We start from the raw sequence: 72,089 nt of genomic DNA, 5'->3' as shown, positions 1-72,089 counted from the left end.
TTCAAATAACAATTTGGCTCTTCCATGTAGCTTACTTATAGGGGGAGAGTGTATTGTTCAGAGTATGCAAGTGTTTGGCCCTTATGGTTAGTAATCTATTTTTTGCTTAAATAAATTGTATTGCTCAGGAATACATCGATGTTGTATGAGCTCAGTCAGCGAGGATCAGTGGATCAGTATCTATTGCTCCAATTGCTCTGGGCACACACAAGGTCAAAATTCTGAGACTCCAAGGGAAAGTGTCTAGAACAAATTCAATGCCAGATAATCTCTCCAGATAGTGTCCAATTTTGAGCACTTAACTTGTTCTACTTAATATTTTATGTCTATGAGTAGAGAAAAATAGGTATTTACCTCTTAATCAAGTTCCATAAAGTGAAGTAGAGTTGCGAAGATAGTCTGGAAGTATAATAGTACTACTGAGAGGAAGTGAGAAGCAAAGAGAAGAGAAAATTTGCTAAAATTCAATCTGTACCCTGAGGTAACTTTATCAGTTACCTTTATCAGTCGATAAAACACTAAGTCCATTTGTTTTGCATTTCACACTGTACAAAGTAGGATATTCGCATTCCATGAAGGACATCCCTAAAAATGTTGCTTAGCAAGGATGACAAAAGGGAAGAGAAAGGTTTCAGTGGAGCAATTCATGGCTCTGAATATGATGCTTTTGATACTGACTAAAATTAAAATGCTTTGGATATATTAAAAACAGATCTTTGTCATATTTAATCTCTGCAAATATCCTCTATATAAAGCACACTCTTGTTGATTTACATCACAAGCCCTGGTGCAAGTGGTGAAGATACACATTACATGAAATATCTAGACGTCACTCATACTCCCTTACAATAGCAACATAATGGACAATGACTGGACACTTGTTGGCCAGCTGCCTGTGAAGTTTCCTTTTCTTCCTCACCCTTTTCAACAGCTCCCAGTTTTCTTTTGGGGGGATTCATGTGCTTCTGGGGAAGCTATATATACCCACCGCCATTGCTATAGGGGTGGAACTAATGATGGAGAATTAACGAAGCAGTACATTTTTCTCATTACTCCTGCTACAGTGATTAATTCAGGGGTGGATATGTGATTGAATTCAATTAAATTGGAGTGAATATACAAAGTTTTGCTTAGAACTGTGAGACACGGGCACATGACTGTCATCCAAATGATGCAGGGCACAGATGGGAGGCCTAGGAGTAGAGCAGCCAATTTTAACACCACCAACAAAGAGAAAGGAAGAACCAAGAGAATTAGGAAGACAGAGACAAAGCCCATAGGACATCATAGTCCTAAAGATGAATCTGTGTCTAATGATGGATTTATATTTGCACATCTCAGTTATATAAACTAATACATTCTCATTTATTGATTAGGTGAGGTGAACTGAATTTGTTTGCAACATAAAGTTTCCATGTGAATACAGAAACATATTGTACTCAATAGGACATTATTATGACTGGATACTTATTTTCTCTAATTTTTAAATAAAAAACAGAGTTATATAGAAATTTATAAACCTACATCAATTTTATCTTTTTAGGAAAGATTCTAACAGTGTGAACAATCTTCTAATAACCCAAGTGCTTACTTATCTGTGCCATCAAATCAATTTAATCTTGGCACTAAAATTTCAGTTTCACAGTTTAATCTTAAACCACTGTGAAGAGCACCTGAAAGTAATAACAGAATGTTTTGGGGCACAAATAGATTTCTTAAACGTACAAAGTTGAGAAGTAAGCTCTCAAAAAAAAAAAAATTAAAGAAAGAAAGAAAAAAAAAAGAAATAAAGGAAAAGAAAAACTCAAAAACTCAATTCATCAAGGAAAATAGGATGAGAGAAAGCCTAACAGCCTTTCGTCTCACAATCAAACTGGCTATGCCCTCTCACTTCCCACGTAGATCTAACATTTCAAATCTTCAAGAATGAAGGTGGCACACTGAAACTTTTCATGTAAGGATGGAAGTGTTCATGAAAACATGATTGCTTCCTAAGATGCTACGTGAGCTTTTGTACTCTATAACACCAGTTATGCCACACTTTCATTATTCACAAATTTAATTCTGAATGTTCAACTTTGGAGGACTGGGTCAAATATACACCCTTAGAATTTTGGTTATTTCCTGTTCTATAAGATTTAGAATCATGGTATCAGTATTAGGGATTTATTTATTTATTTATTTATTTATTTATTTATTTTTGTCACAACAGAAATTCATTCTAACCTGAGCAAAAGGTATTTGTAAAAAAGGGTATTACAGTTAGCGTGTGTGTGTGTGTGTGTGTGTGTGTGTGTGTAATCCCAGGTGTGAAGTCTCACAGAATTGATACAAGGCTAACGTAGCAGGCCTGGAAGCAGGAAACAGCAAAGAGAATAACAAAAGGACACATACATGAATACAACTGGAAACAGGCAGCACCATAACCATCTCTAAACAGCTCTTAACAGCTTGGCCAGGAATCCAGTCCCCCTACAAGAGGGATGAAATACCGTCAACCTTCCCTTTCATTTGGTCAAGATGCAAATTCCCAGGAGACATGGATCATATGGTCAAATAGAGGCAACATTCAAGGAAACAGAGGTTCTGGTCTCTTTGGCTTGCCCTTCTGCAATGAGAAGTGAACCCCTGGAGTTCCTCTCCCCAAAAGAAATTGGGGTACTATTAGGAAGAGACCTGGGCTCTATTCAGACAAACTGATACAACTGGCAACTGCAGGATCTCCAGAACAGGGATCCAAAGAGATTCTTAGCTCCTCAGATAGCCAGGATACCGAAGGAGTAAACAGCATGATTGCTGGCATTTTGTTTTGTCATTTTAGCTAGTCAGAAATTTGACATGTTTCTAGAAATATATGTCTTTTTTTAAAGATTTTATTCATTTATTTGACAGACAGAGATCACAAGTAGGCAGAGAGGCAGGCAGAGGAGGAAGCAGGCTCCCTGCTGAGCAGGGAGCCCAATGCGGGGCTCGATCCCAGGACCCTGGGATCATGACCTGAGCCAAGGGAAGGCAGAGGCTTTAACCCACTGAGCCACCCAGGTGCCCCTCTAGAAATATACATCTTAAAGGTAAAATGCTACTCCTCTGGTAGGACAATTTTGAGGAGAGAATTACATAGAGATCATGCTGTGTGACTCTTTGAAATATAGAATGAGGAAAAGCTTGAGATTGTAAGCCTGCAAGCTATGCTCTGCCTCCTAAGGAGATTGGTCCCTTTTAAGTCCCATGCCAGTCATAAAGAGCACTCTACTGAAGAGAAAGGGCTGGTTTCTCAAATACACCTTTAAGGAGAGAAGAGCAGATGAAGTCAGTTAATTCATGAAAATGTCTTTACAAGTATCCCTCTTTTCTGAAAGACCTGCACTAGGTGGTGTGACTTTGTAAAGGCAAAAATCCCATTGTTTCTCTTGGTTAGAGAAAACGGGTACTAACGTAGGACTCTCAGAAAAGCAAAGCAGCCCAACATGAACCTTCACACTTTCAGAAAGTGGAGGACACGGGTCCTTTGCAGAAGGTTTCAAGGAATGCTCTAACTTTCATAGGATGGCAAGGGTGGGAGGTGAGGGAGGGGGGCTGTCATGGAAATGGCACACTGTGAAAGAAAATAAAGTGGTGTATTTATTCCAAGTCTTTGTCCTCTAAGTTTCTGGTAAGCAATGTGGTTTATTTTTCTTGTCTATAGAATCTGCTGTGATGAACCTGATTTCCGAGTGCCTTGTCTTTGCTGTTTTGGATTGTATAAAGCTAGCGGAAGGAGAGTTCATCCTTAGACTAAAGCCTGTGAACAAAAGCTTTGGAGTTTGCTTCAGTCGTAGCTAAGCAACACGAAAGAAGTGGTAGGATGAGGAAAGGAGAAAATGCATCATTGTTCTTTAACTCCCAGGCCCTCTCCTTAACACTCAGAAGAACAGTCACAGAAGAGTGATCCCACTTTCCTATGACACAGCCCTTTGTAAATGTAGTACACTAGTGCAGTACCTAAATGCTCAGCGTGTCTGACGGTTCCATCCATCACAATACTGTCCTCACCACGTCACTGCCGCGGAGGAATGGAGGCAAGATGGCAGTCATTCAACCAGGCAAATAGAACGCACCACAGAAAATATATAATGTGAAATCACTTAAGCCCTTTGATATAGCTTTGCAATATGTAGCTCTTCCTCCATTCTTTTGTTGTCTGTGTGCAAAAGCCAGCATGATCACACACTTGGCACAAATTCATAAACAAAACTCATTTCCCTAAAATAGAAAAACATAAACTTAGAAAAGGCTGTAGCTACGTTAAAATTGATTCTGATTCTGATATGACCTACACAAGATTAAAAAGTATAAAAGTATAAAAGTAAAAATTATAGCATTTACTCTAATTTTTTTCTTTCATGCAATAATTCCAGAAAAACTTGACTATGTACATTAAAATGTTTATAGATTCACTTCAAAGTAAGTATAAATAATATGGACATATAGAGCTATGCATCTATAATTAATAAATGAAATAAACTGAAAGACCCCATTCTCTCCTTTTCTTTTCCTATGTTCGTTTTTAAATATATTGCCCTGTATATATCAATATTTAAGATTATCAGGTGTTGACTCAGTAATAAATCTAATTTTTCATCCAGATAGCTTAGTGCACACTATTATACAAATATATGTAATCTCAAACAAATACATTTTTATTTAGCATACCATCGAGGAAGACAGCTTGAGCAGTATAATGGTAATCATACCAGGCATAAAATGAGAAGACAGCTCTGACTCAAAATCTTCTCTTACGGCTCATGAAACTAACGAATATCTACGTTTCAAAATAAAATTTATTCTGTTGCACATTTTCACATGCACTTTTATTTTAATAACATTAAAATGTGCACTATCAAAAATCATTAAGGATACTATTTCATCTTAGGTACTGGGGATATTCCAGTGAACAAGACAAAGACCATGCCCTCTGGGAGCTTAAGTTCTAATGGAGGAGTGAAAGTCAACAAGAAAACAAGTGGTATTATTTGTAATAGATAAGAGCAATCAAGAAAAATAAAGCAACATAAGGGGAGAGAGAATGCCATTTTATTCATGGTCATTCGTGGTCAGAGGAGGCCTCCTCAGACAAGAGGGAGTTTGAAGGAAAAAGTAAGATGTGGGGGAAGAACATTTCAAGCTCAAGCAGGGAAATACTAGAAGCTATTTCTGTCCTGGAACAACATAGTAATTTATCAAGACTCATATGTGTCTGTGAACTACATAAACAAAAGCCATTGAACTCAAACTATGTGCATCCCCAACTTTAATTTCTCACAGACTAGCATTTCCTCTTGCATTACCTGACAGAGGAAAACTGACAAGAGGGGAAGTACGAAGGCAGACAGACAGAACTGCAGAGCCTCAATAGGTCTCATTTTGGCATGAGCTAAGTTACCCAAATCTAAGGGCTGATGGACGGACCCATCGGGACTCACAAATGACCCTGGCAGGTGAACTTTACTGTTTGGGGCCACAAAGAGGCCTTCTCAGCAGTGGGGGGCTGGGCTCCCCAGGAGCATGGCCTGACACCAGGAGATACACCAACTAGGCTGAGGAGAGACACAGGCAGACTCTACAGTTAAGACTGGATCTATTTCGTCTCGACAGAGATCAGCCAGAAGATAGCCAGAACCAAAGAGCCGGTGCAGGGGCACCAGCCCAAGACCTCATGTGGGGCCAGGATCCCTTTCCCCAACCCGACATCAGGAGTGCAGGAAGCAGCCAGCCATCATGTAGGGAAGGCGCAGGGGAGAGTGGGGAGGAGCCGGTGTGTTCGGAGTGAACCACATCCACAGGCTTTTTACCCAACAGACGTGATCTAGACCGAAAGGAACTGGGGGTACTGATCATCTACATCTCCCGACTTTCTTGGCCCAGCCCTGGGAAGCAGAGGTTGGTAAGCAGGAGTAGGTCAGCCAGAGAAAATAAAAAGGTGCTATTTTGTTTTTATGAATCTGGTGTGTTAAACTGTGACCTGTCAACTTGGAGGTCCAGGGGCTGTGAGAAGAGTAGCTTCATCCAGAAACCAAGGGGTGGCCTGTGACTCAGACAGAAAAGGGCATCCCGGTCTTCAGCGTTCATGGTCGCCCAAGGGAGGGGAGCCTGACTGGGAAGGGCTGGGGAGACAGAAAACAGCAGAAAACAGCCAAAGGTCCAGTCTGTAGCATGAGCTTGTTGACCCAGGGAGTACAGCTGATGGGCTTGGAGGAGGGTACCTGTGCTTTGAATCTGCTTTCAACGCACTGAATAATACAAGTGTGTTTGTGTTAGGATTCTACATTGTGGAGCACCAACTCTCCTAGACTGCCTGGGCTGAGTATTTTGAAATCCCTAAAAAGGCAGTGAGATTCAGTTATGTACTTGACACCATGCCCTACTGCACTGTTTGTAGAGGTTATTCCATTGGAGGAACAGAAGGGGGAAAGGTAACAAAAGGAAAGTCTCTTGATGCCCAGAGGGTTACAACATAAAAACTTTCCAAGACAGCAATGATTAAATGGGCTCCTGGTTGTTGTTGGGAAGCCCTCCTTGTTCCCACAGCATTTCATTCTTGCCTGGATTGAGGAACGTGGATCTGAAGGATGTGAGGGAAGATGTAAGGAAAGGGGTTCTCCAGTGTTTGCCAAAGGCTCTACCATTTAACCTTCCCTCATACAATCCCCATAGGCAGAACTGGGTTAAGACTCCAACTCTTTCATCCTTAAACACCCTCCAGACCTTTTCTTTGTGAGTTACTGAGTTAAATGTTTAGTCTAGAAGATCTGATAGGCTATTCTCCATTATCAGCTTTGTTATCTCACTGTAGAGTCCAAAACAAAAGCTGCATTAAGGTCACAATCTCTGTATTTTTCCAGTTCATCATCTCTCTGGATGCGATCAAGTAACTGTCTTCATTTTCTTTAGAAAGATTTTTTAAAATGTGAACTCTCATTTTTAAATGTATAATTCAGGTGTGGCTCTCTCATCACTATTTATAGACTTAATTATGGATTGTAAAACTAATTATAATCTCTGTGGTATTTCCCTGTGAAATTGCTCCAGATATCCTACATTAATCTTCACTACATCTTTGTGAGGCGTGGTCATAAAAATCTATTAAAATTCCTCTAATAGAAAGAAGAGAAGGGAAGTGGTTTGCCCAAGGTCACTTGTCAAATCAGTGCTGGGACCCGGCATAAAGCCCAGGTCCCATGATTCCTGCCCTCGTGTTCCATCCAGGAAACCTTGTTACCCCCAAACCATGACACTGACTCAGGCCTGGCTCTAGTTCAGCTAAGACATTCCCCTGAGGTGTCTGGTTGGCCAGAGAGGGCGCAAGGCTGTATCTCTTCCAACTCGTACACCAGAAAGCAGCACAGACTAGAGGGATTACAGAATGACAAAGAAGCAGTCTGCCATCTCCATCCAGTGTGACAGACTGTGCTGGGCCACATGAGTCTCATAAACCCTTCATCGTCACGGTGACAGCAAGAACAGAGGTGCAATGTTCCAGACAGACACATTAATCTATTAAAAAAATGAGAGTTTTTTTTTTCCTTCTCCCCTTAAACTGTTTTTTTTTTCATTTATTTATTTTTTCAGCGTAACAGTATTCATTATTTTTGCACCACACCCAGTGCTCCATGCAATACGTGCCCTCCCTATTACCCACCACCTGGTTCCCCCAACCTCCCACTCCCGCCCCTTCAAAACCCTCAGGTTGTTTTTCAGAGTCCATAGTCTCTCATGGTTCATCTCCCCTTCCAATTTCCCTCAACTCCCTTCTCCTCTCCATCTCCCAATGTCCTCCATGTCATTTGTTATGCTCCACAAATAAGTGAAACCATATGATACTTGACTCTCTCTGCTTGACTTATAAAAAATTGAGAGTTTAATACATGTAGGACTCTGAGGTATTTCTCATGTGACAGCCTGTTTAATCCTTCCAAAGCATCACAAGATACATGTAATTATCCTGACACCCGGCCCGTGTCCTTTGTTCAGGATCTGAACCCAAGTCTCAGGGCGTCCTACACTGTCAGAGCAGAAGGCGGGTCCTTCCGGAGCTGGTCAGTGCTGCTCCTGGGGACAGAAGAGATAAACCTGGGTAGGTCTCTCAGAAGCCGGCTCACTAGGGACCAGGAGATGGAGGGGAATGTGTGTTCTTCGTGTTACCTCCTGGCTGTGGTGCCAATTTAACTTTGTGACCCTAGCAAATTTTGGGACCAGTGTCAAAGTGAGATTGCACAGAGATATAAATGATATTTAAACAAAATAGATGCTGGAGGAATGGAATAATGATAACTATCCTTATGGGGGAGGGATACATGGAGAAATGTCTCTACGATAGGGTTGGCCTCTTACCTTTCAGGGTATCACTGCTCTTTTTCCAAGACAATGAACAATCCCTGCTTTGCAGACAGATTGCTGCCTATAAATGCCGTATATTCTGACATTTAAAAATATGCCCATCCAAACTGGGATGGGTTGGAATTGAAGTGTGGTCAGTAGGGATAAGGAACAGAATTGAGTGGGTGATATGTCACTTTCTGAAGTCTAGAAGGAACATTTCACCTGCCAATGGTTGCACAGTGAGTGTATCAGCCATTTCTATGCAAGAAGCTACCCCCAAACAAATGATTTATTTAGCTTATAATCTGTGAGGCAGCAAATGGTCTGGGATCAGCTGAGTGGGTCTTCTGCTGGTCGATGAGCCGGGCTCTCTCATACATGCGTCTTCAGTAGCTGTCAGCTAGGTAGCTCAGACTCCAAGTATTATTTAGAGGATTATTTAGCGGTACAAAGGTGGTGATTGGATCACATCTTTTGGATCACCCAGCCAGCCAGCCCGGACTTCTTCACATGGCTCTAAAAGCATCAAGAGAAGAATTGCTAATGCCCTTGCACTTTTCAATTTTCTGTTTACATCATGTTTACTTGATGTAATTAATTAATTAATTAGCCAAAGCAAGTCACAAGGCCAGTCTAGACTCATGGAGGTGGAAGTAGATTTTACCTTTGGTGGGAGGAGCTACAACGCATCAGGGATGGTTCTGCAGTTACCTGTGGCTGCAGTAACTCGTGCTGTTCTCACATGCAGCATATGTTCTTCGTCTCAGATCCCTAAGACGTCTTATATGGTTAGGCCATCAGATTTGAGGTCCAAGGTCTCAGCATCTTTTCTAATATGTGTCCTTATATCCAGAGACAAAAGAAGATAAGATATATGCCCCTGCCACACACTCCCTCCATCCATGCCATACAGATAGACATACCATATCATACCGTGTCATGCCAGATAAATACGACACACCATAACAGATTCCACCAATAAAAAAAGTGACCGTTTCAAAGAATTCTGAAATGCTGTAGGACAAACACACCAGAAGCAGAGGGTGCTCCTTAATTAGAGCTTGGTTATGCTCCCTCTGAGTACTTTGCAGCCCATTTCCTTGACCGTGACCTGGCAATGGCTGCCTGATCCATTGTTCTTTTTTGGGCTTTTGGTTACTTCTCTGAAAAGTCTTTTCCTTTTCATGAAAAAAGTGGCCCATTTTGCAGGTGAGCAGCTATTTCAACCTGATTTCTGTTGATGCAGCTTTGGGAGTCTAGAAGCATTTTTGCAACTTGAACCATCTCAGTCTCTGCAAATTAAAGCTAGGATAAAACCCTTAAAACATGTTTTTCAGTTTTCTTAGAAGCTTTTTTATGTAGTTGAAAGGTGTTTCTAGATATTATCCTAAATCTTTTATATAGATCTTAACAATTTTTCTTAGAGCCACCCTCTTGATTTGATCTTTACCATTAAGACTGAATTTTTTCCTGTATAGTAAAGCAAAATTTGAGTTACTGTCTAACTCAACAGGTCCTGAGCCTTGTAAATTCCCTCCAAATTCTGCTTTAAAACTAAATATTTTTAAAAGATTATATCTATTTATTTGGCACAGAGAGAAAGAGTACACATACCCACAAGCAGGGGGAGAACCAGAGGTAGAGGGAGAAGCAAGCTCTCTGCCCAGCAGGGGCCCGATGTTGGGCTCGATCCCAGGACCCTGGGATCACGACCTGATCCAAAGGCGGACGCTTAACTGACTGAGCCACCCAGGTGCCCTGAAACTAAATAATTCTATTAGAAATCCTCTAAAAACTACGTCTTTAACTCATCTCCCTCTTCCCATACTTGATCACAAAAGAAATTTCTGGCACTTCTGAGATTCTTTCTGGTGATCTCCTTAGCAAATACAAAAGTTCATTAGGTACCTCCTCTTTCCCAGGTCGTGACAGGTGTTAGTTTTGTCAAATGCACTCTTCTATATAATGCAGGTCACTGTCTTTCCGAATTTGCGAACAGCTGTTTGTGCCTGCTGCCTCGTCTCAAAGCCAGGGCCGCATCTTCTAACTTTTTCTTTCGGCAGCACCCCTATCTAGCTCCCAATTTCATCATTAGTTATGTTGTACAGTATGAAACTCGCCCCCGCCCAAACTCAGTTGCTTAACACAATCACCATTTATTTGACTTATAGTCTTGTGGATTGGCGCTGTGGATTCACTCTGGGTCTGAATGAAACTGAGCCAGGGACTTCTGTGTACCTGGCCGGGCATGAGAAATGGGGGTACGGAGGGGCCATGTGATTTTCATCATACAGTGAGCAAGCTCAGGCTGTCCTGCACGGTGGAGATGGTAGGGGTCCCCAGCCCTGTCCTGAGAAAGCTCTAAGACAAAAAATGAAGGTTTTTTTTTTTTTTTTTTTTTTTTAAAGATTTTATTCATTTATTTGACAGAGAGAGATCACAAGCAGACAGAGCATCAGGCAGAGAGAGAGGGGGAAGCAGACTCCCTGCTGAGCAGAGAGCCCTATGTGGGGCTCGATCCCAGGACCTTGAGATCATGACCCGAGCAGAAGGCAGAGGCTTAACTCACTGAGCCACCCAGGTGCCCCAAAAAATGAAGGTTTTGCTTGTGTCACTTTTGCTACAGTTTCACTGTCCTAAGAAAGTCACAGGCCAGTCTAGATTCAAGGGGTCATGGAGGAAGCGCTTCTCCATCATTTGTCATCTCTTCCCTTTTCCCATGAGTTGCTCTTTTTCTTTTCTCTTTCCACTTCACTCTTTTGTTGTCATATTCTCCTAAGAAATGGTGTTCTTTTTTGTTTTGTTTGAGAACTTTCTTATTTGAATACATCCTTATTTTGCTCTGGCTTGATTCATAGTTTGTCTTGGTGTATAATCTAAATAAGAAGTATTTTTCCTGCTAAAGTTTGAAGTGTCCCTTCATTGTCCTCGTCTTTCAGGGTGACTGTTGAGAAATGTGATGAGACTCTAAATTTTGATCCTTTGTATTTGACCTCTCTTAAGTTGTGAAACTGGGCCTCAGCTTCCTTCTATATAAAAAGTATAATAATCTGGGGCGCCTGGGTGGCTCAGCGGATTAAGCCTCTGCCATTGGCTCAGGTCATGATCCCGGGTTCCTGGGATTGAGCCCCGCATCGGGCTCTCCGCTCAGCAGGAAGCCTGCTTTCCTTCCTCTCTCTCTGCCTGCCTCTCTGCCTACTTGTGATCTCTCTCACTCTGTCAAATAAGTAAAAAAACTCTTTAAAGAAAAAAAGTAAAATAATCCTATCTTTTTTAATGTGTTTGTGGAACCACATGAGAAGGTGACATGTATAAAGTGGTTGACAGGGGTCTGGCAGAGAGGAACAGTGCAATACTCTAACTTCACCCTCGTTTACCGCATAATTAAAAACAAGGAATAAGGACTTGGCATGTCCAAGGCCATTTCTCACTATCCCCCATAACTACCCTCTTCAAAATGTCCTCAGAAGTGTTTTGCAAATTAACTGATAGGGAATGAAGAAAGATGGTTTCTGAGCTTTCTATTTGTTCTGTCATTTTTGGAAGGGGTTTTTTCCTTGCCCTTCTAAGAAGGCTTTATCAGTTATTAGCATTACACGGCTTTGGCATCTGTCTGGCAGTGCGTCAGACTAAGCTGCTCTCCCTGATATGAGGACATGGAGAAGCAACATGGGGGGTTAGGGGGATAGGAGAAGAATAAATGAAACAAGATGGGATTGGGAGGGAGACAAACCATAAATGACTCTTAATCTCACAAAACAAACTGGGGGTTGCTGGGGGGAGGTGGGATTGGGAGAGGGGGAGGGGCCTATGGACATTGGGGAGGGGAGGCGAACCATAAGATACTATGGACTCTGAAAAACAACCTGAGGGTTTTGAAGGGCCAGGGGTGGGAGGTTGGGGGAACAGGTGGTGGGTAATGGGGAGGGCACGTTTTGCATGGAGCACTGGGTGTTGTGCAAAAACAATGAATACTGTTATGCTGAAAAAAATAAATAAAATGGGGAAAAAAAAAGTGAGAGGAGAGTTTGGGATCATATGCCAACCAAGCTGATGCTGACTTCTGGTAAGGGACAACTTAGATGATTATTGTTATCACTGAAAGCCCAAACTTCCATCCCAGAGGTGATCCCATTGGAAAAGAGGGGCAGTGGGGGAGCTGCCATTATTGAACTGCCATGAATCTGAACACGGTGATGAAATATTCATTCCAAACCTTCCAGAAGGAAGATGGTTGTCTGCCACTGCTAATTAGTGCTGAATTCTGGAGGATTAGGGAAGCTGATCCATTATGAGATTTTAAAAATCCTTACCCGTTTTCATCCCTTACTTCTTTTCCCTCGGTTACTCAGATGATAAAAAGGGGTTTAAAAGTGACATAGCATCTCTTTATCATGCAAATGTGAATATGAAATGCGAATAAAAATTAAATCATGAGTTATAAATTAAAGAAAAATAAAAACATTAAAATTGTTCTGAAAACTCCACTTTTCCCCGAGGAAATGAAGCTTGCAAATGTGTTCCTTTTTCTTTTAAGAAAATATTTTTTACCGACACAGATGGGAAATCAGAAAATATATTCAAATGCATTTTGATTTTCAACATATACATCTTATTGTTTACTGCAGGTAGTGCCGATATAGCTTACTGCAGGTAAGAGTTTGAAGAAGAATGTAAAGTCTCAGTTAAGATCTTGCAGAAATAAAGGGGCGCCTGGGTGGCTCAGAGGGTTAAGCCTCTGCCTTTGGCTCAGGTCATTATCTCAGGGTTCTGGGATCGAGCCCTGCATCGGGCTCTCTGCTCGGCAGGGAGCCTGCTTCCTCCTCTCTCTCTGCCCGCCTCTCTGCCTACTTGTGATCTCTCAAATAAACTAAAAAAAAAAAAAAAAAAAAAAAAGATCTCGCAGAAATAAAAAGCAGAAGGAGATGGGGCAAAGAGTGATTCATCTAAAGTTTTAGTCAGTCATCACTGTTACTCGTGCTCCACCAATTTTTCCATGATCTAAGCCCACGATCATGGAAATTAATGACTCAATTTATTAAAACTGTAGGACCAGGACAGACACTGGATTCCCTCTTGACCTGGTCCATGTAACAAAATGATAAGCAAAGCAACATCAGGTCTCAGAGCATACTGCCAAGAGCTAAATTAAAACTCGATATTGGGGGGCACCTGGGTGGCTCAGTGGGTTAGGCCTCTGCCTTCAGCCCTGGTCATGATCTCAGGGTCCTGGGATTGAGCCCCGCATCGGGCTCTCTGCTCAGCAGGGAGCCTGCTTCCCCCTCTCTCTCTGCCTGCCTCTCTGCCTACTTGTGTTCTCTCTCTCTGTCAAATAAATAAATAAAATCTTTAAAAAAAACCAAAACTCTATATTAGGGCGCCTGGGTGACTCAGTCGGGTAAGCGTTTGCCTTTGGCTAAGGTCATGATTCCGGGTCCTGGGATCAAGTCCCGAATCTGGCTCCTTGCTCAGCAGGAAGCCTACTTCTCACTCACCCTCCGCTTGATGCTCCCCCTGTTCTCTCTCTTGCTCTCTCTCTCTCAGGTAAATAAATAAATAAGGTCTTAAAAAAAAAAAAAAAAAGGAAACTCAATATCTACTTGCCACATGCCAGTATTTAAGGACATTTCTTTCCATTTAATTGCCTTGTGGCCCTATTAATGAATTGAAGTCCACAGAATCATTCTCCAACTTCAAAACATTTACAATGCTTTATGGAAGACTGACAGATACACTGAAACACACAAATGCCTACAGCTGCTTTCAATAAAACGTTGGCTACTACACACGCTCTAACAGAAGTATAAATACACTGTAGTTGTAGGGTTATCTAACACCTCTGCGTACTAAGGCTCAGACGTTTGGTGAAATTACGAAAGTCTTAAGCTGTGTAAGGGCACAGTAGCGCAGGCAGTGGCTGGAGGCACAAAGACCAATTAGGACGCTGTTCCTTTATTCTAGGCCGGAGGTCACGAGCACCTGAATCTGGGAATACATCTTGAATGAGAAAGGAGCAGATATGAGAATTGTTATGACAGAAAACTGGGGTTCCAGTAACTGATTTGTTACCATTCTAAGACAAAGAATGAAGAAAAGAATCATAAAATGGATCTAAACATTTCTACATCTAGTCTTGAGAGTGACCAGACTTTGGAAATTTGGCCAAAATATAATCTTTTCAGCCCTGAGAGGGACACCATGTTCTGTGAAAACTGCAGATTGAGTGATCCTGTAGGCCAGGCATCTCAAGTGAACCCATATTCCACAGAAGTCCAGTATGTTCCTGGTATGGGATTAGGTACTTTGGAGACTACACCTTAAAATCAAACCTATTCATTACCATGGATTGCCTGCAATCTTTTAGAACTGAGGGGTCTGCTGTGTCCTGGCAGCCCTCCTGATCCCAGGGGAGGTCCAGAGCCATAGGTTCAAGGATGCCAAACACGCTGCATTTGTCAATTTCGCTTTATTTCAATTTTTCATTTTTGCTTTATTTGTCAATTTATTTATTATTTGTCCATTTCGCTTTATTTCAATTTCTGCCTAGGATTGTCCTTCTTAGTCCTCTGGCAAGTAGTGGAAGAGCTTTCTAAGGCTTGTGGAAAGAGGATGAGGAAGTGGTCAGAGTCATCCCGACTTCTCCAGTGCTGCTGCACTGAAATCGTCCTCACCGAGACCAGTGGTTTCTATCATGAAATCCAATGGACGCTCCTCGGTCTCTGTAGCAGTCAGGAGTGACAGACGTGACAGAAACAGAATTCTAACTGACCTCAGCAAAGAAAGGAAATTCACTAGTTCATAAAACTTGAAAGGCTCAGGTCTCCCGCTCTTTACCAGTTGTTCCAATGAAATTCCGGCATGGAGTCCCATTGGCCTGGTGGGCTCAGGGAGGTCACCTGATTGGTTGGATCTGGGAACCAGTTGGGTGGGGTTCACTCAACCAAAACTATATGAGCCAAGAGTGGGGGAGGCATGGTTTTCCCAGAAAAATTAAAGCGTATCACCAGAAGCAGAAGGAAGGCATGCCTCTCCATGTCAGTGATTATTGTGTATGACTAGACAGAAAGAAACCTTAGACACACTCTTCCTTTGCCCTCTGATACTCCTTCTTCCACTCCAATTTCCCAGCCTTCCTCACAGGATGTACCAGCCCCACTTTCACTCTGCCCTTTCAAAGCTTCGCTCTGTACTTCGGAAAGTTTTTCTGCCTCTCAGTGATTTGCCTGGATTCCTAGCCATCGAGGCCCCAGTGAGACTCACATCATTTCAACATTTGCAAAACCCCAGCCCTTGCCAACAGGGCCACAACACCTGACTGTCATCTGCCTGGGACCCCCTGAGGGCTGGGCTTCGGCAAAGCCCCATTGTGCCCATTTGGAGAAGGAACTAGAAGTTCCAACACTGAGACTTGAGAAAAACAGACCCACAAAGACTTTTGTTTCCTCGATGGCCGCCTGGAAGGGCTGTTTAGGACAACTAAGAAGCGTCAGGAAGTTAATGCACAGGGAGGGTAAGTGATTTGTTAAGAGGCAAGAAATGAGAAGGAACGAGAAGTCTGCCTGACAGAATATTTCAAAGGCAACGTTTACACAGGGTCTCTCTCGAGACTGCATGACCGAATGCCAGGCTGTGTTTTCTTGTGGGGCTGTGACCACTTAGGTAATGCACCCTGTGTATTTGCTTTCCTGCTTTTCCAACCCTATTCTATTTTTGTCTTATTCTTACTGCCCTGCCACAGTGCCCCCACACCCCTCCAGTGAAGTGTTAGTGTGTCCCTTGCTTTGGCTTTGCTTCTTAGGGAACCTGGGCTAAGACACGGGACTGTCTTTCTCCTTAGGTTTCCTCCTAGACCACTTGTCTTCTCACAACACACGTTCTTCTGGAGCGACACCGCCCACTTCTGAGGTTTCTGTGCTATATATTTTTTAATCAAAATTTATTTAATTATTTATCAATTAAATAATTTAATTAAATTAATTAAATAATTATTTAATGAGATATTCACAAATCAAATTAAATTAAATATATAATGTTTTCAAATATATTTAATATTTATATTACATATATTTATGTATATTTCTGTGATATATCTGGGTATATATCTGTGATATATATATATAGTATATATCCCATATAACATTATACATATACACGTACACATATGTTATATATATAAAATGATACACTATCATTTGCAGTCTGATGACCCCCAGACCTCCACCTCTATCCTGGGCTCCTCTCCTGAGCTCCAGTCCCACGGACCCAGCTCCTACTGGAGGTCTCTTCTGGGAGGGCTCACAGGAATCTCCAACTAACATGCCTCAAACTTATCCATGTGCCAAATCCACACTGCTCTTCCCTTGACATTTCTTCTTTTTGTTTTTGACATGTCCTTTCCTAGTAAATGGCACCACCATGTTTGCCTAATCAGACACCTGGAACCACCTTGACCCCTCATTGTCTCTCATTCCTCCTGTCCACATCGTCTCTCACCAGGTCTTGCTAATTCTACCTTCTCATCGACATTATCCCACCTTCCCTGCTGTAACCTCTCTAAGCCATCACTCAGCCTCTACTGCGGTCCTCCAGCCCATTCCTTTAGAGAACGATCCCTGTGAAACACAAATCTCAAAGGCTCTTTGTTGTCCTTTTGCAAATATTCTTTGATGTTATGAAGTCTGCTTTTTATGCCCTACCTTTTACCTATATGTTCAGGTTCATTTCTGGCCTCTCAACAATCCAGGTGATCTAGGCTCCAACCCTACTGAACTTTTATTTCTTTGGTGGCCCATTATTTTTCTCACCTCTCAGTCTTCTCATAAGCTATTTTCTCTGCTTGAAACAGTCTTGTCTCTCTTTACCTTGCTAATTTCTACTCATCTTTGGGTTCCAGTCTAGTTATCCCTTCCTCCAGGGAGTGCTCCTGGATCTCTACTCCTTCCCCCAGTTTGGGCTGGGGTCAGGCTATGGCTGTCATTGTACGTGTACCTTTGTTCCCACAGTACTCAGCCAGGGAGGGTTGTTTAGGTATCTTCCTTTCCGTATAGAGGGAGGGCCTCTGTCTACCTTGTCCATAACTGCTTTACCCCAAACCTGGCACAGTGATAGTCTTAAAAATATGTCTGATGTTTAAGCACATTTGTGAATGTTTTTGTCTTCTGATTTTGTCAACTCTAGAAGATCTAGTTTCCTTTCCCAAGAATTTCAGAAAACTAGCATGAATCATCTTGCTTTTGCAGATTCTTTTAACAGCTTTCATTACAGAATTATATGAGGTAGAACTATAATGACTTTTAAGACATCAAGCTTTTAGCTAGATTATAACATCAATTATTAATATCACCACATAGATGTGAATGAGATTGTTACTCCATGTTTCAAAGTTCCTTTGCTTTCTGTTTTACATGCTGGTTTTGTTGAAACATAGAACTTAAAATCTGTAGTCTTTAAAAATTGATTTCAGTGCAAGTGACTCACTCGCCTTTATTGTCTACCAGAGCCTGTCACTTGTGCTCAGAGAGCCCAGGACACAAGTCACATTATTATACACTTATTATATAGTGCAGACATTTTACTCATGGTTTCTTTTTTTTTTCTTGGACTTTTTGTGATTGGCTTAGCCTAATAGACCCTTAAAAGTTTCTTTTTTTTTTCCCTTGTAGTGTTTGTTTATTTTAGCATGGTAATTATTTTATGCAGTGGTTTAAACCTGTTACTTAAAAGTGGTCAAAAGGCACTTAAAAACATTTCCAAAAAATACTTTTTCACTTAAAATAAGCAAGTCACCGGACTCCTTTTAAAAATATTTATGACACTATTTATATGCTATTAACATACATATTTTAAAAATTCCAATGCATAAATATTCTCTGTGCCATATAACACAATGTTTAGCATTAAGACCAATTTTTAATAATAAATTCAGTTCATATAAATTATTAATTTTCAGGACCCTAAAATGTTCTTTATACTTAACTAATATAAAGTGAAGTAGAGGTAGTGATAAGGGAGTTGAAACAGAGAACAACTCAGCTCCCTAACTGGTTTTATTTTATTTTTTAAAAGAGTTTATTTATTGATTTGACAGAGAGAGATCACAAGTAGGCAGAGAGAGAAAGGAGGAAGCAGGCTGCCCACTGAGCAGAGAGCCCAATGTGGGGCTTGATCCCAGGACCCCGAGACCATGACCTGAGCCGAAGGCAGAGGCTTTAACCCACTGAGCCACCTAGGTACCCCTGAAAACTACTTTTTAATCCATGTTCTTCCCACTAGAACCTAGAAGTCTATTGTTATTAAGAACGTAAGACAGCAAAAGCCTTTTTTGTTGAGACCACACTAAAATCATTTATCCTTATAAGAAAGATTTTCTGTTTCTAAAAGATGATGAATAAAACATCATCACCAGGAAATCTGGTTTTATACACTCCATTGGTCTCAGATATGTTTTTGCTTTATCAGGTTGTATATGAAGTCAACTGATTCTTGAAAGTGATGAAAGTTTCAACTGGTAATATGAATTAGCTGGAAAAAAAATTCTACATTGCGAAAACAGGATTTTGCTATCTTGGGGAAACAGAATTAAGAATAAAAACTTCTCCCAATCCAAAAATGTGTTCTCCATTAAAGTAGCAGGGAAAGAAAACAGTTACTATTGAATAAGCATTAAACCGGAATGTGATGATTAAAGGCAATTTACGAAGGGACTTCAGATAAAGAAAGAAATCTCATCCTTTTGTAAAGCCAAGCAGATATAATCCCCATGTTCTCAAGAGAAACCCTAAGTCCTCCTCAAGTTAGAGGAGTTGGCATCACTGCTTATTAGATATAGTTCATCCTAAAATCACCTGATAATTCCAGTGACCATATCTGTCTATTGATTGGTTTAGACAAAGGAAAATAAACTTCTTCTATCTTTACTACAAGAAGTTGCTTTGTAGCTGGGAGCCAGGAGCTCATTCAAATTAGGCTCCTATCCTCACGGAAACTGGGAAAGAGGGGTATTATCTCTCTGGATGATTACATTTCCAAAGAGATGGCTGGAAGGTCCTAGAGAAAGACACTCCTGGGTCACCGTGCTTGCAAGAGGCTTATTCAGCTTCTGAAAAGATTTATATGTATTTCAAAGGCACAGAGAAAGAACTTTTAATTACAAGTTTTCCAAGATAAGTGCTCTAATAAAAGAGAGGGGAGAGAAATCTCTTCCATTATTTTCAACAGGGAAAATTAAGCACCCCCCCCCTTTTTGGACATTATACCTACCTCAATTTAGTTTTTGTTTTTTTTTAACTAACTGTGGACATTTTTAGATGAAAGTCATTTATATATTATTTCAATGAATATGTACTTAGTACTTAAGGGGGAAAAAAACCTTCTTGTCCCAACTATAGAATTACCACATATCAAGAAATACAGATTTTACTGAGGGCTCTAGTGCTAGTAAGTCTGGTGTTAGTATCAGCATACTGACAGTGTGAGGAAAATTGAGAAGCTAAAGAATTTTGCTAAAATGAATGTTCTCTCTCTTTTTAAAGATTTTATTTATTTATTCATCAGAGAGAAAGAGAACGCAGGTGAGAATGAACAGGGGGAATGTCAGGCAGAAGGAGAAGCAGGCTCCTCGTCAAGCAAGGAACCCCACACAGAACTGGATCTCAGGACCCTGGGATCATGACCTGAGCCCAAGGGAGCCGCTTAACCAACTGAGCCACCCAAGAGTCCCAATTCAATATAGTGTTATCTTGGACTACACTGACTTAAAAACATGACTTGTCTAAATCTTTGAAAAATACCTGATTTATTGGTCAGTAATTCTCAATGTGGTCCAAGGATTGTTTGTAGAAGAATTGCCTAGGGCAGTGGTTCTCAGATGCTAACATGAGTAAGCCCCACCTGAAGGGATTGCTAAAATCCTGGTTGGGATTGCTAAAGGGATTGCTAAAATCCTACCAGTTTTCATCTGGTAGCTCTGGCATGGAGCCCAAAGATTTCCATTTATAACAAGTTTCCAGGTGCTGCTGCTGCTACTGGTTGGAACCACACTTTGAGAACTGAGGTAGGGTATGTGGTAAGTATACATACTCCTGGGGCCCATGCAAGCATCACATTTTCTAGAATTGGGTTCTTGACGTCTTCATTTGAACAAGCACCTCAGTAAGAGTTCACAAATCACAGTTTGAGAACCACTGTGACAATTTGTTAGGTTAATTTAACTATCATTGACCAACAGATCAGCCACATGTCATCTGTGAGGCTGGAAATGATACTTAATGACTAATCCCATGCCTGGCATGGTGAAAAGAGCACAGGAGGCTTTGAGTCTGAACCCTAATCTGCTACCCACCACCTCTATGACACAGAGAATGTTTCCCAAATTATTATAAGAAATGTAAGAAATAGTGTCTTTAGTATTTGATTTGATCAAAGTAGACTTTTCATTCATTTGAATGACATAGTCATACTCCAGGGCAACAGAATAATAATAAAAACTTATATTTATTAACCACCTACTCTGGGCTGGGTCGTGTTCTAGAAGCTTTACATATATTAGCTTAAGCCTAATACATATCTTGTGAAGTGTGTGGCATTATCACCTCTGATTTATAGAGGAGGAAACAGGAGCACAGAGAGCCCAAGCAAGCTGCTCAAGGCTATTCATCATGTTAATTTCCTGTGTGTAAATTTTAAGGTTTCTTATTTACCAGAAACTATGTACACATACAGTATAAAAAAGTACAAATAAATTGATGTCCACATTAATGTAAAGAGTTATTCACAAAAATGGATCTGAATTCCTTCAAATTCTGGTCGGTGCTACCATTGCAAAAATAAACTTAATGGGTAAATATTAGTGAATGTTTTGGGGGATAGTACTCTGATTTATCACTAAAATGAACATCCTTTCTCAATTCCAGCCAAAGTGGTCATAATTTTCATAAGTTTTTGCAAATAAATATAAATTACTCAGTTATTTAAGATTAGCAACAAGATTTTAAACATTTAAGAATTTGACATCTATAACTTTGAAGATAATCTTTTAGGAAGTCTAAATTATCCTGTTACAATGTATTTGGATACTATTGGTAAATCCAAAGAGGACTCAGCGTTTAATTTTTTTTCCAGAAACTTTAAACAGAGGATCTCAAATTTAGAATGAAACATTTGTGAATGTATTTTGAAAGACAATTTTGAATGAGTATCTCCTTAGTTATTATCCACTGGCAAAAGTTAACATTCAGAAATAGTAAAAATCAGCAAACTTCAGTCTACTGTTCATAAATTATTATTTGGTCTTTTAATTTCTGACTTTTTTTTTGAGAAAGAAAGTGCACAAGGAGGGTGCGAGGAAGAGGGAGAGAGAGAATCTTAAGCGGGTTCCGCACCTGGTACAGGGCTCAATCTCATGACCCTGAAATCATGAGTTGGTCACTTAATTGACTAAGCCACTCAGGCACCACTAATTTCTGATTTTTAAGAGTTTATTTAAGCACTCAAAATTTTCTAATATTTTTAATTATTTTTTTAATCAAAATTCTGCATTCAGACTATTTTGTCAGTGTAACTGGTGGCCACAACAGATACTAAAAAGGAAGGATTAAAACTGCTTTATTTAAGTCCTGAAAGACACAAATAAGTTTTTAGCTGTCAATGCGATAAGGATAAAAACAACCACAACTATGTAGTTGGAAAGAATTCTGATTAATCAATTATAAAGGTGACTTAGGAATCTCTGAGGGTGGTACTAATATAAGTGACACCGATCTAAGAAAAGCATTAAAATGATACCCATGTAAGAAATAGCATTACATATACTATTTATCAGCTACTCAAAGCTAAAAATGGGTACATTTGGGACAAGAAATTTAAAAGGCATGCTTATAGAGTGCTGTTAATATTTGAGTAAATAAATATTAATAGTGGAGAATGAAACTCAAGAAGTGGTAAACAAATTTTTTTTTAAAGATTTATTCATTTATTTATTTGAGAGAGATCACAGAGGGAAAGGGAGAAGCAGACCCACTGCTGAGCAGAGAGCCCAAGGCAGGACTTGATTCCAGGACCCTGGGATCATGACCTGAGCCAAAGGCAGATGCTTAACTGACTGAGCCACCCAGGCACCCTAAGAAGGGGCAAAGATATTTAGAAAAGAGACCATGAAGACTAAGTGAACATTATTCGTTCTAGTAAAAGACTAACTACTAATTAGAGCCAAATATAAAACACAATCAAGACCCATAATTTCAAAATATAATTTCTTTAGTGTATTTTAGGACAAGCAGAATTCTTATTCTACCTTTTTTTTTCTGGAAGAAATACCACTAATTATAAATAGTCAAAATAAAATTTTTATTAGAAATGATGTGGGTAGGGATGAGTTCAGTTCATTTATGTCATATTGTAATTCAAACACACATCTTGAGTTTAAAAACATGCTGACCATCAATGCTTCCTTCTAGAACTTTCATTAAGATCTATTTATTATCACAGAATTTTTACTTAACATGGTGAAGTGTAGGTTTAGTAATTTAACTGCTTTCTCTTCTTTCCCTTTTTTTTTCTTTTAAGATTTTATTTATTTATTTGAGAGCACAAGCGAGGGAAGAGACAGAGGGAGAGGGAGAAGGAGGCTCCCTGTTGAGCAGGAAGCCCGACGCAGGGCCTGATCCCAAGACCCTGGGATCACAGCCTGAGCCGAAGGCAGATGCCCAACCGACTGAGTCAACCAGGAACCCCCTAGCTACTTTATTTTCTTAGTGCCACGAAACATCTTGTCAGAAACAGGCAACAATATCTCTCATCCTGACTACTGTTTTAAAATACAACATGTAAGAGTACCGTACCAAAAATACATTTTAAAACACTCTACCGCTCCTGCTAAGCTTCAGTTTGCAGCCATTTTGATGGAAAAGTTCTAGTATTGAATACTCACTTAGAAAGAATTGCTCACTGGAACCCTAGTGTTCTCTTCAAAGAGGCAGAGGTCTTTTTTCAGTGTTACATTACACACCTTTGTTCTTTCATGGGTTTCTTTCGAAGGTTTTCCTCAGTTTGCTTCTGCACCTTTATTTTTGTTTGTTTTGCTCATTTCCTTTAGTAGATTCCCGGGTAAGGCAAGTTGATAGCCATATAAATAATCATATGGATGAAAATGATCAACTACGTATTTAACATAGGCATAGCTGTACCTTCCCATATGAGAAGAAATTCCAAAATCAGAACAGCAACTGGAATCCTCTATAGGAGGGACATAGTTACATTTCCAAAGAGGTCTGGCCAGAGAAGCTTACATTAGATGGTGGGGCTTTGTTTTTTGGGTTTTTTTTTTTTTTTTTTTTTTTTTGGCGAAAAGGAAGAGAAAGATTCTTTTCCAGCGGGATTTCTGGAATTCCCTTCTTCTATGTTTAGTATTTCCAAACATCTCCTCAGGGCTAAGACTTCAGAGGTGGAAACGGGTACAGATATGCATTTAAACCACATGAACAAATCTCAAAGGGTCTTTCTTTGCTCAGCGCATACCCACCTCCATTCACAGTAGCCCTGCTTCACATCACACTTGCATCTTCTCCCATGTAGACGGTTCTTCAGGATCGAAGGTTATGAGCAGCCATCTCAAGTCACCCAGTATGACATATATATCATCATCTGCTTTCATGAACCAGTCAGCATATTCTAGACAATGATCAGGGACATACTGGAGGGCTTTAATTGTCTTCCAGTGCAATTGGTCTCTGCCTACTTTGGTGCTTAATTATTTAGTAGAAAAGTCTTTATTTTCGTCTGGGATCATAAACCATGCTTTATTACAACAATGGGTCCTTGTAGCTCTGATATATTTGGCCACTTGTAGGATTTGAGGTCCTGTCATAACCCAGCAAAGAATTTTCACCTGATAGAAGGTTCCAAGTCCAGTGAACTGTGTTTCCATGTGTATGATAACTAGTATCTGTGGTTAGTGTCATCTGTCTTTCTAGATGATTCTGGCTGGTATCATCTGGATGTCTTACATGAGGGTAATTCTTCAGAATGTCAGGCTGGATATCACTCTGTTCTTCCAGCAAAATACTAAATAACTGAGACCCTAAGAAAAATAGAATTGCAGATCCAGAGAGTAAAGTTAAACGATGCAGCCAAGAATTTGAGGCCATTTTCATTAGCATATTTTTGACTTACTAGTGTGGTGAGACCAGTCCAGTTGGCAGAGACAGCCCAGTGTGCTCCCACGCATGTGCTCTACTCTCCAGCATTATTTTTAATAAGCTGTTTGTTTGTGTACATGTATGTGGGATTCTGTGTTACTTTATGAGAGCATATACATCATTTCCATTACATTTGTTGCTCTGTAACAACTGTGAAAGCTGTCAAATTTATCACTTTGAATCAAAGTTGCTCGTGGCAATTTTCAGGGTTATTAAATATATTATAGGCTCAGATCATAAATGAGAATTTTAGAAATCTCCAAAAATTCTTCCCCAAATCAACTTCAAAACAAAGATAAGTCTGTTAGGAATGGACATTCTAATGACTTCTAATAAACATTAAAATATGTAAATTGAGTTTCTTTTTCAGTTTTATGTTCAGAAAAAGGTATTATAGGCTTAATAAGGATATTTTATTTTGAAGCATACTCTCTTTTAAATTGATTTGTTTTGTATTATGTCTCTGAAAAATCATTTCTAGATCTTCAGTTATTTAAATGTTGGGGTTGAGTTGATTACAGGGGTGGAAGAAGGGTGATAAATTTAAGGACCTTTCTTGTAAGGGATATTAAACATAGAGTCTCTCTCTGGGTGTTAGTTTAATCCATCTAATGAGACAATGCAAAAAAGGTCACATTTTTCAGAGGTAATAAAAGTAAGCATGGTCTGCCTGCATACACAACCAGAGCACTGACTGCAGACAACCGTATAAACAATTAATTATGCAAACAAGTCAATCTGCCTGCAGTTATTAATCAACTGTTCTTCACTTAGCAGTGTGCTAGACGGCACATGATGCAGAGTGATGGCCTTCCAGATACATGCTAATTTCTCGGGAATTATTTTGGGATATAAAAAAACAAAAGCTATTCAGGATAAAGGCAATTGGTATTTAAAAATCAATGTGCAGTCATTATTTGGTTTTCAGTCATAACCCCAAATCACTGCTCTACACTTGTCCTTTCCACTGACTTGAGAGGTGACTTAAATTTACAAAGGCCCCTAAATCACAAACATAACTGTCTAGTAACTTTGGGATGGGTGGATGAGACTCAGATAGACAGAAAGACAAATTGAGTTATGTTCTTCTGGTTGTCTAAGAATAACACTTTGAAGGATTTGGCTGCTTTAAGTACTTCCTTAAAAACAAAACAAACAACACAACACCACCAACAATAAACTAGCTTTCCTCCTTAAAGAGAATGTTGTGCTTTAGCTTCCTTTTTAAAAATTAGGATATAAAAATCTGACATTTGGATCAGCTTCAGGATTCCAAGAGGAAAGAGATGGCATGCTCAAATTAGGTATTTCAAAGAGCCTTTTATTTGCAAAGAAAAGAAAAGAATTACCAGGGTAGAGCCAGGGTATATGGAACCACGGGGGACAGAGCAGGAACCCAGCAGCAGCTGACGTGTTACCAGTCCTGGATCCGAGAGGTGGAATCACAGATGCTAACAGAAGGAAGCTATGCAAGCATGTCTTGCAGAGATGCCAAGCAGGATCCATTTGTGGCTGTCATTTCTCCTTCCTCCTGCAGATGCTTTAAACATTTTAAAGTTGTCCTTCTTAGTTCTTTACCAGTAAATGAACTGGCATTTGAGGAGCTGAAAAGAGGATAAACAATCACTTCTTCCAGGATTTCACCACTGCTACTGTTCTCTCCAAGGCCCCTACTGATCTGACACTCAGTTCGATGGACAACTATCTGCTCTTGTAGTTATCATGGAACTCTCAGTTATAAGTGATCAAAATCAGCTAAAATTGGCTTAGGAAAAAGGATAATTTGGATCATGTAATTGAAAAGTCTCAGTTCATAGCTTTTCCCCAATTGTTGTGAAATGACCTGGCTGGTTGGCAAGCCATTCCTTTGAGCACAGAGATGACTGTCTGATGGTATGTGCCTGGGCATGTTCTAACTCTGGGGCTATTAGGGGAATTTACTCCAAATGGGGGCACAAGAGCCAAAAGTAGAGGAAGCATATCTCCCCACAGCAAAGTTAGATTGTCACTGCCTGAAGAAGGGACAATCTATTAAAATCCATTACAGTTGTTACCTTGCTTGTCTTACTTGTGAGAAGTATTTGGCATAGATGGCCCCTCTATGAAATACTTTCTCCCTGCCTTCTGGGAGATTATTTAACTTTTTGACCACTGTGGGCCATTTCTACCAGTACTCTTTGTCGTTCGTATACTCGTGCCAAGATTTGTTTAGACCCACCTCTCTCCTTAGTCACGGCAGCCTACCCTGATCTCAGGCTAGATAAGCCCAGTGGTGGCTCATATTCCAACATTTGTAAGCTCCTGGCTTCTGCTGCCATTGCTTTGTCACTTTTTCCACCTTCTGGTCTTTGCTTCCAGTGGGGACAAGGGTCTGACCTCTGCAGATCCTGTATAGTGCCTACCATGGAGATGCTGCAGCAGCTCCGGCACCCAAGTTGAACTTTGCCCTTTCTTACCCTGAAACAAAACCCCTTTCATGGGCTTCATATGACTTTTCTGGAGAAGTCCGGCATGAACGGGCATGTGACTATTTTATCTTGTGAGGCTGTGGCTAGTTGGGCAATGCATCACCTTTTACTTGCTTTCCCTCTTTCCTAGACTTACTTGTGTTTTTATCTGTACTGTACTTGTCCAGGCATTGTACCCTAAAGAAAGTATCAGCACTCAGTTTTGTCTCAACATTTACCTCTCAGAGAAACTGGCATAAGATACAAGACTCTTTCTTTGCCTGTCATGCAAATTTGATATTTATTGGGGTTACTTCCCAGGTCCTCTCCATTCCTCACAACCCACATTCTGCCTGGGGAAGCCTCATCTGCTCTCATGATTGGAATCCCGGAGGACTCCTAGGTCTCCATCCAGGCTTTGCTCCTGAGTTCCAGAACCAGATCCAAGCGAACATCACTACTCAGATGCTCTGCAGGTATTCAAATACAATATGCCCATATGTCCAAAAGTTAAGTAATAGAATCTTGCACTTATTACTCCAAATTGCTTGTGCTTTGACATTTCATATCTTGCGAATGACATCTTCAAGTAGCCAGGTGCCTAAGTTAGAAATCAGAATCATTGCTGACTCCATTCATCCCATGCTGTACAGCCTGTCTCTCCCCAGGCTTTGGCACTCCATCTCCTAATGGCACCTTGGTCACATCCATCTTCACTTCATCTTCACTGTCACAGCATGTCCAAGCCTCCCCCATTTCTCCTACAGCTCTCCAGCCCATTCTTTAGAGAGTGGCCCTTGTAAAACACATCTCAAAGGCTTTCTTTCATTCTTAAATTTTCCTTAGTATTACATAGTCTGGATCTATTGTATTACTCCTGCATAGCTTTCTGGCTACTTTTTCTGTCCTTATGAAATCTAGGCTTCAGCTCCACTGATTTTTTTTTTTCCTCACAGTCCCATGATCTTTCTCACCTCTAAGTCTTCACATCTTTATTTTCCTTGCTTGAAATGGCCTTCCCTCTCCTCTTCACTTTGTTGACTTCTATTCATACTTCAGGTCTCAGTCTACATATTACTTTCTTCAGGAAACCCTCCTGGATCTTCTTTTCCATTAGTTCATGAGAACTGTTCTTGCTGTAGATTCCATGGTCCTCTGTATGTCTGCTCTCATTGCACTAGATCATTTAATCAGAGGGGTTTCCTGTCCTCTTTTGTATATAGGGATGGGGCCTATATCTATCTTGTCCATAACTGCTTCGCTCAAAAAGTGCCATGGTGACTGACACACACTAATTGCTTAAATATATATTGGAAAAAATAAAAAAAGAAAGCCAACACAAAAACCTCATTTAAAATCATTTTTCTGATAGCAGGTTTCCAAAACTTCAGAAAACAAATGTGGGTAGTCTTGCCTTTTTAGATTATTTTAGAAGTTCTCCTTTAAAAATGACAGGAGGCAACCTGGCGATTCACAGACCTGTACCCCTGGGGATAAAAATACATTATATGTTTATTAAAAAAAAAATTTGGAAGGGGAGGCGAACCATAAGAGACTATGAACTCTGGAAAACAACCTGAGGGTTTTGAAGGGTCAGGGGTGGGAGGTTGGGGGAACAGGTGGTGGGTAATGGGGAGGGCACGTTTTGCATGGAGCACTGGGTATTGTCCAAAAACAATGAATACTGTTACGCTAAAAAAATAAATAAAATGGGGAAAAAAATAAAAAATAAAAAAAAAATAAAAATGACAGGAGGCGGCATTTTAATGATTTTGAAGACACTGAACTCTACGGTAAAATGTTCTATCACTCATTCTAAGAAATAATACCACTGAGATGTAAATGCAATTCCTATTACATAATCCAAAGTTTCTCTGGTTTCTGTTTTGAATGCTGGATTTGACAAAATATAGAGTGTAATGCTTCTCATTTAAAAAAAGTTTTTAAGAATGGGTTTCACAGCAAGTGATTGATGAAGGACTTGCGGTGGATTGCCTGCCAGAACATGGAGTGTCACCCATACAGATGTTCCCACGACACACACTGCATTCTTGCTCACTTAATGTCTCTCACTGTTAACAATCCATTGCTTGTCCACAATAGCCAAACGGTGGAAAGAACCTAGATGTCCATTAACACATGAATGGATAAAGAAGACATGGTATATATATACAGTAGAATACAATGCAGCTATCAAAAGAAATGAAATCTTGTCTTTTGCAACGATGTGGATGGAACTAGAGGGTATTACGTTGATTGAAATAAGTCAATCAGAGAAAGACAATTATCATATGATCTCCTTGATGTGAGGAAGTTGAGAGGCAACGTGGGGGGTTTGGGGAGTAGGAAAGGAACAAATGATACAAGATATGATCGGGAGGGAGACAAAACATAAGAGACTCTTAATCTCACAAAACAAACTGAGGGTTACTGGGGGTAGGAGGGTAGGGAGAGGGTGGTTGGGTTATGAACATTGGGGAAGGTATGTGCTATGTTGAGTGCTGTGGTGTGTGTAAACCTGGTGATTCACAGACCTGTACCCCTGGGGCTAATAATACATCATATGTTAATAAAAAATAAAAAATTAATTAAAAATGCAAAAAAAAAAAAAACCAACCCCACTATGTCCATGGCGGGTGGGGGGACAATCCATTGCTGTGGTTGATATGGTCCTCTTTGGGTTTTTAATGTCATGATTGAAGCTGAGTAGGTTTGATCTATTATTGTTCTAAAAAAGTTTTTGAGAGTCATTATTTTTGGTTAGCTTGTTTTTGTGCTGTTTTGCTACTTTATGTGGAGTCATGCATTGTTTCCATCTTACATATTCCTGTATTTACAGTTTATCATCACTTGAATAGAAATTAATGATAGTGATTTGTAGGGTTATGAAATGAACTTCAGGTTCATAAAGAATGAGAATTTAGAAAATGTGGTAAGTTTCCAAAGATATAAAATTAATAAAATCTACAAATGTTGAACATAATACAGTGCTGTATACATATTATAGTATAGCTTTAAACTATAAACATCAGAAATACATAAATTCACCTGCATGATGGGGGATGGGGATGGCACAGGGAGGGGTCTGCCCAGACAGGGACTTCCACTTTTCAATTCTAGGTCTAGAAAAAGCTCTATAAACTCAGCAAGGACTTCTTAATATCTAAGCATAGTATATTCTAGAATTGATTTCTCTTTAGTATTTAAATGGCTCAGTTGGCAATTTTGGAAGCAAATGGAAAAAACAGAGGCCAAGCACCATAATACAGATACAAAACCTTATCCTGTGCACTGTTTTGCAGTTTTAAATGTAAATAGGTGTCTCATATATTATGAAGAGAATTGGTTTAAGTTTCTGAAAATCATTTTCTAAGCTCTATTTTACTTGTACCTCTAAATTAAGCCAGGCTGCAGAAATTAAACTGTCTAGGAGATATATGACCCAAAAAGTCCTGTCAGCCAACAATTTCTACATTTACTTTCCCTACAGGATGAGAAAATAGCTTTGAATTTTAGGCCATTTCATCCAGGCTCTGTACAAAGAATCATTCAAAGTAGTATCTTCTTCAATCTCAAGATTAACTCTGTCTTCTAAGATAGTTCAAATGTGGCACCTTCCATGAAACTACCCCATCTTTTCTTCCCCAGCTCCATAGAGCTGCTCCCATGGCTCTTGGAAATGCCTGAGACAGCTCTCTCTCCCATTTGGACTTGGAGTAATTCAAGTATAGAGGATAGTATTTTGTTCCTCTTTGTAGCCCTGGGTCAAGCACAGTGCCAGTCTTTTTACAGCTAATCAGTAAATATATGCTGAGTGGTAGATGACAACTAAAGAGGCCTCTTGGAGAGACTATTAGAAAACCAGAGTCTGTGATTGTCAGGATGTTATATTAACACATATTTTAAAATATAACCTACTGTTAAGCCATGGTTCCATTATTTTATTCATTTTGTGGGTAGTTTTGATTATCTGAAATATGTCTAAGAGATACGATGATATATCCCAAAAGATCCTTCAATTCATTTCGAAGTAATAATTTTGAAGAGTTAATTATAAAACAAGGCAAAGTTTTGGAGAATAGTAACATCTTGGGGAAGTGTATTTTTGGGGAAATAATGTCATTTTTTGTGTATATATAAGTGGATTTTGGATTAGATGGGAAATGTGATTTTTGAAGTGTTTTGGTTCAAAACTGTCACATGTAAAATCTGAGTTAAAAATCATTCATATCACAAAATTCGTCCAAAGTCACCAAAATGGAAATACAGAGTGGGAATCCCAGCAGATCCCTAGTTGTCCAAACTAAAGAAGACACTACACCAGCAATGCACTTCACATAAACCCCAGAGTAGATCTACTTAAGAAGATCTTTGATTTTCCAGAGAATCAAGCTTTTACTATAACTTGCATATTTAGCAAATACTTAAAATCAGTATATTCTTTTATCTTCAATTTGGGAAGGTATTTGAAAAATCGGGATCTAAAAGTATCTGTATGTGTTTGTGTGCACATTCATGTGTATGTGTAGACAATACCATCACCTCTTTATTACTTTAAGCATAGTCATGCTCTTTCACATGTAAATAAGATCCCATTCAGAAAAACGAGTTTTCATTTTACTACCACCTGCTACTCAAAAATTAGTATGATTTTTCTATACTTTTAATGCCATTCCGATCAAAATTCCATCAGTATTTTTCAAAGAGCTGGAGCAAATAATCCTAAAATTTGTATGGAATCAGAAGAGACCCCGAATTGCTAAGGAAATGTTGAAAAACAAAAACAAAACTGGCGGCATCACGTTACCCGACTTCAAGCTTTACTACAAAGCTGTGATCACCAAGACAGCGTGGTACTGGCATAAAAACAGACACATAGACCAGTGGAACAGAGTGGAGAGCCCAGATATGGACCCTCAACTCTATGGTCAAATAATCTTCGACAAAACAGCAAAAAATATACAATGGAAAAAAGACAGTCTCTTCAATAAATGGTGCTGGGAAAACTGGACAGCGATATGTAGAAGAATGAAACTCGACCATTCTCTTACACCGTACACAAAGATAAACTCAAAATGGATAAAAGACCTCAACGTGAGACAGGAATCCATCAGAATCCTAGAGGAGAACATAGGCAGGAACCTCTTCGATATCAGCCACAGCAACTTCTTTCAAGATAAGTCTCCAAAGGCCGAGGAAACAAAAGCGAAAATGAACTTTTGGGACTTCATCAAGATCAAAAGCTTCTGCCCAGCAAAGGAAACAGTCAACAAAACAAAGAGGCAACCCACGGAATGGGAGAAGATATTTGCAAATGACAGTACAGACAAAAGGTTGATATCCAGGATCTATAAAGAACTTCTCAAACTCAACACACTCAAAACAGATAATCATATCAAAAAAATGGGCAGAAGATATGAACAGACACTTCTCCAACGAAGACATACAAATGGCTATCAGACACATGAAAAAATGTTCATCATCACTAGCCATCAGGGAGATTCAAATTAAAACAACATTGAGATACCACCTGACACCAGTTAGAATGGCCAAAATTAGCAAGACAGGAAACAACGTGTGTTGGAGAGGATGCGGAGAAAGGGGAGCTCTCTTACACGTTGGTGGTAATGCAAGTTAGTGCAGCCACTTTGGAGAACAGTGTGGAGATTCCTCAAGAAATTAAGAATAGAGCTTCCCTATGACCCTGCAATTGCACTGCTGGGTATTTACCCCAAAGATACAGATGTAGTGAAAAGAAGGGCCATCTGTACCCCAATGTTTATTGCAGCAATGGCCATGGTCACCAAACTGTGGAAAGAACCAAGATGCCCTTCAACGGATGAATGGATAAGGAAGATGTGGTCCATATACACAATGGAGTATTATGCCTCCATCAGAAAGGATGAATACCCAACTTTTGTAGCAACATGGATGGGACTGGAAGAGATTATGCTGAGTGAAATAAGTCAAGCAGAGAGAGTCAAGTATGATATGGTCTCACTTATTTGTGGAGCATAACAAAGAACACGGAGGATATGGGGAGATGGAGAGGAGAGGGAGTTGAGGGAAACTGGAAGGGGAGATGAACCATGAGAGACTCTGGACTCTGAAAAACAACCAGAGGGTTTTGAAGGGGCGGGGGGGGTGGGAGGTTGAGGAACCAGGTCGTGGGTAATAGGGAGGGCACATACTGCATGAAGCACTGGGTGTGGTGCAAAAACAATGAACACTGTTATGCTGAAAATAAACAAATTTAAAAAATAGCAAAAAAAATTAGTATGATTTTGTTATATTTATTAAATGTAGGTGAATAAACTGTATCATTTACATATTTAATATATTTAGACTTTATTTCCCTCACCCTAAAAAGTGTACAAAAAGTGAAGTAATAATTTTGAGAAAATGCAGTAATTTGGGTTGAGTTCTTGCTAAGTATGAAGTAAAAATGATCCTCAAAAAATAGCTCCTTTTCTGTTGAGTTATCCTTGATCTTATGATTCCTAACTTTGAGATCAAAGTGAAGAGGGGGTGAAGAGGTGTTTGTAGTAATTACCCAATCTCTATTTTTATACTGGTAAGCTTCCCCTTGTCCAATTAGCATTGAGAATGGTCAAGATTCTGCTGTGATTTGACTTAGGAGAGTGTATCATTATCGAAGTAATGTGCATCCTTTCTATCAGTAGTATTGGTCACACAATCCCTCTCTGGATGTTAATTTAATCTATTTAGGGAGAAATTCTTTAAAAATCAGATTTTTAAGATAGTAAATCTGTGAATAGCAAGCTGCACATATAACTACACAGCTGTATGCAGATGACTGCATGTATAATTAGGAAACAAATCATCTGCCTGATGTCTAACACTGTGCTAGGTGTTCTAAACAGTGCAGAACAAAGACCTTTAAAATTTATATTGATTTCTGGGAAACTATTTTAAATAAACATTATAAAATCATTCAGAAAAAAAGGCAGGATCAATATTTAAAATCGATGCGTAGCCATTACTTTGCTTTTAGTAATTACTAACATGGCTACTTCATAGTTGTTCTTTCTAATGCCCTGACAATTAGGTAAATGTCTGATTGACTTAATCTTTCAAAGGCTCTCAGAGCCATAAACCCAAATGTCTAGTAACTGGGATAGTGTCAGATAGATAGACAGATGCCTTTCTGGGAATGTCATTTGGAAGGATTTGACTGTTGAATGGCCCACTTTCCAAACACAGAAACACAAATCATTTTTAAGTCCCACCTGAAGACTGATACTAATCAGTGTTCCCTAATAAAGGTAATGATATAAAACTTTGCCATTTTTATCAGTCAAGTTCACAAGAGGAAATAGATAGCACCCTGAAATTAAAGTATGTTGAGGAACTGTCACTGACAAAGGAAATAATTAAAAAGATAGTGGAAAGTATAGGGGACCACATAGGTTAGTGCAGAATATGGAATAGTAGTGAAAATGTTGCCATTGCTATGTCTGAAAGAATGAGAGATTACTGACATGTGGAAGGAGAAAGTTCTTTCATAAAGGTCAGACCAAGCATAGTTCTGACCTTTGGGGAATACTCAGTTAGCCTGACATGAATTCACAGGAGCTTAGGCAGGAGAATAATCCCTATCCTCACTCTCTCTTCTTTATCAACTGCTGACTCCCCATTGGCCAAATAAGGCTGAGAACAAGTGAGTTCTTTTGTGTCCTTTAAATTTGGGCTAGATATGAATGGATGGACAAGGCATGGATAAGGGGAGTGGAAGGGCAAATGGAGGATATTCAGCACAATGTCAAAACAAATAGTTCTTTTATGTCACTAGGATTAGTCCTTTAGAACAAAAAGATACTTAGTGACTTCACAGCTTTTATGACAGGAGGAGTTCTTTCTCAATAGATGGGAGGCTATATTGTGAATGTTTGAAGCACTGAATGGGAAAATTCCCATAGGTGGGTGTTAAACTATAAAGGCAAGTGACCTAATAAGGAAGACAATGGGCCTTTTGGTGGAGCAGGTTTATAGGACCACTTTAGACCACTGGTCTCTGGACAGCCCATGGGAAGCTAATAAGGACCAACATCAGACTCTACGAGGGAGACCCAGCCCTCGAGCAATGTTGCTCTTAAGCTCTATGACTGGGGTAGCACCAACCTGACCCCGGCACAGTTAGGAATTGGGTCTAAGCCTTGCTGCTGAGTTAGTATGATTTGGTCTTGTGGTGTAACATGGTGTCTCAGTATTCTACAAGGCTTAATTGCAGTGAGGGTTAGGATATGACACAACTTCCTAGGAGACCAGCCACAGAGAATTGGCCTTACCTCTGTGGGTAAGGTTTCTACCTTACCCACAGGACACTCCTCTGATCAGGACACTCCTCTGTTTCTACCAGATCGAGGGTTCTTTAAGCAGTGCTGGAGTTCTGTGGAGGTTTTAAGTACTAGGACTCAGACACGCTGAGTCACAGGTTCTGATCTCAGAACTGATTCTAATGAGATGAGCTTGGCCAAGTTCTTTCCTCTTTCTGGCTTTAACTTTTCTCAAAATAGTAGTTGGAGAATGATCAGGTGGGTGCTGGATCAGGTTATTGAGAATGATTCCTTTGATCTAAGATCCTGAGGTTGTTCCCTCTGTAATTGTTATCAGTGTCTATTCCTCATCTCTAGAACATAGAAGAAAGTTCTTAAAATTATGACCTGAAAAAATTTTTGAAGATAACCTGTCTCTGTTCAATACTTTGTAAATGCTAGATAATGAGTACTGGGAGAAATTTGAATGTACTACATAACGTTATAGGAAATGTATGCCTCATTTTGGGTTTACCAGCAAAGATTTGTGTTTAGGATTGGCTTCCCTATGAACTACTTTAAAAAATATCAGGACATTGAAAATCAGCTCCAAATATCAGCTAAGGTAAATAGGAGGGATATACATGTTTAGAAAAGGCTCAATTCTAGTTGACCTGCACTTAACAGGTGATGAAGTAATTTGCTTAACACCTCTGTATTTAAAGAGAATAAGACAGGAAGAAACCAAAAGACAAAATGGAATAAAAAAACTCCTTTAAATATCTTTGAAGTTAGGGGCGCCTGGGTGGCTCAGTGGTTTAAGCTGCTGCCTTCGGCTCAGGTCATGATCTCAGGGTCCTGGGATCGAGTCCCACATCGGGCTCTCTGCTCAGCAGGGAGCCTGCTTCCCTCTCACTCTCTCTGTCTGCCTCTCTGCCTACTTACGATCTCTCTCTGTCAAATAAATAAATAAAATCTTTAAAAAAAAAAAAAAGAAAGAAAATATCTTTGAAGTTATAAATCGCATAGTAAATATATTTTGATTCATCTAAATAATAATAACTAGTTTCTATATCAATAGATTAAATATCCTTGTCCCTGAGGGATTGTCTTTTGCATGATCACTCTTCATAATTTTCTGAATTTCTGGAATTTTAATAATGAACTTGAATTATTTTTTATTTTAAAAAGTTCCCATTTTCCTCACTGATGCACAGTTGCATGCTAGTGTGGCTTACCGTGTCCTACACAACCTTACACGTAAACACTGGACCTTTTCTGGCCACTAACTCTAAGGACCTGCTCTGTGGCTGCTGGCCATTTTCTCATATGGGTTTAAAAGCATAGAGGGGACTTATGAATCATAAAATTAAGTGGAATTAAGTGGAGAATAACTCCTTCAAAAGAAGGCTCTGAAAAAAATTTGTGAGATTTGTGGCACAGGGGAAGGTTATACCTAAAGGTTTTTTTTGTTTGTTTGTTTTTGTTTTTGTTTTTTTAAATTATTAGTCCTCCCAAGTACTTCCGTGAAGGTAATTCTGTGACTTTCTTATTTTGAAGTGATCTCTTCCTGGATTTGCACTATCTTCTATCCTGGAAACCTTTCCCTGTGCTTGGGCACTTAGTGCCAAGATTAGCCTTTAATTGACACTGATGCAATTTTCCTGAATGCCAGCTGTCCTCGGACTGGGTTACCTACGACAAGCCTAAAAGAGCAAACATGGTATAAAGCATCTGTGGGCTTCTGAGAGCATCATTGTTATTGCGACTAGGTATTTCGTGGTTCATCCCTTAGCCTCAAAGACCCATCCATGGGAACAAGGCAGCTTCTTCTAAGCAAAGTTCCGCCAGCCTGACAATTACTTCGATCACCTTCCTGTTTTGTAGGTCAGTATTTACCCAGCAGAAATGTAGCAGTACTGCATAACTTTATGAACACTAGTCCAAAAAATCCATTAAGTATTTCAAGTATTCTCTAAAACCATTAACATAATTGCATAATCATATTTGGAGATTTCTTTCATCTAGAAAATAAGCTGTTTTCAATTCCTGTGGAAAAGTCTATGACTTTTTCTACCATGATTTTGGGAGCTAGAAAAATTTGGAGGACTGTGATGTGACAGTCAAAAGAAGTAAATGGTTTAGACCAAGACTGATGGACAGAAAACATATCTAAGTTGGACCTGCCTCAGGGATCTTCAGAAGGGACCCACTGGATTCCTTTGTTGACACAAGTCAGCATACAAAAGAATACAAAAGCAACCAGAAGAAAATCATAGCATCTTGCCTTAACCAAATCTAAATTCCCTACTTCCCTTGCATCCATAGTTCCTTCCTTCTCTTTTTTGAATATGTATCTGTGCCTGAGTCTAATCCCTCAACTTGTTCATTAGACTTCATCACCTCTAGTTCACTCAAGATCATCTCTGTAATTATCGCCTTCTAAAAATCATTTTTGCTCCCAAATGGATCATTCTCATTGACACTCTTTCTATATTTCAATAAACAAAACCAAAAATCTAATGCTCCCTTGAATGTTTCCCTTTCCTCAGTTAGTACTTCATTTTTCTACATACCTGGGTAACAAAACCGGGAATATGGTCTCCAAAGCCTTCTTTTCCGTTCCCTCTTCTATACAGTGTTAGGGAGCACCACTCCTCACCTGACCATGACAGGGTTCCTGTTGAAGACAACAGAGATTTCTGTTCTGTCAAAACCAGTGGTCAATCCTCCCTCCTTATCTTATTACAGTTCTCGGTAGCATTTGGCCTGGTTCACTATACTTCTCATTCTTAGAACACTCTTTTCTCTCCATAACATCACTCTCCTGGCTTTTCTCATGCATCACTGTCTCACACTCTTTCACATCTTTTGGTGGCTTCCCTCTCTCTGATCAGCCTTTGCTGATCAGGTCCAGCCATGTTCTTTTTCTCTTTTCTCTCTATCCTCAGGTCATAGGTGATCTCATCCAGTCCCCTGGCTTTAAATACTATCTTAAATAGGAAATGTGGAAGTCTGAGAGTTTTTCCTGCCTCTGGAGGTAACAGAACAGTGCAGAGGTTTTAGCTGACAGCACATGGATGCAAACAAAGTTGTTAACATCTCTAGGGCCAGTTCTAAGGATGGCTAGTATGGGACTCTTCCATGCTACAGGGACAAGAGGGTTAGAATCACCTAAGTGTGTGGCCCCTGGATGGCTCAGTCAGTTAAACAGCCAACTCTTGATTTTGGCTCAGTTCATGACCTCAGGGTCAAGAGTTCGAGCCTGCTCAGAGGCCAGTGCCTAACCCTGTGTGGGCTCTGCGCTCAGTAGGGAGTCTACTTGAGATTCTTTCTCTCCCCTCTGCCCCTCCCCATGCTCACGTCCTCTCTTCCTCTCTCTCAAATAAATAAAGAAAATGGTTTTTTTTTTTAAAGCCACTTAAGCATCAAGAGATTTCCAAGGAGAAGGAAAAGTGAGGAAGAAAGAAGTGGTCTTTGAGAGGAATGTGGGGATAAGTGGACATCCAAGATCCTTCATATAAATTTATGGGAATCTGAATCATTGGTGATTGATTGTCTCTGTTGGGAAAGTGGTTTTACTTTAGGTAAACTGGCCAGACAACATTTGATTGTGGAATGAGGTAGAATCAATAGCATTTGACAAGCAGCCTGCTATTGAACAATTAGAATTGGGCCACCTCTTTTCTTTTTTTCCCAAAGATTGATCAATCGATCAATTGATTATTTATTTATTTATTTGAGAGAGAGAGAGAGAAAGAGCATGTGTGTGAGCATGAGTGAGGGGTGGGGCAGATGGGGAGGGTAGGGGAGAGGGAGAGAGAAAATCTCAAGCAGACTCCATGCTGAGTGGAGAGCCTAATGAGGGGCTCAATGTCATGACCCTGAGATCATGAGCTGAAACAAAGAATTGGTCACTCAACAGACTGAGCCACCCAGGCACCCTGGGCCACCTTTCGTAATAATTATTTACTTGGGGATTGGCCTGAGGAAAAAAAAAGTATCAGAAACATTAGTAAGTGTTGCTGCATTTGGCAATCAGAGCCTGGTCCTACACCAGTCTAGAGCCCTGCTTTATCTATTAAATCTGCAACCGTGAGGGTTAGCCAGGTGCACTCACCTGTAGATCAGAAGATCCCCTCAGGCAACTTAGAGGATATGATATTCCTTTTGCACCCAGGATACAATGGACTCATGGATGATACATTGCATAGCCTATCTCATCTCTGTCTGACTCTGTGTCTCATTTCCACCTACCCTCCCCTTACCTCTGGTGCCAGGAATACAGGTTGGAAGACCTAAATATATAACCATGGATTCATAGAGAGAACGAAGGGCAAAAGTGCTTTTCAAAATCACTTATTTTAAAAAGCACTTTTATACTTGTATATATTTTAAAATATGCTTATTTCACCCTATAGAAAACTGACTCTTTCACTGTGCATTCTTGCTCCTTACCTCTTCTTTTTGTTTCTTACTATCATGTTTGAGACATTAAGATCTTGATCCCAGGCCCCAGAGTGACTGTACCAACCCCTGAATTTTAACCTTTGGAACGTCTCTTTCTGTCCTATTATATGCACTGTCATGCACCTTGATCCTCTAGAATGCATTCACCATGGACTCTCAGGAATTGCAGATTTCTCTCCTTTGTAGAAACAGAAAGACCTAGAAGTCCATCTAGGCTCAAACACAAGAATCCAAATAACAAGAAGAGTGGACACAGAGGATTCCTTTCAATGGATCACTAAATGCAACTCTGAAGAGCACTTTCTGTGAGGCCTGCTACTTGTCCATGTCTTTATTTCCTTTCTAGGCAATAAACTCTGGCTTTCATGTCCATTGCTCATTCCACTGTGACCTTAACAGTATCTTCCTACCGGAGCTTTCCTGTGGGGTAGGATATAAGTAGAAGCCACCTCATCCAGCAGGGTTGGCTGAGATAAGAAGCTCATTGCATGCATATCCTATTGCAAGAGATGCCCAGCATCTCTCTCTAAAACTTGCTTGTCACATGCAGCAAAGAGGTGACAATTACAAGGAAACTTCGAGCAGTCTCAGGGTTGCTCTTCAAAGACTCCTACTCATGAAAGAGGAAATATACTTGTTTTATGTCTGGTTTTGTCTTCATTAAAATAGTCTTCATTAGAATAAGAGACTTTAAACAATACTTTCCCAACAAAGTACTGAAATGTATTTAATTTAAAAAAAAAACTTGATTTCTGTTGGTGTGTGTATGAAATAGAAAATTCTGCATTTTAAAATAAAGATATAAAGAATACAGTTCATTACAAATAATCCAATTTTCTTTAAAAAGTGTAAAAGCGTAGTTTTATGTCTCTCTAATGCAGCAACGAGATTTGGTAGCAGTTGTGCTGTTTACCAACAATAGTTACCATCATCATCCTCTATGAATTTAAAATTTACATTCTTAGTTCTCTCTTGCCATCCTTGGCAGCAGAATTTATCTGATGCCATAGTTTCCTCTCATTTAGGAAATCAATGCACTGTATGATGTACAAATAACTTACTTCTCTAGCACTTGTTAGCCACACTTCAAGTGCAATCCAGTGTATGAGGAAGGTCCTGGAGAAAGGAGATAAAGCATTCAATCAGTGTCAATGAAATTACAGAAGGACACTGACCAAAATGTGGTCACATGGGCAGTTATGATTTACATAGACTCGAATTAGCCTTAAATTTACATATCCTCCATTTATATTGAGTATTTACATATATTCAATTTACATATACTTAAATTTAGTCCTAAAGAGAGGGTTTTATATTCAAGCTAAGACTTTTCTTTGAACTGCTAAGGACATGACTTTTCAAGATTTCTGAGAGATTTATACCTTAAAAGTTGGTGCTTACTACTGAATATTTCATCTTAAAAAAAAAGATTTTATTTATTTGAGAGGGGGGTGAGGGAGCGGCAGAAGTAGAGGGAGAAGGAGATGCACAGCTGGACAGAGAGCCCAATGTGGGCCTCAATCCCAGGTCCCCGAGTTCATAACCTGAGCAGAAGGCAGAGGCTTACCCAACTTGGCCGCCCAGGTGCCCCTACATATTTTATCTTTTGAGGGCAGAAAGGTATTTCCTCTAGAACTACTTGGCAGGGAAGGAGAGAATTGTAGGATGAGTATGTGGTTGCATATGTGTGTAAGTGTATGTGCATGTGAAATGTGAATTCTTGTGTGGCTTTAGATGCTAAGCTATTTGACTCTGGAGTCCTTAATAGAAACACAGAACACACACACACACACACACACACACACACACACACACACACACAAAACCCAAAAAGTAATTAATGACATGGAGAATCAGAAGAAGAGGAATGTGTATCTTTAGAAATCATTTCATTTTTAATTTCTAAAATATTGTCTAATAAGAGCAATGTTCACTGTGTAATAAACTTCCTCCTTCAAATAATGCCCATGGCAACCCTGTGAGATTTGAGCTCATTTTTACAGAAGCAGAGACTGAAGCAGAATGAAGTTAGGTGGCTTGCTTAGGCGGCCAGCTGTTCTGGCCCAGAGTGAGGGTCTGCTGCATTGTAGCTCTGCACGCATTATCTGAGAATCCTGTGGGAGCTGTCCGGCTCTGTCCCTGTAGCAGACGGCCATTCAACCTCAGTCCTTGGCATCTCCCAAGAGAATGAGCTAGAGATGGAACACTTCCCCTCCGGTAGGAAAAACCTGACAGGGATGTGTTTTAATTAAGTTTCGGTAAAATTTCCATTCTAATAAAAGTGTGAATTTATTCTCTTTCATAATCCTTCAGGGCCATTTATATCCTATCTTCTAATTAAAGATATTGTACCGAAATTGTATTAGTGGATACTTTGCTCTTCAAACTCCATTTCAATCTAAGAATATATTTTCAAACCTACCGAACTTAAAAGAGTAAAGCACCTTAAAATTCATGTTGATATACTCAAAAGGAAGCTTGGTATTTTCACTTAAAACCTTGGCTCAGTGTTTCACAATGTATTTTGGAGGGAACACCAGTGTTTCCTGAGTCCATTTCTAATAGGAATTCCTAATTAGGAAAAAAATAGGCTAACCCTATATTATACTATACACACATACATGTGTACAAACATATGCATATATAAAATGCAAAAACTCTAAAATTTTATATTTTAAATAATTTACATGAGGACTTGTTTTTCAGAAAAAGAGTATTGTGCTGTGAAAGGAGCATTACCTGAAAGACGCTCTGATAAAGAAAAATCAATTTCCTGGGCATGAACTACAAGCGGCCTTTCTAGCATGTTCTATGAGTGGTGCTGTGCTCATCTTTTCAGTGTTCTGTGCTTCCATATCCATGATTATACATATAACCCAGTTAGACATATGACATATAATTTAAGAGTGACAGAGACTTTATTTGATGTCTTCTCTGTGCCAGCCATTTGCTATGTCCTAGGATTATAAAGACAAATAGGACATTGAATCTGACTGTAGAGGCTTGGCAACTGGTCAGAGACAGTGAGCCAGTCTATGCTAGACCATAGCATCCCCTGAGCTGACATACAGGCACAGGAAAATTGATACTTGAATGGAATTTGGAAGGTTAAGACATTAAGCATGGAAGACGTGCAGGCTGGTGCCAAAGAAGCTAACATTCTCCTCTGAAAGGACTTTCAGACTTATATTTCAGGACTGATATTGTGCTTACTCCATATCTTTAAGGAAAAAACAAACAATAAAGCTATATGATTTCACTGATGAGTCTCAACCATCAAATTTTTGAAAAGAATTTAAGAATACTTTTCTGCTTTTAATATTTTTAATATATTTATATATTTATTATTTTTATGGACCAAAATGGTCTAAATGGTTGCCAATTGCCATTCCAAAACCACGCTGGGCTTTTACTAATATCACATGAGGATGCTAGCAATGCATAACCTGAAATCTGTAATGGAGAGAGCCCTGCACGGCAGAATAAAAATGACAGCTGAGACATTTTAGAGCTGAATCTGTCATTCTTGAAAATAGTGTTTTGAAAGTAGACCAAAAGCCTCCAGCCAATTTATTTTCATGTTGTATTTCTGTTTCATCTGTCTCCTTATCTGGGTGCATAATCCATCTTGTACAGTGCAATGTCAATTCTGATGATTTGTTTTAAAGAAACACTTGTGTCTTTTTGCAGTAGTGAAAAAAAAGATCCTAAGCAGAATCAGGGTAATGGTCTAATATCAATTTTTACTCACAAGACACTTCACTGTTTGACTTCTATCATCAAATCTACATTTTATACCTTACCCTTGAAAATTACGATCAAAGATAAGTAAGCAATTTATTAAACAGTCTTCATTCTTTTTCTTTTTGAGGAAAAAAAAAAGGAAAAGAATTATTGAAACACATCATCAGAGTTGACAGTAAACTCTAAGACAGAAGAAGCTATATGTATCACTCTTCAGATATCTTTTATTGCTAAATAAAAAGGATGTATTGCCTTTTCTTATGAAAAACAAGATTTCAACTTTTATTTTAATGATAACTATTGGCACATGCAATTTCAGTGTAAGAACTGCAATTAAGAACCTTGGCATACAATTCTGACTGGTGTGAGGTGATATCTCAATGTGGTTTTGATTTGTATTTCCCTAATGCCGAGTGATGTGGAGCACTTTTTCATGTGTCTGTTGGCCATCTGGATGTCTTCTTTGCAGAAATGTCTGTTCATGTCCTCTGCCCATTTCTTGATTGGATTGTTTGTTCTTTGGGTGTTGAGTTTGCTAAGTTCCTTATAGATTTTTGACACTAGCCCTTTATCTGATATGTCGTTTGCAAATATCTTCTCTCATTCTGTCAGTTGTCTTTTGGTCTTGTTAACTGTTTCCTTTGCTGTGCAAAAGCTTTTGATCTTGATGAAATCCTAATAGTTCATTTTTGCCCTTGCTTCCCTTGCCTTTGGCGAGGTTCCTAGGAAGACGTTGCTGCGGCTGAGGTCTGAAGAGGTTGCTGCCTGTGTTCTACTCAGGATTTTTTTTTTTATTTGTTTATTTACAGCATAACAGTGTTCATTGTTTTGGCATCACACCCAGTGCTCCATGCAGTATGTGCCCTCCCTATTACCCACCACCTGGTTCCTCAACCTCCCACCCCCCCGCCCCTTCAAAACCCTCTGGTTGTTTTTCAGAGTCCAGAGTCTCTCATGGTTCATCTCCCCTTCCAGTTTCCCTCAACTCCCTCTCCTCTCCATCTCCCCATGTCCTCCATGTTCTTTGTTATGCTCCACAAATAAGTGAGACCATATGATACTTGACTCTCTCTGCTTGACTTATTTCACTCAGCATAATCTCTTCCAGTCCTGTCCATGTTGCTACAAAAGTTGGGTATTCATCCTTTCTGATGGAGGCATAATACTCCATTGTGTATATGGACCACATCTTCCTTATCCATTCATCCTTGAAGGGCATCTTGGTTCTTTCCACAGTTTGGCGACCGTAGCCATTGCTGCAATAAACATTGGGGTACAGATGGCCCTTCTTTTCACTACGTCTGTATCTTTGGGGTAAATACCCAGCAGTGCAATTGCAGGGTCATAGGGAAGCTCTATTCTTAATTTCTTGAGGAATCTCCACACTGTTCTCCAAAGTGGCTGCACTAACTTGCATTCCCACCAACAGTGTAAGAGGGTTCCCCTTTCTCCACATCCTCCCAACACACGTTGTTTCCTGTCTTGCTAATTTTGGCCATTCTAACTGGTGTCAGGTGGTATCTCAATGTTGTTTTAATTTGAATCTCCCTGATGGCTAGTGATGATGAACATTTTTTCATGTGTCTGATAGCCATTTGTATGTCTTCGTTGGAGAAGTGTCTGTTCATATCTTCTGCCCATTTTTTTGATATGATTATCTGTTTTGTGTGTGTTGAGTTTGAGAAGTTCTTTATAGATCCTGGATATCAACCTCTTGTCTGTACTGTCATTTGCAAATATCTTCTCCCATTCCGTGGGTTGCCTTTTTGTTTTGTTGACTGTTTGCTTTGCTGGGCTGAAGCTTTTGATCTTGATGAAGTCCCAAAAGTTCATTTTTGCTTTTGTTTCCCTTGCCTTTGGAGACATATCTTGAAAGAAGTTGCTGTGGCTGATATCAAAGAGGTTACTGCCTATGTTCTCCTCTAGGATTCTGATAGATTCCTGTCTCACGTTGAGGTCTTTTATCCATTTCGAGTTTATCTTTGTGTACGGTGTAAGAGAATGGTCGAGTTTCATTCTTCTACATATCGCTGTCCAGTTTTCCCAGCACCATTTATTGAAAAGACTGTCTTTTTTCCATTGTATATTTTTTGCTGTTTTGTTCAAGATTATTTCACCATAGAGTTGAAGGTCCATATCTGGGCTCTCCACTCTGTTCCACTATGTGTCTGTTTTTATGCCAGTACCACGCTGTCTTGGTGATCACAGCTTTGTAGTAAAGCTTGAAATCGGGTAACGTGATTCTGTCAGTTTTGTTTTTGTTTTTCAACATTTCCTTAGCAATTCGGGGTCTCTTCTGATTCCATACAAATTTTAGGGTTATTTGCTCCAGCTCTTTGAAAAATATCAGTGGAATTTTGATCGGAATGGCATTAAAAGTATAGATTGCTCTAGGCAGTATAGACATTTTAACAATGTTTATTCTTCCAATCCAAGAGCATGGAACAGTCTTCCATATTTTGGTGTCTTCTTCAATTTCTTTCATGAGTGTTGTGTAGTTCCTTGAGTACAGGTCCTTTACCTCTTTGGTAAAGAAATTTAAAAATTTCCCAGGTATCTTATGGTTCTTGGTGCTATAGTAAATGGAATCGATTCTCTAATTTCCCTTTCTGTATTTTCATTGTTAGTGTATAAGAAAGCCACTGATTTCTGTACATTGACTTTGTATCCTGCCACGTTACTGAATTGCTGTATGAGTTCTAGTAGTTTGGGGGTGGAGTCTTTGGGGTTTTCCATATAAAGAATCATGTCATCTGCGAAGAGAGAGAGTTTGACTTCTTCCTTGCCAATTTGGATACCTTTTATTTCTCTTTGTTGTCTGATTGCCATTGCTAGGACTTCTAATACTATGTTGAACAAGAGTGGTGAGAGTGGGCATCCTTGTCGTGTTCCTGATCTCAACGGGGAAGCTGGGAGCTTTTTCCCACTGAGGAGGATATTTGCTGTGGGTCTTTCATAGATAGATTTTATGAAGTTCAGGAATGTTCCCTCTAGCCCTATACTTTGAAGCGTTTTCATCAGGAACGGATGCTGGATTTTGTCAAATGCTTTTTCTGCATCAATTGAGAGGACCATGTGGTTCTTCTCTCTTCTCTTATTGATTTGTTCTATCACATTGATTGATTTGCGAATGTTGAACCATCCTTGCAACCCAGGGATGAATCACACCTGGTCATGGTGGATAATCTTTTTAATGTGCTGCTGGATCCTGTTTGCTAGGATCTTGTTGAGAATCTTAGCATCCATATTCATTAGTGATATTGGTCTGAAATTCTCCTTTTTGGTAGGGTCTTTGCCTGGTTTGGGGATCAGGGTAATGCTGGCTTCATAAAAAGAGTCTGGAAGTTTTCCTTCTGCTTCTATATTTTGGAACATATTCAGGAGAATTGGGGTTATTTCTTCTTTGAAAGTTTGGTAGAATTCCCCAGGGAATCCGTCAGGTCCTGGGCTCTTGTTTTTTGGGAGGTTTTTGATCACTGCTTCAATCTCATTACTAAATATCGGTCTATTCAGGTTGTCAATTTCTTCGTGGTTCAATTTTGGGAGTTTGTAGTTTTCCAGGAATGCATCCATTTCATCTAGGTTGCTTAGCTTATTGGCATATAACTGTTGGTAATAATTTCTGATGATTGTTTCTATTTCCTTGGTGTTAGTTGTGATCTCTCCTTTTTCATTCATAATTTTATTAATTTGGGCTTTCTCTCTTTTCTTTTGGATTAGTGTGGCCAATGGTTTATCTATCTTATTGATTCTTTCAAAAAACCAGCTTCTAGTTTCATTGATACGTTCTACTGTATCTCTCGTTTCTACCTCATTGATCTCTGCTCTAATCTTGATTATTTCCCTTCTTGCATGTGGAGTTGGTTTGATTTGTTGTTGATTCTCCAGTTCTTTAAGGTGTAGAGACAGCTGGTGTATTCTGGATTTTTTAATGTTTTTGAGGGAGGCTTGGATGGCTATATATTTCCCCCTTAGAACCGCCTTTGCTGTATCCCATAGGTTTTGGACCGAGGTGTCTTCATTCTCATTGGTTTCCATGAATTGTTTAAGTTCATCTTTGATCTCCTGGTTGATCCAAGCATTCTTAAGCAAGGTGGTCTTTAGCTTCCAGGTGTTTGAGTTCCTTCGGAACTTTTCCTTGTGATTGAGTTCCAGTTTCAAAGCACTGTGATCTGAGAATATGCAGGGAATAATGTCAGTCTTTTGGTATCGGTGGAGTTCTGCTTTGTGACCCAGTATGTGGTCTATTCTGGAGAAGTTTCCATGTGCACTTGAGAAGAATGAGTATTCTGTTATTTAGGGTGGAATGTTCTGTATATGTCGATGAGGTCCATCTGGTCCAATGTTTCATTCAATGCTCTTATTTCTTTATTGCTTCAATGATCTGTCTATTTCTGAGAGAGGCGTATTAAGATCTCCTACTATTATTGTATTCATATCAGTATGACTCTTTATCTTGATTAATAGTATTCTTATGTAATTGGGTGCTACCATATTGGGGGCATAGATATTCACAATTGTTAGATCATCTTGGCGGATAGTCCCTTTAAGAATTATGGAGTGTCCTTCTGTATCTCTGACTACAGTCTTTAGTTTAAAATCTAATTTATCTGATATGAGAATCGCTACCCCGGCCTTCTTTTGAGGCCCATTGGCATGAAAGATGCTTCTCCATCCCTTCACTTTCAGTTTGTGTGTATCCTTAGGTTCAAAATGGGTCTCTTGTAGACAACATATGGATGGGTCCTGTCGTTTTATCCAATCTGCAAACCTGTGTCGTTTTATGGGCGCATTTAGGCCATTCACATTGAGAGTGATTATTGAGAGATAGGTTTTTATTGACATCGTGTTGCCTTTGAAGTCTTTCTGTCTCTATCTGTCTCTATTGTTTCTCTATTTCTGTTCAATGATATTCTTAGGATTTTTTCTCTTTTATAGGACCCCCCCTTAATTTTTCCTGTAGTGTCGGCTTGGTGGTTGCATAGTCTTTTAAGCCTTGCCGGTCTTGGAAACTCTTTATCTCTCCATCTATTTTAAATGTCAGTCTTGCTGGATAGAGTATTCTTGGCTGCATGTTCTTCTCATTTAGTACTCTGAATATTTTTTGCCAGCCCTTCCTGGCTTGCCAGGTCTCTGTGGAAAGGTCTGACGTTATTCTAATGGGCTTTCCTCCGTATGTAAGGAGCTTCTTTGTCCTAGCTGCTTTTAAGATGGTCTGTTGTGAAACATAATTCCTCATTTTAACTATAAGGTGTCGTGAGGACTTTCGAGAATCTAAAATCTTGGGAGGAAATCTCTCTACCTCTAGTACATGAACGTTGTTTCCATTCGTGAAATTGGGAAAATTTTCATAGACAACTTCTTCCACTATATCTTCTAGACTTCTTTCTTTTTCCTCCCCTTCAGGGATTCCAATAATTCTGACGTTGGAATGTTTCATGGCATCATTTATTTCCCTGATTCTGTTTTTGTGGCTTCTGAGCTGTTTGTTCCAGGCTTCCTCCTGATCCTTTCTATCTGTTTGTCCTCCAGATCACTAATTCTATCTTCTGCCTCAGTTACCCTAGCTTTTAGAGAATTTAGATTAGATTGGAACTCATTGAGAGCATTTTGAACTTCATCCCTGGTGGCTTTCAGTTATGCCCTAACATTGTGAACATCATCCCTGGTGGCTTTCAGTTCTGCCCTAATCAATTCTCTTTGGTCATCCATGGCTTTCTCCAACCTAGCTATTGCCTGGATAATTGTTAATCTGAATTCCTTTTCTGACATATTGTCTATGTTGATAGCCATTAGCTCTGTTGCAGAGGGTCCATCCTCTGTATTTTCTTCTGTTGGGTATTCCTCCTCCTAGTCATTTTGGTAAGAGATGACTGAACAGATGCAGCTGGACTTATCGATTGTGGTGCAGTCAAGGTGCACCCTGGAACGCTTCTGTGCAATCAGGGTTCCCCACCCAAATGAGAGGAAAAAGAAAAGAAAAAGAAATAGAGAAGAAGAAAGAAAAAAAAGGGAAAAGAAAAAAGAAAAAAAAAAGAGATAGAGAGAGAGAGATAGGAACAAAAGGGAAGATAAAAGAGAATGCTCAGCCCAAATGGGCCACCAAGGTAAGATTTGTGAAGTATACAAACAAAAAGACTGATAAAAGTATTTGACAAGAGAAAATATATGTATATATATATATATATATATATATATATGTATATGTATATATATATATATATATATATATAAACAAAAAAAAAAAGGGAAGAACCTCATCAGAAAGAACCCCAAGTATAAGATTTATATATTATCAGGACAAACACAAATTCACAGAAACACTGACAGAAGGAAAAATTGGGAGAGTGGTTATAAATTCTCAGTGTGGGTGAGGAAGGTTATTTTGATTCTTCCTGAAGGTATCTTGATGTTTTTGTTAAGGGACTCAACTTTCCTAAGTTACAGGGGGATTAGAAACTGGTTTGCCTATAGGGGTAGCATTGATTGGGGAAAGGGGATTACCTTGAAGTTTAACTCTATATGTATAGTAGAAAATAAAAATTAAAAAAGAATAAACTAGACTAAACTAAGTTAAAATTAAAAAAGAATTAAAAAATAGAAAAGCAAAAGAAAAACATGGGTGTATGTATCAAAAAGTTCAGGTTAGAAGGTTATTGAAGAATTTGATGTACTGGACATCTCGGTGTGATGGTAAATAGGTTAAAAAATTATCTTTATGTATAAAAAAAAGAACCAGAATATTGGTAAAGAGTTAAAAATAAAAGTTGTATTTATGAAGTAGTGGTGGTTGTTCTCTTGTAGTCTTTTTTTTTTTTTTCTTCTTCCTTCCTGGTTGGTTTTCTGGGGGAGGGGCCTGCCACGTGGGTTTTCAGACAATGATGTTCCCTGAGTAGGTCCTCCTGCTCCCCTCAAAGAGGTGGGCTCTGAGGACACTGTTTTTTTTTCAGGCTTTTGTTCTCTGGGGGTTTTTATGTTCTTTCATCTGTTTTCTCTCGCCTTTACAGCTTTTGATGGTTTTTGGAGTTTTAGAGGAGAGCAAACTGCACCCCGACCTCCCTCTCAGAGAGAAGCCTGAGAATGTTCTGCAAGAGCTGCTGGTAGAGTTGGTTCTGAGTCACTGTCCCTGGGGATGCAGGAGCTTCTCATTGTACCCAAAACCAGGGCAGCGGTGGCTGTCTAGGCAGCTCCAGACCACCAGAGAGGTTCGGAGCAGAGATCGCACACTGAGATTTTCCCGCTGTCCCGGGTTGGGAATGTCTGGTTTTTCCGGATGCCAGAGCTCCAGGCTAGCGCCTATGAGCACCTCTCCCAAGGGAGGGTGTGGGACGTGCACGTTTCAGGATTGCCTTCTGGCCAGGTTCCCAGCCCCTCATGGGAGCCAGACCCCACTCATTCTCGGGTGTGCTGGCGGGTCAGGTGCACTGGCGGCTCAGGGACGGAGACCTGATTTCTCCGCCGCACTCTCTCTGGCTCAGCGCCAGGGGAGGCTGTCCTGGGTCCGGGGACTTAGGTCCCTGACCCTAACTGCCCAGGTTCACACTATTTCCCCCCGCGATCCTTTGCTCTTTGTTTTTTGAGTGCTTTCAAACAGACTCCAAGTTAATGCTGGTCCCCAGACGCAGGGCACTCTCGTATTGGGGTATTACTTTCCAATCGGTCACCTCTGGTGGCTCCCTCCCCCTTTTGTTTATCTTCCGATATCAGTTCGACGCTCCCAGTCGGCTTTACCTGCCACTGGCGTCTTCTGCTCCTGTAGAGATCCAGACGTGTATAATTCTGATCTCAGGCTGATTTCATGGGTGGTCGGAGTTCTTTGGTAGGTGATCAGCTCACTTTAGGGTACAGGTTGAAACGGTGCCTCCTCCTACTTCCCCGCCATCTTGACTCCCCAGCTCTCCTCAAGGATTTTGATGGATTCCTTTCTCACATTGAGGTCCTTCATCCATTTGGAGTCTATTTTCGTGTGTGGTGTAAGGAAGTGGTCCAATTTCATTTTTCTGCATGTGGCTGTCCAATTTTCCCAGCACCATTTATTGAAGAGACTGTCTTTTTTCCATTGGACATTCTTTCCTGCTTTGTCAAAGATTAGTTGACCATAGAGTTGAGGGTCTGGGCTCTCTGGGCTCTCTATTCTGTTCCATTGATCTATGTGTCTTTTTTTGTGCCAGTACCATGCTGTCTTGATGATGACAGCTTTGTAATAGAGCTTGAAGTCCGGAATTGTGATGCCACCAACTTTGGCATACAAGATTTAAACTGCCTGCAAAACATCGAAGAACTTAATAAATTAATATGAACACTGAAAAAAGCTGTTTTTCTTCCCAATCACAGAGAAATGATCAAACATAGCCTGTAACCACAAATGCACTTGAATTATGGTATCTCTGTCCCATAAATGCCCTTTGAGGAGCCACCATCCTTTAGGACATCTGGGGCTAATAATTTTTACTGGAAATATAGCTTTATGTAACTTTTTTAAAATTCAAGAAAAAATAATTTTTGTTCTAGCTCTAACACCAGTAAAAAAGAAATTAAGGGGTGCCTGGGTGGCTCAGTGGGTTAAAGCCTCTGCCTTCGGCTCAGGTCATGATTTCAGGGTTCTGGGATCCAGCCCCACATCGGGCTCTCTGCTAGATGGGAAGCCTGCTTCCTCCTCTCTCTCTGCCTGCCTCTCTGCCTAATTGTGATCTCTGTCCATCAAATAAATAAATAAAACCTTAAAAAAAGGGGCGCCTGGGTGGCTCAGTGGGTTAAGGCCTCTGCCTTCGGCTCGGGTCATGATCCCAGGGTCCTGGGATCGAGCCCCGCATCGGGCTCTCTGCTCCGCGGAGAGCCTGCTTCCTCCTCTCTCTCTGCCTGCCTCTCTGCCTAGATGTGATTTCTCTCTGTCAAATAAATAAAATATTTAAAAAAAAAAAAAAAAACCTTAAAAAAAAAAAAAGAAAAGAGCGCATACTAAAAAAAAAAAAAAAAAAAAAAAAAAGCATAGAGAGAAACTTACTCTATTTCTCAATTGTACCAGTTTCCTAATGTAGCAAAATGTTACAAACTGGATATGGTTTAAGACAGAAAACAGTCTCACAGGTCTGGAGGCTGGACAGTCTCTACTCAAGGTGTCTACAGAATTACACTCGCCTGAAACCCATAGGGAACAAAACTTTATTGCTTCTTTCTGGCTTCTGGGGGAGACCAGCAAGCCTTGGTGTTCCTTGGTTAGTACCTGCAGTGCTCCCAACTCTGCCTCTGTCTTTTCAGGGTTCTCTTCACTGTGTGTCAGTGTGTCTTCTCAAAAGGACACTAGTCATGGGCCACCTGTGTGGCTCAGTCAGTTAAGCATCTACCTTTGGTTCAGGTCATGATTTCAGGATTCTGGGATTCTGGGATGGAGTCCCTCATCACGCTCCCTGCTCAGCAGGGAGTCTGCTTCTCCCTTTGTGCTCTTCCTGCCTGTCTGTCTCTCTCTCTCTCAAATAAAAACAAAAAAAAAAGGACATCAGTCGTATTAGATTAAGGGCCCACCTTACTTCAGTTTAACATCATCTTAACTAATTATGTCTATAAGGATCCTATTTTCACATCAAGTCACATTCGGGTACTGGGGGTTAGGACTTCAATATATCTTTTGAGGAAGACGATGCAACCCATAACATCCACTGACCTTTTTTTTCTTTAAAATGTTTTTCTAAGATTTTTGTATTGAAATAGTTTTAGATAATCATAAACTTTCAATGATAGTACAGATGTTTCTCACATACCCCCACCTTGCTCCTACTAATGTAAACAACTTTCGTAACTCTGATATAGCTATCAAAACTAAAACTAAAACTAAAAACTTATCGTTGGTAAAAGTCTATTAACTAAGCTAGGGATATTTATTTGTATTTCACTAATTTTCCCACTGATACCTGATTTAAATATTTAAAAAGTATTTTTGTTGTTCCAGGATCCAGCCTAGGATATCAAGTTTCATTTATTAAACTTAGTTGCAGCTACATTCTATGAAAATGTTTTGGTCTTTACTTGATTTTTATGAACTTGGCATAGAGACTTTTGAGGGATACTGACTATTTTTTAGAATGTCCTTCATTTGGGCTTTTCTGATGTTTCTTTGTAATTACACTAGGATTATGAATTTTGAGGAAGGGTATCAGAGTGGCAAAGTGCCCTGCTCATCACATCATATCAGGGGGGCATATGATACCAACATGGGCTTATTCTTAGTGATACCACCTTGCATAATTTGGTTAAGGTGCTATATGACAGATTTCTTCAGAGTAATGTTGTCATTTCCCTATTTCTGTACTCTGTTTTTGGGAAGCAAATCCTATATCCAGTCCACACTGAAAGGGAGGAAAACAAAGATTTATCTCCCAAAGGGAAGAGAAATGTCAAAAAATTTGTGGACACAGGCTAAAGCCAAGACAGTAATTAGAGAATTGTTAGGGGTAGATACTTTGAGGTTGTGCAGATAACTTACTTCTCCTCAAATTTTTGTCCATTAATTTTATCCATCCTCAGTGAAGCTTGCCCACAGCAATTATGACCATGCCATCCAAAGGTGATTTTCTACTTTGTGCATACCATATTCTTTTGAAAAACAACTAAAAAAATAATTCTGGCACAGGATTAAAGTAATTACATCTATTGGGATGGTTTAGGACTAAATAAGATGTATTCATAGTGTTTTCTTTGAAATAGCATCAGTTCTAAGAAATAATGGCCCATCACCATACTTTCTCCTGGACAAGCCAGTGCATTAGAGCACTGAGTCATGCAAAGGTGCTTAATGGCTCTGAGAAAAGGTGCATCACCTCGCTGACAGGGCTCATTTGCATACACTCCCGTTAATCCCAGCAGGAGGTGTGCTTTCAGTGGTCTCCCAGAGCAGAAATCTAGACATTCTCAGGTAAAAGCAGTTCCTCATAAACTTTATAACCTCATTCCAAACTCCAGTTGTCAGTTTACAGCTTTCAGAATGACATCTTAAATCAGGAAAATGTCATGTGTGTACAGTAACTGGCCTAATCTTTTCTGTAAATTGCTGCCTATGGTTTTCAAAAACATAGTAAATTGCTGGCAACTGACATTGTGTCTCCCTGCACGATTAACTTCACTTCTGCACAGCTAATAAATCAGTTTTAAATTATTCATCAGATCACCTAGTGTCTAGGCTTTGATTGACAGCCATTGATTTGAGGGACCCGTAATTCTAACTGTTATACTGAGGCAAAGTTTGCCACCTGATTGTTTCCATTCTCTTCAAATGCAAAATTAAAACTGTAAGCAGAAAGATGACAATGTAGGAAGATCCTGAACTAACTTCCTCCCAAGGACACACCAAATCTACAGTGACATATGGATTATTTCTTCCTGAAAAGGATCTGAAATCTAGAGTGACTGTTCTGCACAACAAATAAAAGTACCACATCAAGTGTGGTGTAGTAACACGCAATAGGGTGGAAGCTCACCAGATAGTTGTTTCTGCCAGAGGAGTGGGGAATGGTGCCCCACACTGGGCATCCTGGTTCCTGAAATCTGCACTAGAGAGGTGAACCCCCAGAACATCTGGCTTGGAAAACCAATGGGGCTGACATCAGGGGTCCCAAAGTGCTAGAGGAAAGCAGGAGTCCCTTCTTGGAGGGCTTGTGTGCAATCACACTCACCACTAGACCCAGTGGAAAAAAACAAACAAACAGCAGTTTGGAAAATGTCTAGACTATATGTGAGGGAAGACTCAATCGCTGATCTGGGGGTATTGGCTGGAGGTGGGGGGGCATTAAGGTGCTCCCCAGAGGTAGAGGTGTTGGCAGATGTCATTGTTGCACACTCCACATAGCCTGGTAGCACAGGTGGGTAAGCTTGGTCATGGCACCCTCCACCCCCTTGCTGGAATGAGTGGGGGGGAAGTGCTCAGGGCACTTGCTGAGGCAGAAGAATGTCAGTGGTTGTGGTGTTCCTCTGACTGATGAGCCAAATAGCTGTGGCATTTTTCCACTCCCAGCCTGAAGGCAATGCATGTGAACAGACAAGGCACTCTCATACTACACTGCTGAAGCCATGGGCACATGTAGTTAAGACATTTTCCTACTGCCCTCCTGAGGACAGTGAGTAGCCCACCCACTATACTCTCCAGTAGTCTTGCTAAAGCCAGAAGGTAAATACACATAAAGAGTACCCCTTCATTGCCTAGCTGTGATGGACAAGGGAGATGGTCTTCTAGAGTTTCATGGGGCTTTAACAACTGGAAAGATAGTACCTGGCAGACCACCACTGCCAGGGCACTGCAGATATAAATTTACTTAGCCTGGAGCTTCAGCCTAAGGGACACGCTTCAGGTTTCCCACACCCGTAGAGGCTCAGGAGGTGCTCCCAGGAAACATAAGTAGGGAGACCCCATCCCTGACTTCACTATAGCTCAATGAAACTTCCCATAAAGGACCTTGTGCATTTATCTGGAGCCCTGATTTTTGCAACTGTCACCTAGGGGACACCTCCAGGCCTCCTGGTCTGGAGGTCAGCAGGGTTTACAACTGGAGGCCCACAACACTGTATATATTTGAATACTTTCAAAGCTGCTGCTTGAGGGTCTTGGCTTCCAATCAGCCTGAAATCAGGTGCTAAATGAGATTCCTCTATTAGGATCACTGACAGGTCTTGGCACACCTTCCACAAACCAACATATAAAAAAATAAATCCTGTTGTTTGAACAATCACAAAAGTTCATTAGACAACCAAGAGCCAGGGCAAGGTTAAATGAATCACTTACACATGGATACTCTTTCAAGACTAAGAGAGGAAGCTCTTTTGCCTCACACATAGAAACAACACAGAGTCAAGCCAAATGAAGAAAGAGAGAAATACGTTTGAAAAGAAAGAACAAGACAAAACCTCAGAAAAATACCTTAATGATATGGACACAAGTAATTTACATGATAAAGAATTCGAAGGAATAGTCATAAAGATGCTAACCGAATGTGGAACGGATTAACACAGAGAGATACCTAACAAGGAGATAGACCACATAACAAAGTACTAAACAGAAGCCATAGAACTAAAGAATACAATAACTGACCTAAAAATATGTAGAGGGGCTCAACGAAAGACCAGATGACAGCAGAGTGGATCAGGCATTGGGAGACAGGGCACTGGAACTCATCCAGACAGAACAGTGAAAAGTGGCTGGGTTATGGACATTGGGGAGGGTTGGTGCTATGGTGAGTGCTGTGAATTGTGGGGAACAGATGATTCACAGACCTGAACCCTTTAAGCAAGTAATACGTTATATGTTAATTAAATGTTTTTAAATTAGAAAAAATGAAGATAACCAGGGGACCTTAGCTAGAACAATATCAACTATAACAATGTTGGCATGATAGGGGTCCCAGAAGGAGAAGAGAGAGAAAAGGTGGGGGGTAGAGCAATTATTTGAAGAAATAATTGCTGAAAACTTCCCTAATTTAGGGAAGGAAACAGATGCCTAGGCCTGGGAAGCCCAGAGAGTTTCAAATAAGATGAAACCAAATAAGAGAACCACATCAAGACACATATAATGTCAAAAGTTTAAGAGAGAATCTTAAAAGTAGCAAGAGAAAAGCAAGTAATTACATACAAAGAAAATTCATATGGCTATCAGTAGGTTTCTCAGCAGAAACTTTGCAAGCTAGATGGAAATGGCATGACATAATTAAAGAGTTGAAAGGAAAAAAAATCTTGCCTTAAGAATATTCTTCCCAGCAAGTTTGTCATTCAGATTTGAAGGAGATAAGCAAAAGTGTTTCCCAGGCAGGCAAAAACTAACACTTTCACATTTTGTTATTATTACTGCTGTTGTTGCTGCCATTGTTGCTGTTGCTATTTATTGTCTACATTTCCTATTATGCAGAAAATTTCATGCAGATAGAAGCTGACCATCTAGACCATCTAGTATTTCTTATGTTCCTGTTACCATGCTTATAATCTCTAAATTAAAATTTGTGTGTATTTGTTTTGTTAGATTGGGTTGTATGCTACAGAAAAGCTCTAAAAATAATGGCTTAAGAGATATTTTCTCATATAAAAGAAATCTAATATTAGAGATGATATAATAGCTTCACAAAGATATAAGGTCCTGGGCTGTCCTTCTATCTTTCCATTCTATTATCCTAATCAATAACTTATCTCCTCAAGGTTATCTTATGGTCCAAGCTGTTCAGGCTCCAGCCAATCTGTTTCCCCATCTTTCCCTATATAATTGGTTTGATGTCCTCATCATTCTGCATGACCAGCATTCTCAGCCTTGCTCTTTTGGAGTGAAGGATCTGGGCATCCTGTGACTGCCATACCAGAAAAATCACACATCAAAGGCACAGCTACTTTACTGCTTCTCTTGTTCAAGGCCACTCCAAAGACTTTACTCAAAATTTCATGCATCAATAATAAGCCTTCTCTGTGTGAAGAGAAATTTTTTAGACCTGCTTAAAAGAAAAATGTGATTTATGTCAAGTGAGTTGCAGAGGCAAATTTGTATAGCTAATTCAATGACTATTTTCCTTTTTAATTTCCCAGAAGGTAGGGATGCATAATCATACTGTAAGCTCTATGCCTGCTAAGCTCTTTGGCTAAATGTTCATCAGTTACATAATCTGTTGGTAGTATTCTTTGTTATTGTACAAAACTACTTGAAGGCATAAATTGCTATTCTGTTAAGGAAAACAAGAAGAGACATGCAAATAAACATGTTTATCAGGCTCTCTTCTATAATCTTTGGAACCACTGTGAATGTCACCCCAAATTCTTCATTTGGATTTTCCTCTTAATTGGAGTTTCTCAACCATGAGACTGTATCCATTAAATACACGAATTAACATCACAGCAAGAGAATCGACAATCTTAATGGCATTTACTAGTGTTCTGTTTGTTCTACACTGTTACTGTAGAATGACCTTATGTTCAATTTGCTCCATCATGACTTCCACCCATACTGCTTGAATTTCCTTTAAAAAAGCAGAGCAACATGTTGTACTAGACTGTTATTAAAGCTGCTTTTTCCTGAACACAATATTGCTTTCATTAACCCCTATTAGCCACAGTCCACTCCACTCTCAATGGTGTATTTTTGGCAAACTGTAGCCTAGCTCTCACATATTGAAACAACTAAAGATCTATTGAGAAAGAAATGTTGCTTTCACTGATGAAGTGACTGATGTGGATATATCTGAAGATCATCACAAGAGCAGAGCCCCAGTAATATCAGGAAAGCTGAGTGAAAGCAGGATCCCTTCCCAACCTCCCTCCAGTTTTAGTCTGGCTGAGTAAGATGCGCACCATTGCTCTATTCTCTCCCCTGCCCAGGTGGCAGGGTCTGGGGAAGGAAGTGTGGGGAGGGGAGGAAATCCTCGAGCCACAAGCCACGCATGTCGTTTTTTTGGTCAGGGGAGGAGACATGAGAGTATGTTTTAACAATGAAAGTTTTAACAGGTAAAGTTGATGCAGAATCTATGCCTGGAGTATTAAGGAACTGGAAAGGGGGATTTGACACAGAAGCATTAGGTAGGGAGTTAGTGAAGATAATATGACGATTTCATGCTTATATAGTCCTGAACTGACACTATAAAACAATTACACAGATAAAACATTTACTTCTTTTTTAAGATTGTTTTATTTATTTGAGAGAGAGAGTGCACACACCAATATGAGAGGCAGAGGGAGAGAAAATCTCAAGCAGAATCCACAAAGAGTGCAGAGTCCAATACGGGGCTTGATTTCACAACCCTAAGATCCTGACCTGAGCTGAAAACAAGTCAGCTGCTCAACCAATTGTGGATTCAAGTGCCCCAAACCCTTTATTTCTTTTTAAAATTTCTTCATTCTCATACCTTAATTTGGAGAGAGACTAGTATAAATTAAAAATGGAAGAGACAATATACTGTGGTGTATTCAATTATATTTGCACAGACCTGTTCAATACAGTGATGCTAACATAGAGCAATAAATGCTGCTACTATGTATAGAAAATTAGCCCAACTGCTTGAAAAGGAAAAACAGCAACCTGCTTGCAACCACTAAAGGGAGGCATATTACTCATTAACAGCAATTTATGCAACCTAGGCTACAGTGATTCCTTGGAAGTTTGGACTGATTCTATTTGCCATTAGACTGTATATCCTGGCAGTCAATTTCTTGGTTGTCTCCTGAGAAAACATTCCTCAAGATTTTTGTATTTGCATTTAATATAATGCTAAGATACAATACAGATTTTAACTTGCATATACCTTTTCTTTATAGGTTACAAAGGAAAAAAATAGATCACCACATCACGGAATGTTAGAACTTTATTTTTCAGAAATTATATTCACTGAGAACAATATGGTCTTTGGAATAAAGAATTTAACTATGTACGTTTAAGCTGATTTCTCCTATTTTCTTTAATATAATTGCATCCCTTGATTTTGCTTGCATGTTACCCCCATCACCACCCTTCTGTCACTCCTCTCTCCCATCTACGTTTGAGAATAAAAACAGAAAAGCAGGATATATACAATAGTTTATCAGACTTACCAAAAAGTTCTGGTAACCAAGAAGTGTTTATGCATGAAAAAATGCCTACTTGATACTAATTAGAATATTCAGAAAGACATGATTCTTGTAGATCAAGAAAAGGCATAGATTTTGCTTCATTTACAGAATTGTTTCTATAAATGCTTCTGGATCACTTTCTAGGGTAATTATTCTTGAATGCAGGTGTTAGTAGTTTCTAGACTTTCACAAATATCATATTTCAAGATTTCTTTTCACAGTTCCTAGGTAGAAAGAAATCACTCAAAGGGAAAGCCAAGACTAAGTAGTAGTAAAGTGTATCATTTTATTAATTTAAAAATAAATTAATTGTAATAAATTGATTAAATAAATTTTACTTGAATAAAAATAAAATATGCCAAGCACAGTTGCCTAAGTTTAGTCAATTGAAAATAAAAAGGAATTGATGAGGCATAAACATATTTAGAAATTTTATTAAATATAATAGATGAATTGGAGGATGCCCGAATTTGGGTTCCCTATGTTTATAGAACTCTTACTTGGTTCTTTAAAAATATTTCCAGTTTAAAATATCATGCCTTCCAAATTGGCAAAGAAGAAGTCAAACTTTCATTTTTTGCAGATGATATGATACCCTAAGAAAACCCTAAAGACTCCACTCCAAAACTGCTAGAACTCATACAGGAATTCAGTAAAGTGTCAGGATATAAAATCAATGCACAGAAATCAGTTTCATTTCTATACACCAACAAGACAGAAGAAAGAGAAATTTTAAAGAGTGGATCCCATTTATAATTGCTCCCCAAACCATAAGATACTTAGGAACAAATCTAACCAAAAGGCAAAGAATCTGTACTCAGAAAACTATAAAGTACTCATGAAAGAAATTGAGGAAGAAATGGAAATGGAAGAAATGGAAGGAAGGAAGAAATGGAAAAACCTTCCATGCTCATGAAATATTATGAAAATGTCTATGCTACCTAAAGCAATCTACACATTTAATGCAATCCCTATCAAAATCCCATCTATTTTTTTCAAAGAAATGGACCTTTTATTTAATTTAATTTTATTTAAAATTTATTAAAATTTATTTAAAATTTATGTGGAACCAGAAAAGACCCTGAATAGCCAGAGGAACACTGAAAAAGAAAGCCAAACTTGGTGGCATCACAATTCCAAATGTCAAGCTCTTACAAAGCTGTCATCATCAAGACAGTATGGTACTGGAACAAAAACAGACAGATCAATGGAACAGAATTGAGAACCCACAAATAGACCATCAACTCTATGGTCAACTAATCTTCAACAAAGCAGGAAAGAATGTCCAGTGGAAAAAATACAGTCTTTTCAACAGTGTTGGGAAAATTGGACAGCCACCTGTAGAAGAATGAAACTGGACCATTTCCTTATACCACACACACAAATAGACTCCAAATGGATGAAATACCTCAATGTGAGACAGGAATCCATCAAAATCCTTGAGGAGAACACAGGAAGCAATCTCTTCAACCTCAGCTGCAGGAACTTCTTTCTAGAAACATCGGCAAAGGCAAGGGAAGCAAGGGTAAAAATGAACTACTGGGACTTCATCAAGATCAAAAGCTTTTGCACAGCAAAGTAAACAGTTAACAAAACCAAAAGACAACTGACAGAATGGGAGAAGATATTCACAAATGACATATCAGATAAAGGGCTAGTATCCAAAATCTATAAAGAACTTACCAAACTCAACACCCAAAGAACAAATAATCCAATCAAGAAATGGGCAGAGGACATGAGCAGACATTTCTGCAAAGAAGACATCCAGATGGCCAACAGACACATGAAAAAGTGCTCCACATCACTTGGCATCAGGGAAATACAAATCAAAACCACACTGTGATACCAACTCACTCCAGTCAGAATGACTAAAATTAACAAGTCAGGAAATGACAGATGCTGGCGAGGATGAAGAGAAAGGGGAATCCTCCTACATTGTTGGTGGGAATGCATGCTGGCGCAGTCACTCTGGAAGACAGCATGGAGGTTCCTCAAAATGTTGAAAATAGAGCTACCCTATGACCCAGCAATTGCACTACTGGGTATTTACCCTAAAAATACAAATGTAGTGATCCAAAGGGGCATGGCACTTGAATGTTTATAGCAGCAATGTCCACAATAGCCAAACTATGGAAAGAACCTAGATGTCAATCAACAGATGAATGGATAAAGAAGATGTGTATACATACACATATATACAATGGAATACTATGCAGCCATCAAAAGAAATGAAATCTTGCCATTTGCAATGATGTGGATGGAACTAGAGGGTATTATGCTTAGTGAAATAAGTCAATCAGAGAAATACAATTATCTTATGATCTCTCTGATATGAGGAATTTGAAAGGCAGGGCAGGGGAGTGTTTGGGGGGCAGGAAAAGGAAAAAAAAGAAACAAGATGGGACCTGGAGGGAGACAAACCATAAGAGACTCTTAATCTCACAAAACAAACTGAGGGTTGCTCGGGGGTGGGGGGTGGTAGGGAGAGGGTGGTTGGGTTATTGACATTGGGGAGGGTATATGCTACAGTAAGTGCTGTGAAATGTGTAAGCCTGATGATTCACAGACCTGTACTCCTGGGGTAAATAATGCCTTATATGTTAATAAAAATAAATTTTAAAAAATAAAAATAAATATCATGCCCAACAGAAAAATGAACCAAACTCTGAAATTTTAGAAAGAAATTGAATCTTAAATTGGTATATCTAAACTAGTCACACTTAAAGTAATTATTGATACAAATAGACTAATACTATCCTGTTTGTAACTGCTTTCTATTCATTGCATTTGTTTTTCGTTCCTTGTTCTCTCATTTCTGCCTTTCATGGTTTTTATATATTTTTTTATTTTAAAAGATTTTATTTATTTATTTATTGGGGGTCGGGGAGAGAACAAGCAGGGGAAGGGGCAGAGGGAGAGGGAGAAACAGACTTCCTGCTGAGCAGGGAGCTGGATGTGGGACTTGATCCTAGGACCCTGGAATCATGATCTGAGAGACTGAAGGCAGATGCTTAATTGACTGGGCCATCCAGGCACCCCTGCCTTTCATGGTTTTAATGGAGTATTTTTTATGATTCCATTTTATCTTCTCAAAGTGTATCAATTAGACTTGCCTTTAAATTGTTATTGGTTTCTGGGGTGCCTGGGTGGCTCAGTGGGTTAAAGCCTCTGCCTTAGGTTCAGGTCATGATCCCAGGGTCCTGGGATCGAGCCCTGCATCCGGCTCCCTGCTTGGCAGGGAGCCTGCTTCCTCCTCTCTTTCTCTCTGCCTGCCTGTCTCTCTGCCTACTTGTGATCTCTGTCTGTCAAATAAATAAATAAAATCTTTAAAAAAATTGTTATTGGTTTCCCTAGTTTAAAAATACACTTTTTAAAGAAACAATTGTCACTTAAAAATTAAAAAAAAAAAATAGATGATAAAGTTTTAATGGGCCGCCTGGCTGGCCCAGTCATTAGAACCTGAGACTCTTGATCTCAGGGTCGTGAGTTCGAGCCCCATGTGGGGCATAGAGATCACTTAAAAATTAAAAATAAAATAAAATAAAATAAAAAAACAATTGTATTTATTTATTTAAGAGAGAGATGAGAAAGAGACAGAGTATAAGAGCAGGGAAGGGTTGGAGAAGAAGGAAAGAGAAGCAGACTTCCCTCTGAGCAATGAACCTGACACAGGTCTCCATTCCAGGACCCTGAGATCATGACCTGAGTTGAAATCACGAGTCAGATGCTTAACTGACTGAGTCACCCAGGTGCTCCTAAAATGTACATTTTTAACTAAGTCCATCTTCAAATACCACTATACCTTAACATATAGCACAGCTACTTTATAACAGAATATTCGCAATTTCTCCCTCCTATCCCTTGTGGAAATGTTGATATTTATTTTACTTTTCCATATACCAATCATATTGTTACAGTTTTGAACAGTTATATATCAATTAAGAAGAAAAAAATAAGAGGTTTTTTTTTAAACCTTCATTTATTCTTTCTCTTTATGTAATCCTTTCTTTTCTGTATGTAGATCCAAGTTTCTGATCTATATAATTTCCTCCCACCTGGAGAACTTTTAACATTTCTTGGAGTGTGGGTCTATTATCTATGATTTCTCTAATTTTTTCTTTATATGAGAAAGTATTTGTCTTTTATTTCCCAAAGCGATTTTTCTGCATATAGAATGCAAGGTTGAAAAAAAGGGGGAAAAAATAGAATTCAAAGTTGGTGCTTTCTCCTTTAACACTTTATATATTTCATTCCCTATTCTCTTTTGCTTGCATGCTTTCTGATGAGAAGTCCTTATTTTCAACAGATAACACGTTTTTTTTTTCTCCTTTTCCTGGCTTTTATCAAGGTCAACCTTAATTATTATATATTAATGGTAATATGACTAAATATTTGTATGTGGTCTTTTTGTTTTTGCTTTTAAAATTTATCCCATTGGTATCATCTGAGTTCCCTGGGTCTGTGGTTTGGTGTCTACCTTTTATTTGGGAAGTTTTTGGCCATTACTACTTCAAATATTTCTTCTGTTCCATTTTCTCCTCCACTTCTGATCTCCCAATTACATGTATGTATGTATGCCTTGGGATATTGTCTTACAGTTCTTGGATGTTTGATTTTTTAAAAAAAAATTTATTTCCTTTCTCTTTGCATTTCAGTATAGGAAGTGTCTATTGACCTATCTCCATATTCCTGGATCCATTTCTCAGCTATTTCAAGTTTCCTGATGAACTCATCGAAGGCATTCCTCATTTCTGCTACAGAATTTCTTTAGCATTTCCTTTTCATTCTTTCTTTCCATATACTTTACCCATCTGTTCTTGTATGCGTTTGCTATTATAGCCCTTAACATATTAACCATGGATTTTTTTATTCTATTTTTTAAAAGATTTATTTATTTATTTATTTGAGAGAGAGAGAGAGAGAGAAAGAGAGAGAGAGAGAGAGAGAGACTGCAGAGGAGGGAAGGGGAAGTGGGAGAGAGAGAGAATCTCACGCAGGATCCCTGCTGAGCTCAGGGCCTGATTTGGAGTTGGATCCCAGGACCCCCAGATCATGATTTGAGCTGAAATCAAGAGTCAGCTGCTCAAGTAACTGAGCTACACAGCCACCCCAGACCATGGTGATTTTAAATTCTCTGTTTGATGGTCCCCACATGTATGCTATACCCGAATCTGCTTCTGATGATTGCTGTGTCTCTTCAGAGAGTAATTTTTCTTGTCTGTTGCATGCCTTGTAACTTTTTTTTTTAACTAGATACATCATTATCAGATAATAGGAATTGAGGTAAACAGACCTTTCATTGGAGAATTCCTATCAGCCTGGCTAGGATTAAGGCATGTTAAACATTTGTTGAAGTTATAGTATCCAGAGGCTTTGAATTCCTTTACTCTCTTATCTCCTCTCTTGATTTTGACCCCCTCTTTGTAATCCATCTCTGAGAGTTTGTGTCTTGCAGTTCTTGGAGCTGTTATCCTGTTAATATACTAGAAAGCTACTGATTGGTGGTAAGGTGTTGGGGAGGGGAAGTCTTTATAACATTCCAATTCAGCCTAAGTCGTTCAGTGAGACTGGCCCAGGACTGTGACCTCACAGTATCTCTGCTATTTTGTTGCTGTCTCCGCCCCCAACAAACATCCTCCTATTGCCTCCTCCCTTCCCTTGTTCCCAACCTCTTTCCTGGAAGCCCTGACCTCTTCTGAGTGTTTTCTTCCTTCTTTGCTGAGACTAGAAGTCTGGAGGGAGTAGAGTCAGGAGGAATCCTCTTCCCCAAGCCGGAATAAGGCTCTGGCGAAGTCTTTTCTTCCAGGGTGGACTTCCTTACTGAAAGCGCTCTGGGCCTGTTCCACAGTGGCTCTTCTTCCTCACTTCTCACCTTCCAAGGAAGCCCTAGGAGGCCATTCTCAAATCTTCACATGAGAATCCGGTGGGTTTCCCAGATGAAAAGGCCTTGGAAGTGTGGGAGCCCCCTAAAACTGCGGCTGCACCGTTTAAGTGTTCCTATGAGTTTATGATCAGAAGTTTCTGCTCCAAGTAGGCAGATCTTAGTTCTCTCCCTAAATGTGCCTGAAACCTCTGTTTTCTGATAAGTCCAATAAAAATCTTGATTTACAGTTTGTCCAGCTTTTCTTGTACATTTGGAAGTGAACTGCAAGGACTTCCCAACCTATTCTTAACTATTTACATGACCCAATTTTTTCAAACCTCCAGAGTCAGGAGCTTGTGTCCTTTTCACAGCGTATGGTCTTTTAAAGTAAGTTGTACCAGGAAAACCTTCACTTTGAAGGCAAAATGAGAGATACAACACCTAACTTAATCAAATTGGGAACTACACATAAAAAAAAAGTAAGTGACAAAAGCACAGGGAATATAAATTAAATTTTGTGACTATGATGAGCCTCTGAGAATAATGACTGTAATTATGGATAGGCACTGCCTAAAATTCACAATTCTAATCATGGATAGAGTATAAAATAAGTTAAAGAAATAAATATAATAAAACAAATATATTCTTTTTTTATTTTTTAATTTTTAATTTTTAAACAAATATAATATTCTTTATAATTTTACATCACTTAAAATTCATTTATCATCATGATGGCTAGAGAACAATTATAAAATCGATGTGCCTACATAATGAAATTTAAGGAAAAGCAAGAATTCATGAACTTTTCTGATAAAGTAAAATAAATGAGAGAATATTCTATTTAATGCAGTGATAGTTTTCTAAGGAAATTATCATTTTTAGTCATCCAAGCTATAATTAAGTTCTCAGGGGCACAGTTTCTTTATCTGAATCTAAAAGTGTCTGGCGAGCCTTCAGATTTCTATCTATGGGTAACCAGTTAAGTTTAAGATAACCAATGCTCTCCAGTAATTAAGATATTTTCTTACATGAAGAGTCATCAATAAAAACTAATTTATGATATCAACAGATTTGCAGCTTGCTGGGTTTGATTGGAAGCCTTTCTTTCATTATGGAAATTTGTGTTAATTTATTCATCCAAATCCTATTCATCAAAATTCCATGGCCTCTTTTAGTTAATATTTTTCACCATATAATCCACAGAAAGCATATTTTCCATTTCTATAAAGTTGACCAAAAAAACCCCACAATAACCCAAAAAACCCAGCTTTATTTACTTAAGTCCAAATATCTGTTTTTATTTTATTTATTTTTTAAAATATTTTATTTATTTGACAGAGACACAGTAAGAGAGGGAACACAAGTAGGGAGAGTGGGAGAGGGAGAAGCAGGCATCCCGCCAAGCAATCCCAGGACCCTGGATCATGACCTGAGCCGAAGGCAGACACTTAACAACTGAGCCACCCAGGTGCCCCCAAATATCTGTTTTTAGAACTTGCTTTCTATCTGGACTATGGTAATGCTGTCATTGACTATCTCCAGTCCTGACAGTTTATTAGTATAATGTATTTTGATATCATGGGTGGCCTCATAAAATTTGCATAATGGTATAACAGGAGAATCCTCAGAAAACAGTAATCAAGGGAGCATTCAGGATAAAGTCATAGTTTCAGGACAGCAAAGCACTTGAAAAATTAATGTAATTTTACTGGCAAGTACTGAAAAGAGAACTTTTGAAGTTGAAAGGCCTTAGTGGACCTTATAAACAGCATACTTTCCTGAGGGCTCCCTGTTTCTTTCTTTCCAGAAGATTCAAGCTTAGTGATATTTTGACTATTGATCTGTTTTGTATATATACCTTTCATCCCGACATTTTTCTTCTTTCTCTTTTTATTTTTAGTCTTGTGTACAGTGTGAACTTTCCTTTGAGGCACTTGGAATGTTTTTGTTTTTTTAAATTACTTTTTAAAAAATATTTTATTTATTTGAGAGAGACTGAGAATGAGAGAGAGAGCGCGCGTTAGGAGGGGAGGGTCAGAGAGAGAAGCAGACCCCCGGCTGAGCAGGGAGCCTGATGTGGGGCTCAATTCCAGGACTCCAGGTTCATGACCTGAACAGAAGGCAGTTGCCTTAACTGAGCCACCCAGGCGCCCATAGAATGTTTTTATTACCTATTTTGATTTGGACGTAGGTAGTCTCTCTCAAGTAAGTTGATCATGCTGTTTATTGTAGTTTTTCATCTATTAGCTTGAAAAAACACACTTAAAATTATAACACACAATATTGTTAATGTAGCAGTTGATATAATATGATAAAGAAAATGCTGATTTAAACATAAATAATGATGTTGTAAATATGTGAATATAATAAAACTTCAAAACAGCAGTCCATGTTTCGGTTTTTTCATGCTGAAGTGGGACTTGCTTCCCAGGTATCCTCATGCACCTTTTTTTTTTTTTAAAGATCTTATTTATTCGAGAAAAAGACAGCACAAACACAAGGGGGATGGGGGTGATGAGGGGCAGAGGGAGAGGGAGAAGCAGACTCCCCCTTGAGCAGAGAGCCCGACATGCGGCTCCATCCCAGGACCTGAGATCATGACCTGAGCTGAAGGCGGGGGCTTCACCGACTGAGCCATTTAGGTGCCCCTGTTTAGATACATTTTTCGGTGCATTCCAGTGGCTCCAAATGGGTCAGTGATACATTGTTTTACACCTTCTTGTTATTAAAACAGGAAAAGGAATGGAATCAGAATGTCAATCCCACAACATGCATGGCAAATTGCTGTCACAGTTGGTATAAATGATGAAAAGTCTGCATATTACATAGGATGACATCGCCGCATCTGTAGGAAGATCATTCACTGATGAACAACTGGATATTTCACTGTGGTGCTTCAGATTTCTCATTCTGGATCAGATAGCCGAGAGTAGCCCAGACACACCCCTTTTTGTCAGTCTATCTAGCACGAACATCAGTGGAGCGCAGGACTTTCGTGATGCCTGTAGAAGCAGTAAGGGATTGCCATGCAAATATGAGAGCAGCTTGTGTTGCATTTTTATTTAAGGGATTTAAATATTTTCTTGTATACAACATAATTTGTCACTGTAAAGAAGAACCTAAATGGTATAATTGAATAAAACACTCTATTTTCAAAGTCCCCATTTCCAATTATAGTTGTTAAATAGCTGCTTTTGTTCTAAGTCACTCCCGAAGCTTTCTAGGTACCATGAAGTGCCTCAGCTGGCCCACATGGTTTACAGTTTAGCGAATCTGCCTCGACCAGCACTGGATTCAGTGAAGCAGCAAGAAACCCCCAGAGGAGTTCCTCTAGAACCCCTGAGAGAGGTGGTTTCTGTTAGTCCTACATTATAATCACTGTATAGTTAGAGCCTGTCACTACTTCTCATCTCAATGAATGTGTTAGTGAACCATACAGTGATTTCCCACCCTAAGTTCAATATCTCTAAGCTACTATTTCCCTTTAATAATGTGTTATTATTTAATAATTGCCTAGTTGTCTTCTATCACATGTCGATTAGAAAATAATTTCAGAATTTATGAATAAAATGATTATGTCCATTAAGTTTTGTTTTGTATTTCAACACATTTTGCATCTTGTAATTTGAATTTATTTACTTCTATGCAACATAGATTTGGAATAGATCGTCAAATTAGACTAGAGAAGGTATGTCCTACAGAAGTGGTAACATATAACCTGTTTTTCTACTGTTGCTAAATTCTTCAGTATCACCCCATTTCCTGAGATGTTTTCCTTCTTCCACCCACTTCTGTTCTGTCAGAACTACACACACAGGACTGCTGTGCATAGCAGACACTTACTGGAGACTTGTGATAAAAAAGTAAATGAGGGGCACCTGGATGGCTCAGTGGTTGAGTGTCTGCCTTCGGCTCAGGTCATGGTTCTGGGGTCCTGGGATCGAGCCCCACATCGGCCCCTCTGCTCCATGGGAAGCCTGCTTCTCCCACTCCCACTCCCCCTGCTTGTGTTCCCTCTCTTCCTGTGTCTCTCTGTCAAATAAATAAATAAAATCTTTAAAAGAAAAAAAAACAAACACCTTAAAAAAAAAGTCAATGAAAGGACAAACTGTGAGTAAGAATTTGACTTAAGTATTAGATTCAGTGAGCCTTGACCATCTCCTTCACAGGAAGTTTATCACTGGTCATTTTTTCCTTCAAGAACTCCCACGTGTCACCATTGTATTTGCCTCCCCCCCCATTTGGTTCTCTCCCTACCATCCTACAACTCCCCTCTCTTTTCTCAGGTACCGCCACCAGATTTCCAACATTTCAACAACCCAAATATCTTATCTTGCTCCATTCTGTGGGACCATGGGTCCACAGTGGGAAAGTGTCTCCAGTTGGAAAGCCAGGGTGATCTATCTTATGTATCACATTGTGTATTTTTCTTCTTTTGAGATTCACATTCCTGAGCCGCCTGATGTTCGATGCCTGAAAGCATTTATTTTGTACTTTTTCCCCAGTTGTGCTGTTATTTTCATCAAAAGGACAATTCCAGAACCGTTAACATCTCATAGCCAGAAGTGTCTGATTATACTTTAAGTTTTTCAATTTTGGTGATCATATTGTAGGTAAAATTTATATACTTTCTTCTATTTTACATAATGCAAACATTATTATAAACTCCAAATGTTTTTAAACATTTTGTAATAACCAAGTAGATAAATAATTTTCTTAACTATTTCACTATTTTTCACCAGTTATGTTGCTTCCAAACTTACTACTATAATGATTTCTTACCTTTGCTACTTTGGTAGTAACAAATCGGGATCTTTTAAAATTTCAATTCTTTGAAATTTATTCAAAAATTTTTAGTACACTTATCTTGATATAGATATCAGGTATACAATACAGTGTATACCTGAAACTAACTATATTGGAATTAAATTTTTAAATAAAGAAAATATTTTTATATGCCAGCATATAGTTTATCTTGGTATATATGCTACGCACACTTGCAAAAAATATGTATTCTTCAACTGTTGCATGCATTGCTCTATAAGTATCAATTAGGTCAGGATAGTTGGATAATATCACTCAGGTCATCTTTAGTGATTTGTGTGTGTGTGTGTGTGTCTAATCCTATCAATGGCTGAAAGACATATGTTATAATTTTTTTTTAAAGATTTTATTTATTTACTTGACAGACAGAGATCACAAGTAGGCAGCGAGGCAGGCAGAGAGAGGGGGAAGCAGGCTCCCCGCAGAGCAGAGAGCCCGATGTGGGGCTCAATCCCAGGACCCTGGGATCATGACCTGAGCCAAAGGCAGAGGCTTTAACCCACTGAGCCACCCAGGTGCCCCTGAAAGATATGTGTTATAATTTTTAACAATATTTGTAGAATTGTGTCTCCCGTCAATCTTTGCTGCATGATTTTAAAGCTCTGTTATCAGGTGAAAATAGATTCCTGAATGTTTTGTGTTCCTGACTCTTATCAGTATTCAGTTTCCATGTTATAGCTGATAATTCTTTTGCCCTAAGTCTATATTATCTGATACTGACATAACTGATATCAACATAATTGATTTGCTTTCTAATACATAGTGTTTGTAATGCAGGGCTGGGAGTTTCGTTGCTTATGTATATGGCCTAACATCTTCTATATACTAAATAAACAGTTCATTTTTTAATATCCTCTAATTGTGTATTTTTAACATTTTACCTTTAGGTAATACAAGGTTTTGTTTGGTTTTGCTTAACTCCTCTGGAGTTTAATTTTGCAAACAATTGTATGAACAATATTTACTTAGTAGTCTTCCCATTGGTTTGTCATACTTTTTCAATGATATAATAACTGTTTTAGGGCCTTTTCCTAAGATATATATTTGCTTTCATTGATTCGTTATATATTATGCCGTCAGTACTATGTTAATTTAGTTTTGTAAGAACTTTAATATATCATAGGTTTTACCAGTGTCTCTTCTACCAAACTCTCTGTTTTCTATTTTCTTACCCAAATAATCTTTACAATAATATTCTAAAAATACATAGAAATTTCTGTGCTCTAATAGGTCTCATTCCACATGTTCTTTTTGGGATGTGATTTGACCCTCCTCACAAGAGCTGAATTCTGTCTTCCTTCCTCTTACGTGTGGAGATGCCAGGCCTGCGTGGAAGTGACACTATATGACACCTGAG

The sequence above is a fragment of the Meles meles genome, chromosome 1 (assembly GCF_922984935.1).
Source record: "Meles meles chromosome 1, mMelMel3.1 paternal haplotype, whole genome shotgun sequence".
Lineage (NCBI taxonomy): Eukaryota > Metazoa > Chordata > Mammalia > Carnivora > Mustelidae > Meles > Meles meles.
This window is presented reverse-complemented; position numbering follows the sequence as displayed.